This window comes from Leiobunum rupestre, chromosome 8 (assembly GCF_980474605.1).
Source record: "Leiobunum rupestre chromosome 8, qqLeiRupe1.1.hap1, whole genome shotgun sequence".
Taxonomy (NCBI): Eukaryota; Metazoa; Arthropoda; class Arachnida; order Opiliones; family Sclerosomatidae; genus Leiobunum; species Leiobunum rupestre.
The window spans coordinates 58,908,665-58,980,753 of record NC_143391.1 but is presented as its reverse complement, the minus strand read 5'-3'; the positions used below and the strand labels follow the sequence as shown (position 1 = coordinate 58,980,753).

At 35.8% G+C, this 72,089-nt stretch overlaps 2 protein-coding genes across 2 annotated transcripts; both read left to right on the top strand.

The window, feature by feature from the left end:
- Positions 1-23,800: 23,800 nt before the first annotated feature.
- LOC149933798 (uncharacterized) lies at positions 23,801-27,023 on the top strand. Its single transcript, XM_090156401.1, has 4 exons — positions 23,801-23,844; positions 23,935-24,130; positions 25,064-25,184; positions 25,991-27,023. The coding sequence occupies exons 2-4, from the start codon at positions 23,976-23,978 to the stop codon at positions 26,393-26,395; spliced, it is 681 nt and encodes a 226-aa protein (XP_090012527.1). The 5' UTR covers positions 23,801-23,844; positions 23,935-23,975; the 3' UTR covers positions 26,396-27,023.
- Positions 27,024-37,807: 10,784 nt separating this feature from the next.
- On the top strand, positions 37,808-65,775 carry LOC149933797 (failed axon connections homolog). The gene is made up of 7 exons (XM_090155870.1): positions 37,808-37,910; positions 42,267-42,462; positions 51,840-51,978; positions 53,444-53,640; positions 55,693-55,904; positions 58,645-58,761; positions 65,502-65,775. The coding sequence occupies exons 2-7, from the start codon at positions 42,296-42,298 to the stop codon at positions 65,588-65,590; spliced, it is 921 nt and encodes a 306-aa protein (XP_090011996.1). The 5' UTR covers positions 37,808-37,910; positions 42,267-42,295; the 3' UTR covers positions 65,591-65,775.
- The last annotated feature ends 6,314 nt before the right edge of the window (positions 65,776-72,089 follow it).

Here is a 72,089-nt window from a genome sequence, read left to right as displayed (position 1 = left end):
AATATTCCCAAACTGTTCTAAACAGTACCAAAGTAAGGAAATTACAACCAGTTTCTACACTGCTTCAGTGGAAGGTCAATTGAAACATTTACTTCAAGATTCAGCTTCTAAACTTAACTATAAATTTGAAAGGATAAAAAAAAATGAAAATGGAATTGAGGATATTTTTGATGGAAATATCTATAAATGCTTATCTTGTCCAGAAATGCCTTTGAGTTAACCTCATAATTTTTCTTTAACTTTTAACACTGATGGGGCATCGGTTTTTAAATCTAGTAGGTTTTCAGTATGGCCTTTATTTGTCACGCTAAATGAATTGCCCCCAAAAGAACGATTAAGTCGTGTTTTAATGGTTGGTTTATGATGTGGTTTTGGAGAACCAAAGATGGATGTTTTTTTAGAACCCTTTGTTACTGAAATGAAACATTTATACCATGATGGTTTCACCTGGATTAAAAAAAATAAAGGTATCGTAAAAAGTAAAGTTATTTGCATTTGTAGTTGCCCTGATTCGGTTGCCCGTCCTAAATTGCAAAATTCTACACAGTTTAATGGTTATTATGGATGCAGTTGGTGTCTACATCCAGGTCATTCTGTGATAATAGATACTGCAGGCAATAAGAAATATATTAGATACACAGAAACTGAAACTATGTACGCAGATCGTAATGAACAGCAGACCATTAGGCATATGCAAGCAACGCTTCAAGATGGGAAAGCGGTTCGTGGAATTAAAGGACCCAGCGCACTGATAAACCTGCCACATTTTAACATAATTGATGGTTTTTAACCAGATTATATGCATGCGGTTTTACTCGGAGTGATAAAAACTTTGACAGAGATGTGGTTTTCAATAGCAGGTTCAAACTATTATATAGGTTCCCCAACTGATTTCTCATCTGTAGACTCTTGTTTAAAAAATATTAAACCACCAAATGAACTAGCAAGACGTCCTAGGTCTTTGAAAGAACGGCATTTGTGGAAAGCCAATGAATGGCGTAACTGGCTGCTTTTCTACTGTTATCCGTGCGTTTTTAATATTTTACCTAAAAAATATTTAAGCCATTTCAGCCTCCTCACAAAAAGTATATTTATTATGCTAAAATCGTTCATTCTACCAATCGAGCTCAAACAAGCTAACTACCTAATTTGCAAGTTTGTTTTTCAATATCAAAAACTGTATCGTGAAAAAGCTATGGTTGCAAATGTTCACTTCCTTTTCCATTTGCCAAAAAGTGTTGTCAACTCTGGCCCACTATGGGCCCATTCAGCTTTTGTGTTTGAGAATGAAAATGGCCAAGTGGTATCATATGTTAATGGTGCGCAAGGTGTTAACATACAGATTTGTGAAAACTATTTTCGTAGACTTAGCTTTGAACTGATTATTCAAAAGTTTTTTTTGAAAATTTGGATAATTCGACAAAAGTTTACATCAATAGTTTAGGGTTTAATTTTGTAGATAAAAAAGAAAATATTTTTAAACATTTGGGAAAAGTTGAATTGAGGCAACTAACTAGTTCAGAAATTGATTGTGTCCAGAACGACATTTTTAATTTTATTGAATCTGGAATCTACAAAATTTATATGAGAACCATTTTTCGGGGTTTAATTTTACATGGTAAGTTGTATAAAAGATGTATAAAGCGAAACAACTGTTTTTTTGCAATTTATGAATGAGGGTGTTAAGCGTTATGGAGTTGAACTAGAAAATATGTTTGTTGTAATTGAGCATTATATAACAAAAAACACATTGGTTCCCCATACAAAAATTGGGACAAGGTCGAAAAAATTTTACATTTTGAAATTGTCTAGTATTCTAGAGAAATGTAAAAAACAAAATTTACTTATGTAATTTTCCAAATAAAATAGAGTGTTTGGGTATAATGTAAAATTTTTTAATCAAATAAATAATTGTCAATTGGTGTTTCATACATTCAGTACTTATTATTTCCCAATAGACGAACTCGATCGGTTTCATAAACCTATGTTTTCCCAATAGACTAAAGCACTTGTAATTTGATTGGTATTAATTAGTATTCTATTGGTACCGAAAGCCTGTTTTCCCAATAGACTAACGCGTATTTATTCAAGTGGTACCAAAAACCAATAGTTTTCCAATCAAGAAATGCAATTGGAATTTAATTCGTTTAATTAATCCAATTGATTACCAACTACACCGTTTGCTTTAGAATAGGCTTTCCAATAAAAAGTAGGAGGCCACCAACGGTCAATATATAAGAATTAAACGACAAAACTGGTAAAAAAGACCGTAAATTTAATAAAAATAAATCGCAGTACTTCGGCAAAATATGCCTTCAAGGCGGTAAAAGATTTGAAAGAAGACTATAAGATTTGAAAATTTAAAAGCACGCGCGGTGGAATGCCTAATGAACGCGAGCCGTAAAAAGAGAGCTAGAAATAACCACACCGAAAAACTAAAGGGGGAAAAATATTACAGAAATAGAAAATTTAACGAAACGAAAGCTTTTCGTTCAGTCCGGCTGGGAATTCCGTTCCGAATTTGAATATCAGTCGGTTTGGTTCAGTAACTCTAAAAGGTCGGTCACCGTTAAGAACCTTGAGAACGCGGATAGAAACGGCAGAGATGGTGTGGACGTCGTTGAAGTGTCTAGTTACATGATTTTTGTCGCGGTTGCTTCTGATATCAAGTAAGTGTTCGCGGAAACGATCAGCGAGGCGTCGATCAGTCTCGCCGACGTAAACTTTGTCGCAAACTTTACAAGACAAAGAGTAAACGAGGTTGGATGTTATACAGGAAAAGGATCCTTTAATATGATAGTTCGATTTAGGGGTTGTAACCACCAAGTCGGAACTAACATAAGCGCATGTGTTGCAACGAGGGCGATTGCATCTCGTGGTGCCAGAATGAGTGCCGGATGGATCATCTTTGGGTAACGAACTAGAAACGAGAATCGACCAAAGATTCTGGTCGCGACGGTAACAGAACCTGGGCGGGTCAGTGAAAACATCCCTCGTGTCTTGGTCGATCTGTAGTAGGTGAAAGTTCTTACGAAGGATGTTTTCGACCTGTCGAACTTGTGGATGGTAAGTTAGAACCACCGCGGGACGATTTGTTTGTTCAGGACGAATTTTGTTTGCGAGAGCTTCGTTTCTAGTTGTCTTGGATGCACGATTGAGAGCCGATGTTAACACATTCTCGTTGTAGCCTCTTCTCATAAAACTATCGCGCATTTCCAAAGCTTGGCGTTGAAAATCGTCGTTGGAGGAGCAAATACGTCGAAGACGTAAAAACTGGGAGTACGGTATGGACCTAGTCGAGTGTCGTGGGTGACAAGAAGATGGTAAGAGGTCAGAGCGACTATCTGATGGTTTGCGATAAATGCTCGTGGAAACGGCGTCCCCATCGACAGAGATAGTCATGTCCAAAAAGGATATTGAGACCGCTGATAGCGAATTCCAAAGAGGGGTGCATGTGGCAAAAGGCGTCGAGAAAAAGATCAAGCTCCTGGCGGCTACAAGAGGCGAGCTGGGTGATATCATCGATGAAGCGGGCGTGAAATTCAGGAATAGGTTCCAAGTAACTAGAGAAGAAAAGTTCTTCCGCCCAACCGACAAACAAGTTTGCGTAACTTGGGCCCATTTTCGTACCCATCGCGACACCTCTGGCCTGCTTGTAGAACTTTCCAATAAAAACCCGATAGCAATTATAATGGTATTTTTTACCAATAAAAAACAAATTGCGTTCCATTTAAACCAACAGGTTTCCAATTGGATATCAAGGGGTTTTTTGTTAGGGAAGCGAGATGACGAAAAGAGCTCAGAGCAGACGAAGTCACGATTCTCACGAAACGGTATCCGATTATTTAACCCCCCCACCGCTTAAAAGTCCGCCAGCGCATGGCGCTCATATGGGGAGGAAATGGGGGATGACAGAAACCCGTAAAAGATTGTATAGGGACTTGTCAGTGCTACGTCAGAGTTTTTTTTTCAATAATTTTTATCTTATCGTGGGGAGAAAAATATGACCACAATGGTCAAAGCTACGGAGTGCCAAGTCTCTATGCCCGATAGTGACTAGAGTTTAACAGAACAAATTGGCAAGCCAAAATATATCTCCGCAATTCAGAGTTATTTACTAAAAACGTAATCCCGGTTCAATCCCGCCCGGTATAAAATTTTAATTATAATTAAAATAATTGAGACGAAACAGCCGATTACAATTTATTCAGAATATTCTAAATTATGTAGTTACAACAGTGATTTAGACGTACTAAAATAATGCACAATTGAAATTATCGCTATTTACAGTACACGTTTATCAGTTAAATGTAATAGGAAGCAAATTTTAATGAAAGAAATATCTACAGAGGGTATTTGTATTTCTATAGCTTACGAAATACTTGCCGCATCTTTAACGCTCATGTCATTTCAACACCTGCCCTTGATAAAGATACCGTAGAATAGTTATATTTGACATCTGGTAGGGGACGACTCGTAGACTTCCTGTTGACGTTGTGACGCATACCGCGTAAAAAAGACCAATACCGTCCAATTTCCAATATCATATAATGACTCGCACACCCAAAAAACCAACGATTGCATTAGTGATCGTAGATATCCAAATATCCACACGAAATGTATTAACAAGAAGCAAAAACCTTACCATTAACAAAGCACAGAAAGCCACTTGACTAAACGACGGCTCGTATATCAATAAACGTTAAACAAACGCCACCACATTAATAAAACTATATCTAAGTCGATAAGACAAGAAATAGGTTCTCCTCTGACGCTATCGCGCGATTCTTACAGAATTAGAGAAAATAAATTTGGTCGTCCGGTAACACTGCCCATTTGCCTTTGAAACTAACGAAAAAATAGTTCTCTCGGTACCCTGGCCTTATCGAGAAACCCGTATGACGTCATCCTCTTCGCTTTTGCCGATCGCCGTTCGCCGTTCGGATTCGCAACTTCGAAACGCGACTGAGAATGGAGAATACATGGAATTTCGAAAGTTGCGTGTGACGAATTGCGGAGCCTTATACGAGGCACCCATTGCTCTCCGTTACGTCTACGTCCGGCCTTCCACGGGCCTTATCTCCTTACGTAGACTCGTGTATTTACCTCGCCTGATATTGAAAAAACCCAAAAATAATTAAAAAAAAAACCGCGTGCACCGGCCTCTATTAATATCCTACGAACTTTTGTATTTTTACAAAAGTAACGGGGCGATCAATGGCTCAACGGTAAGATGTCCGTTAACTAACCGTAAGACCCGGGGTCGATTCCCGGGCACTGCAGAAAATTGCTTTAATACTTAAATTAAATAAATAATTTTAAGTTTAACATGAAATCTCGTTCTATTTAAATATAAATCAATATTTATTACTCTATTAATTAGTAATATACGCTTGCGATAAAGCTGAAGGTGGTGGTTCCGTGGTAGAACATTCGCCTGTCATTCAGAAGGATTCGGGTTCTATCGCAAATTGAAACTAAGACGATTACCGTAAACAATTGATTACGCAGTGATTACACTTTGCTACACAAATGCGTACGCGTTCGCAGGCCAGACACACACACACACCCTCACACCCTCACACACACAGACAGACACGGGGATTGTATAACCCCTTCAGGGTACAAAGTACCCTCGGAGAGGTAAAGAAGTTGGCAAGCCAAAATATACCTCTCCTCGGAAGAATTGTCCCTAGTTGTATTAATTTATCGAGATGACCCTTAATGATATATCACCGCAATTTAGAGTTATTTACTGAAAACGTAATCCTGGTTCGATCCCACCCGATATAAAATTTTTATTATAATAAAAATAATTGAGACGAAACAGCCGAAATTAATTTATTCAGAATATTATAAACTAAGTAGTTACAACAGTGAGTTAGACGTACTAAAACAATGCACAATTGAGTTTAACCCTCTTAACAGTACAAGTTTATCAATTAATACGAAGCCTATTCAATGAAAGAAATATCTACAAAGGGTACTTGTTATTAGTTTTCTCACTTACGCAATACTTGACGCATCTTTAACGCTCATTTTATTTCTACACTCGCCCATGATGAATATTAAGATAACCTGTACATAGAAATCCAGAGAATAGGGAAATCAAAATTGATATAAACCTTGAATTAATAGGTCATCTCCTATTATTTGGAATTATTAAACTTGTCACCTTCTGTTGTTTGTTATTATTTCGAATTAATAAAATGGACACGGTGACCAGTGAATCCCCAAACTTTGAAAAATTAAACTGGTCTGAGCAATTAATTAACTGGTCTTTGACCACCTGACCACCGTTATTTCCAAGGCTGGTCTGGGCGAGGGGTCCGTCACTTAAGGAAAATGTGTACAAGATTTGGAATCAAGGAATCTTAGAGTTGATTCTCGTTGATTCTAAAGATTCGTGATTCCATCTGGATTCAGTGATTCCACGTTGATTCCGCGATTCTACTCTGATTCTATGATTTCACACTGATTAAGTGATCCCGTGATTCCACGCTGATTCCGTGATTCCATCTGGTTTCCGTAATTCCATCTGGTTTCCGTGATTCCACGAAGATTCCGTGATTCCACGTTGATTCCGTGATTCTACTCTGATTCTATGATTTCACACTGATTAAGTGATCCCGTGATTCCACGCTGATTCCGTGATTCCATCTGATTTCCGTGATTCCACGAAGATTCCGTGATTCCACGTTGATTCCGTGATTCCACGTTGATTCTATGATTTCACACTGATTAAGTGATCCCGTGATTCCACGTCGATTCTATGATTCCTCACCGATTAAGTGATCCCGTGATTCCACGCTGATTCCGTGATTCCATCTGGTTTCCGTAATTCCATCTGGTTTCCGTAATTCCATCTGGTTTCCGTGATTCCACGTTGATTCCGCGATTCTACTCTGTTTCTATGATTTCACACTGATTAAGTGATCCCGTGATTCCACGCTGATTCCATCTGGTTTCCGTGATTCCACGAAGATTCCGTGATTCCACGTTGATTCCGTGATTCCACGTTGATTCTGTGATTTCACACTGATTAAGTGATCCCGTGATTCCACGCTGATTCCGTGATTCCGTCTGGTTTCCGTGATTCCATCTGGTTTCCGTGATTCCACGAAGATTCCGTGATTCTACTCTGATTTTATGATTTCACACTGATTAAGTGATCCCGTGATTCCACGCTGATTCCATCTGGTTTCCGTAATTCCATCTGGTTTCCGTGATTCCACGAAGATTCAGTGATTCCACGTTGATTCCGCGATTCTACTCTGTTTCTATGATTTCACACTGATTAAGTGATCCCGTGATTCCACGCTGATTCCGTGATTCCATCTGGTTTCCGTGATTCCACGAAGATTCCGTGATTCCACGTTGATTCCGTGATTCTACTCTGATTCTATGATTCCTCACCGATTAAGTGATCCCGTGATTCCACGCTGATTCCGTGATTCCATCTGGTTTCCGTAATTCCATCTGCTTTCCGTGATTCCACGAAGATTCCGTGATTCCACGTTGATTCCGCGATTCTACTCTGTTTCTATGATTTCACACAGATTAAGTGATCCCGTGATTCCACGCTGATTCCGTGATTCCATCTGGTTTCCGTAATTCCATCTGGTTTCCGTGATTCCACGAAGATTCCGTGATTCCACGTTGATTCCGTGATTCTACTCTGATTCTATGATTTCTCACCGATTAAGTGATCCCGTGATTCCACGCTGATTCCGTGATTCCATCTGGTTTCCGTAATTCCATCTGGTTTCCGTGATTCCACGAAGATTCCGTGATTCCACGTTGATTCCGCGATTCTACTCTGTTTCTATGATTTCACACAGATTAAGTGATCCCGTGATTCCACGCTGATTCCGTGATTCTACTCCGATTCTGTGATTCCTCACCGATTAAGTGATTCCATGATTCCATTGTGACTCGGTGAGTGTACTTCGATTCGTGATCCGACCCTAGATTCCGTACATTCCTCATAACCTCAGTGGATTTTAACCAGGGAAAGGGGTTTTTTTGGGGTTAATTAAAGGCCCTCCTGAACTCGTCCCTCCCGCTTTTGAAAAATCCAGCTCGAAAATCTCACTTTAACCAAGTAGCAGACGACTTTTCGTACCTTTTCCGTCGTTAGAATTTTAGAAATTCGAGCTGGGAGGCCGAGTGGGAGGCTGTCATAATTCAAAGGTTGGCGGGGCCACTCGAACGGGGCCCTTAATTATAAAAATAAAATTATGGCGTACACCAGAAGTTTGGACTTCTTCGGGAGATAACGAAGAAAAACAGTGTTAATCTCCAAAATCGTGTATTCATTTTCAATTGTAATTTACACAATTGATTTTAAATGTTCGAATAATTCTTTTGAGACTTTCATTTTTTCATCTTCAAACAAAATCAACACTTTTGTAATTGAGGTACGGTAATTTTTAATATCCAGATATGAAATTGACCTAGATGATAATTTTAAATCGTAAAATCCTTTGTCGGTGCTTTTTTCAAATTGCAAAAAATTACAGAGAGCGCCAACTGGTTTCTTTGGAGGTGGAATTCGATTTACATAAAGACTACTGTAAGCTGTTTCGGTTCTACTTTTTCCGGTCAAATATCGCCTACGTTAAGGGTAGTTAAGGCTTTAACATCTTCTTTGCTTTCCTGGTAACAGTGATCATTTTTAACTGCAGAGGATCGAACCCTTATAATTCTGTCGCTAAAAAATCGATCTGGATCTTGTAGAAGCCAGAGCGTGGTAGTTTTCTTAATCACCGTTCTTTTGTTTTTACAAAAGCATTCTACGAACATACCGCTGTTATTTATGCTGACCTCCGGAAAATCAATATTATTTTCGGGAACTGTACTTGTATTAAGTAGCACAATGTCATATTGGTCAATTTCGTCTAATATATTTTGCGGCGAGCTAGCAATAGGTGGTTCCGAAAAAGAATTTCGCGCAGAGGCTCATGGAATATTGTTAGTTTTTTCACGAATCGTTGTCTGCTAAGAATCGTCTGCAAAGACTAAGGCCCTACCACCCTAGGGTTGCAAAATGTGCGGATTTTAAAGAACATGATTGAAACAGTTACTGTAGTTTATTGTATTAATTGAAATTAGGCTACCAATTTGAATATGGATTTATTAAAAGAAAGGTTAGCATTTTTTTCTGAAACCAATTTTTATATTTTTAGTAATATATTTTCTATAATACTCTTATTTTATTTTAGCCCTAGTCCCCCTACTGATAACACAAGTGCAATGGATGAGATTAGGTTTGTATTTTACATAGCTACTAGTTTCCCACAATTATTAGCTTCTCTAATTATTTAAATATTGTATTTCAGAAAACTTAGCCCTAGTAAGTGCACGTCCAATACTATTTCAGATAAAATCATATTACTCAAAGGGCATTGGACCAAACAAATGCATAGCTTCCCAAAAAACTTCTGTGACGAATCGATAAAAGTCCACTTTACAAGACAAAAAGCCACCAAACATTTTCAAAATGGCTATCGGATGTACAAAGGTGGAAAAGTTTCAAATATATTGCTGACTACGGGAACTGATGATCTAGATGTTGGGCCAACAAGCGTTTACCTGAAATGTAAAGTTCAAGCGTCTTTTACATTGGCACGTAAGTATGAGACCGCTACCAAACTAAGTGTAAAAACTGGTAAAGTACAGGCAGGGCAGTGCAATTGTAAGGCAGGTGATGGTGGAGTCTGTATTAACGTTTCTGCGCTCTTATGGCATATGTTGGATTGTCTTCGAGAAAATAGAACATTTATACCAGACGATCAGGCATGCACGGAAAAAGCCAAAGCCTGGGGAGTTCCGAATGCCAAAGGGGCTTTAGCTACAAAGCATTTTAAAAACTTAAACTTCGTTAGGCACAATCCAAAAAAATCTAGCGACGATTTAATAGCTAAAGCAAATAGACTAAAAAATTACTCGGCTCTGGACAATTTTGAAACACCTTCCGACAATGACAACATGAAACTACGAATAGAAAATTTAGCCAAAAAATTTAAAAACACCAACAAGAGAGATTTTTTTTCTACCACTCTAGAAGACTCTAATTTTATACAAATTAAATTTGATACTAATGAAATACCAAGCACAATGGAAGTAAATCAGCTACCAAAAAACAGAATCTCTTTGCCCTTGAAAATTTTTGATATTCGACAATGTAAAAATGAAATCATGGAAATTATTGAGAATGCCTTTAGAACTACTCCACCACATCTAAAAATAACATTAGACGCAGCAATTATCCTGGAGAGCCAAACTAGAGGACAGTCCAACTGCAATATTTGGAAAAATGAAAGGATGTGTCGCATTACGGCTTCTAAATTTGCATTAATATGCAAAAGAAGAAAACCAGTCACACCGGAGTTTGTGAAGTCAGTGATGAATGGGCCAGATCTTTCACGCAATAAATACAGTTGCCAAAAAGTATGAAGAGAGACTGAAAAACGTTCAAACTTTCAATATTGGGTTTTGTGTAAACCCATCACTGCCAATGCTAGGAGCTTCACCCGATCGATTGGTATTTGAAGAATCAACTGGGAAGTATATTTTATTAGAAATTAAAACACTATCAAAATGCAAATTAAATGGTATGTCAATCGCAGAAGCTATTGCGAAAAAAGAAAAAACAACTGCTTTCCTTAAAAAGGACGAAAATGGGGACTTACACTGCGATAAAAACCACAACTTTTGGTTTCAAATCCAAGGCCAACTTGGAATTACAGGCTTAAACTTCTGTGATCTTGTCGTAGACTGTGGTGACCATTTTCCATTTATCGAGAGGATAACATTTGATAATGTTAATTTTTGTAACCGTATGCTTCCTAAACTTTTGCATTTTTATTCTGAAAATGTAGTTCCCTTTATAAATGCCAAAAGTCATACTAGTCCCACAAATGTAGGAAGTTCCTGTGATAGCTAGTAATAGATAATCATGTACAAAGTTCCTATTAGTTTTGCCATTGACCACTAACAATATAAGTGATACAGAAAGTTTTTAATACTGTATATGTCTATGAGCGAAGTTTTTAGATTGAATACATATACCTACACATGCTTCCGCTGGTTTTCCAAAACTGTATCGAATGAAAAAAGTGTGGGGTACAATATATTGTATTAGTTAATTTTGTTAAGTAATTACAAGAATTCATAAATTTCCCTATGAATTGTAGTTTTTAAATTTTACAACAATATATTAGAACTCCCGAACTAAAATGAATACTTCTCTCGGAGAGTTAATATTACAAAATTCTGGTGATGGGTAACATGTTTACCAAGTTCGTTAGTTTGGTCATTGGCCCCGAAGTGATGCATTTCGTGTTCTTATTACTGTTGACCAATAAGTGATATTAATACCTTTACCGTCCTATTTGTAAAGTCATTGACTAAGTGATAACTTGATACCTGATTTAAAAAATGTCATTTAAAATTTGTTTATTGAACTTTGGTTTTTTTCATTCACTACATTTACCAATGGCTCATTACAAAAACTTGTCAGATATGCACAAATTTTCCACACTTTCTGGAGTTGCGCGCTCATACTGTTTGGGAATACAGTATTTAACAAGTGGTATTTTTTTACACTTCGTATTACCTTAAGGCAAAACCATAGAAGAACACCTAAAGTTGAAACAAATGAAAACCTAAAATATTATTGGTTAGTTAGTTCCATTGGAATTGGAATTTTATTCATAGTTTATCCTGATTCAAACTAACGTAATATATTTTAAATTTAATATTTAAATTTTCACTGTTTCACAAGCCTCGGCTTAAATCGCTGTAATTGGAGCAGACTGCCAGTTCCCAATAAGCTCGCTAGAATGATAGGCCAACTTTGAGTGGATAAGTTTGGTCGTACACGACTGAAAAGTAACTAAATCACGTGACCCTCCATCTTTTTCGGAATCAGCTATTTGAAAATTAGATTCCGTGACCGACTCCAAATCCACCGATTCGAATTCTGAACTTTCTAAATCTCTTAACGCAATTTTAATTCCGACGTAATTCTAATATTCCATTGCTCTGACTTTACTTTCGGCGATAATTAAGTGTATTTCAATTAAATCGGGAAAGATTTTGGCTTCTTGGGCTTGCATTGTTGATATTTCTCTTTGTCTTTTGGAATTACCAAATGATCATTTTCCGGTATTTCCATTTGGACATCCAATCTACGTAATCTATAGAGTAACTCGTTCACTGAAAAATTTACAACCGTGGAAAAAACCGACGACAAACTTCACGCAGCTCTGAAAAAACTCTAGCACTGTTGACTTCCCAACAGATTTGGGAGAAAACTGTCGGTTTTATATTTGTATAATAGATCACTATACAAAATGAGCAAAGAATATGCATTTATCTCAACGCAAAGATGAGCGTTTCTAGAAATAAAATTATCTCTAAGGGTATATTCTTTTTGTGCTATGAGCCAAGCTTTCCAACCCCGAAAAAAAATACACTGCACACCATAATATACTAATTCTTCGCGATGGCGTTAAAGTTGCGTCCAAAAAGGGCTCAACAGAGAATTGCGCCATTTTGATATAAGTGTAAGTTGCTAGTGACTGCGGGATTCCCTCAAGACATTCAATAACTCTATTTGAAAATATACGTTTCGCGGCATTAAAGTTTTGACTATCTTTCACGTCTAAGTCAGAGGCTCTTAAGCCATGATCCATTCTCGAGTGACCGTCGAATAAAATGTTTAAATAACCTCGACTGCATATTGAATTACCCATAGGAAACACTGCGCTAGCTTGCAAAAGCCTAGTACGCATTTTTGCATCTAAATGTATAGCGTTTTGAAAAAATAGCAACGGTATGTTGTTTTCGCACAATGTATTGGAATCTGCGCTTAGTATTTTTTCAGTCAATACGGAGATGGCGTTTCCGTTATGAATGTCGCTCAGGGCTTGCAAGTACTTCGGGTCTCCGTCGGAAGAAAATGCCAAAACCGTTACTCCATGGGCGTTTAACTCACTCGTAAGATACGCCCATCTTTTTTAATAACGTCTTTTCCATACTTATTATCTGTTCCAAACATTGTTAAGCAATACGGTGGTACACCTATTTTTAGACTTTGAACCATTATGGTGTGTATTAGATCAGCCTTTTTCTTACCCAACATAAATTCTTCCACATTTTCAAAGGAATCGAAAGGAAATTGTCCCTTAACCGGTAAGCCATTGGAATCTAGTGGGAGAACAAAGCCTATGCATTGGTTAGTTAGTTTGTCGTACGCAATCTTAGCTACACATCTGGTTGCATCTTCGCTTATGATAACCAGCTTTGAATTATCTTCATAGTTGTTTAAATGTTCGATTAAACCCATAATTCGTATTTCCCCTTCCTCAGTCTTCTTTGTACATGACAAATATCTTTCGACCTGCCAAATACTAGGCAAAGCGCGACACAAATTGAGATATGAATGTATAACAGTTTGGTCCACCCCAAATGAAAAGTAATTTAGCGAAATGCTTAAGTCCATTGTCATTCCGATTTGAAGAAGGATGTCCACCTGAGTTTTTCAAACTATTTTTATACAAGAGGTGTAAAATATTCTCTGTGGGCAAATGATTTCTGTTCAATAGTCCATTCGCATTGAATTAATGGTCTAATTCCTCTCTTAGAGTATTGTTTTCTTTAATTAACCGTCCTATTTCGTCTAAATACGGGAAGAATGATGTAATTTTTTTAATAGTTTTTGCAGCTTCCGAAAGCTTTCTTTGAATTCTTTCCCCTTGTGACACAATTTTATAAGACCTGAAATAGTGAGAAAATTTTAAGTACTTCTTGGCGGAAATTAAGAAATTCAGAATTTAGCACTCGAGCTCTAAATTTATCGTTAAAGGGAAAATAGCCTCTAAGCCGTTCTTTATACCATAAAAACCACTAGAAAGTGTAAGCAGCGCTAATAATATCTGAAACCAAGGCGGTAGTGGTAGGAAAAAACACCTGAATTAATGGCTTTAAAAATCGCTTGATGACTTAGGCCTAAGGTGCTGCCATGGGTATTAGCCTAGCTGATTATTTAACACGCCAAACAGCATGACGTTATATTCCCTTTCAGCGACTGTACCAAAAATACATGCTCATCAGACATGTTCCCCGTTACAGGCGTTTTCTCGAGCGATTTCCTTTTGAAGTTACTCTTTAATAATGAATTTTAGCTAGTCAGAAAGAAAAACTTAAAGCCTGGTCTTGAATTATAATTTAATTTTGCGGGAGCTATTCTTTATTAATTTCTGAGTATATTTATTATTGAAAGGAGATATGTTTTGTGCATGGATATAAGTGCCGCTTCTCTCTCAATAACATTTATTTTTATATATTTACATCAAATAAAACCTACTTCGATGTGACAATGTTTGGTACTTTGGACTCTGCAGATTGTTCTTTGTTCAATTCATTCCCATTTCCTTGGAATACGTCGGGAAGTACTTGTTCTTTGGCTAAATTAAAGGACGGTTACTTACTTATAGGACAATTGAAATAAAAATAATCAACACCACTTTATTTACGTAATACCAATTCATTTATTTGGAAGGGGACGCCCTTTGGTATTTCTGAAGACGTCATGGCACTCGCGTTACAACTGCTTGTAGGTTCCTTAGTAACTTTGGACACTTTTTCTTTGTCCGGTTTCGATATCAAATTTAATAATGTAAGTTGCGTGGTGTTTTCCTTCTTTTTCAATTTCAAACAACTTTTCAAATGTCTCGTAAAATTGAACAGTTTTAATGAGGGTGGTGCTATCTTATTGGTAAAACCACATGCAAGGCAATGTAACGTCGGTACGGCCGAACTTGTTGATAAACGGAAGTGAACTTCATCAGCAAGAAGTTTCAAATGCTCCTCAGGTTGCTTTGCGCACCAATTTTTCAAATTCGACACAACTTTGTGGTTTAAATTAGTTAAACCATCTTGTTCACTTAAAACCATTTCTGTACTTTTACTCGAGGGGGTACCTTTTTCCGTGCCGAGTTTCTTTTGTTTAGAAAATGGTGGTTTTGAAAAATATTTCTTTGATTTTTTACATTTTATATCTTTTATAAAACTGTCCAATTGGCCTTTATGACCAGGAAAAAACATAAAATTTTCAGGACAATCAGCAAAAATTCCCAGAGCCACTTTGGCATCATATGGTTTTACTGATAATAACAACTTTCCATGTTGTTGGAAAAAACTTTCGATTTCTTTACAATCCTTCAGTAACGAAAACGATTTTTCGTCATCAAATCCAGATAGTTCAACGCCTTTCAAAACTTGCTTCGGCAGTTCGTTTTTAAGCTCCTCAAAGGTTTTATCCATTACGTCACTCATATCTAAAACCATATTTCACTTAATTACGAACGCGATAACGAATTATTACAACAATCGTAAGTCTGAATACCAAATGCTTAAATAACCGATCTAAAAATACCACACGATATTCCTTGGGAAACCCCAAAACACGTGAAATGCGCCGAAACGCCGAACTGTCTCAAGCGAACTGTCTACTCGCCTATATCAAAACCTGGGGTCAAAGTCCAACATCATCTCCCTTTGAAACACTGCCCCGCCGCCGCTCACCGGGCTTGAAAAACATACGACCTTCCCCCACCCCCTCGAGTAGGCCGGCCTCGCTACGTATAAACAAGTGAATAATAGTCGAAGCGTGATTATGATTCATATCCACATATAACGTTTGGACTCTGGTTTGATTCCAGATTTCAAAATCGATTAAATGATCTTGGTTTGTTTCCAGCATGATTCGGTATGATTCCAGCATGATTCGGTATGATTCCATGATATGGGTATGATTCCAGATTCCAAGTATGATTCCAGATATGATTCCAGATTCCAGGTATGATTCTACAATTCGAGGATGATTCCTGATTCGAGAGGTGATTCCATGATTTGAAGTTAATTCGACTCTGATTCCGTGAAAAATTTATGATTCCCGCCAAGATTCCTGCGATTCGGAATCAAGGAATCAGGGCCTGTACATGATTCCTTGAAGTGACGGAGCCCTCGGGTCTGGGTTACAAATTTGCAATAATAATAAATGTATTAAAGTGCGGCTGCTAAATATAAGATTCAGGGCAAGACATAAGAAGTCAAAATTTGACCATTAAGTACAAATTCTAACATAAAAATGTTAATGATACTTCAGAAATTCCATTGATTACTGACAATATCATCTTCCCTTTAAACGCGCACTGTACACAATTAGAGTTAAAAGTCACAGTTCTTGCCTAAAGGCAACAGTTAGAATACATAATTATAATTATTGATTCTATCTTCCGAAATATGTATTTACTATTTATTTTGTAACGACAAGGTGCACCAGTCTTTGAAATAGCGCACGTCCACTGGTCCAAAACCAGTTTATTAATTCCTTGGCCAGTTTTTTAATTAAAAAACTGGGGGTCATTGGTCCTACCAAAGATAATATAACTAGATTCGAAATAACGGCGTTTCTCGATAGCGCGTTTTCTCGTGAGGCTTTTACTGAGTTCGCCCCGGAAGTCGGAAAAATCGGGCTCCATAGCAGGGTGAGAAATAAGGAATTTCAATAGATATCCCAAGATTATATTACTCACCTTTAGTTTTCTTTCGTTTAGAATCATTTTTAGAGCTACAGGCATGATCCATTATTGTTTTAAAACAATATAATGCAAAAATATCTGGTATCTTGAAAACCGCAAGTCAAAAACCCATAGAAATCTTATACTCCTACCTAGAATGCTGCCGTCTACGGGAGAACCTGACGCCAAGACATTTTGTAGCAACGACTAATGATTATATAGTCTTTGCTTAAACTTCAGCCAATCAGCGGCCATACCATGGCGGTTAAAAATAATAGAAGCTCAGACAATTTTTACAGGATCCATCCGATCCAAGCTCGCAGAATTCCCATAGGTTTTTGCTGGAGTTTTTCACATGAACCACTTCAACGTTTTTGGATTTTTATTTAATAATAGTGTTACGATTTTTAAACTTTTAGTTTTGTTTTCATATTTACTTATTATAAGGAATATTTAAATGCCATTTTGAGGAAGATAAATAAGATTTCGTTTAGGTTCGCTTTGAAAAAATTTAAGCCTAGGCCTGACATAGGCCTAACTTTTAAAATAGCAGGCAATATCAATGGCAGTTTTGGGAGAAGCAGTGACTGAAGGTCCTTAGTATTAACCTTTGTATTTAAAGGTTATTTCACATTTAAAGTAAATAATATTATATTTATTATTATGTTTGTAGAAACTTAGATAAACAAAAACCTTATGAAAGAGTAACTATATCCCAGAAAAAATACATTACACTAACGAATGACACTTATGACGAATTGATGACAGTCATTGAATTAAACAGCAACAATCATACTGATAATTGTCTTATTTTTCAAAACGTTACCTTCTATTTAATAATGTGCTTTTGGTCTTAGAAGCTTAGCCAAGATAAATGTCTCGCACTCTGCTTAAATTCAACATTCCATTGTTAAACAACATAAGAGATAGTACTCAACGAAGACCGATATTTACAATGTTAAATAAAGTGTTTTAAAAATACGGATATTGCAGTAATTATAGTCCTGAGTTGTTGTTCCACTAGGCTCACTGAACTTCCTGAAGTAATTTTTACCAAGTCATCAGTATGAAAGCCCGCCGTTTGTTAACATTTCAAATTGCCCCGAGGCTTAAGGAAACCCAAACTTCTACCTGTACAACGACACATAACCGTCCACCGCAAATCGTTTTCTACATGTGGAAATGAAACGTCGAGGAGCCATAACAACAAACAACGCAATAGTTATCCAAAACGTTTGCATATAAGAGAAAAATATTTACGAGTAAAGAAACAGTCTACCATGTTTAAAAACTACATTACATTCGATCACGGAGGCCGTGACTCGATTAACGTGGGCCAATCAAATGCGGGTTCTTAAGGTGACGTAATCCATAATCGAATTATTATTTTCAGTAACTCAAACTAGATGGCAACGAGTCGTTGCCGTAGTCACTCTTTGTATCGTGATTGGCTGATAATGACGAAACCTCCGAAAATGTAATTGGCCCATTTTGTATTAATACGGAATCATTCTATGTTATAAGATTTCTATGCAAAAACCACGGCGCAATTTTCACTAAAGCTTTACGTAGCCCTGCCAGCTCCATGGAGGCAGTTTTTTCCGACTTCCGCCGGGAACTCAGTAAGAGCCTGCGTTACGTGAAAGGAGCTTGATTTCGAATCTAGGGTACGTATATAGTTATATTATCTTTGGTCCTACGGACTAGTTTAATAATTCATTTTTTTATGGGAATTTAGGCGGGACCAATCAAAAAATGCAAGCTTTCGTCCAATTTCTACTCCGACATTTTTCTTTCTAACACAATAAACGTCACCCTACGAGACTAGAATAAGATGAAGGGCTTACAAAGTTACCAGCAGTCTTTAGTAGTGGTATTAAGGTACAATGAATAACGACGTAAAACACCAAGCGTCGTGGTACACGATTCGCGCTTTGTCGAATTATAAATATTTATATTGTTTCTAGTGTCTAAAACTATCTACATTCCACATTGCATTAAAAATAATTTTACAATGGGACCAGTTGAAAAAAAAATCAAGGTAAAGGTCGCTGGTCCTAAGGACTAGTTTATTTTTGTAGACAAAAGGGTCACTAATCCTAAGGACTAGTTTTAAAAAATTCCTTATTTCCAAGACTGAGGGGCACTAATACGGTCGAGTTGGCAGCCCTGCTTGAAAGAGATGGTGAAATTGTGATGAGAAAAATAGTGATGCAGTGATGCCAGATCGTGGGATAAATCCCATATCGTAGGATTTTTAGGGTGTTTTTTTTGGAAATGGGTTAATGGGTTTTCTTACAAACTTTTGTATACATAACATTTAGGTTTTAAGTTTCTTAATTTTTTTTTGAGCTCTGCGTTTAGCGTCATTTTCTTTATTAACGCAAATTAAAAATTTAATTCTTATTAACGTTCTCATTTTCACGAAGGCTGAAATTATTTCTCTAGGATATTGTTTACATGTTTCACAAATTAAATCGGTGACCGTTTTAACAATACCTTCCTTTGTACTTATTGTTGTAACATCTTTACTATTGCCATGATAATTTAGGAACTCTTTTTCGAATAGTTTTACATCATTTAAAAAGGTTTTAGCAGGTACAATCATTCCACCATACCTCAACTGAGTCACCCAACTTGGCATATCATAACTATTAATTGGTGTTGAGCTAGTACATTTCAAACTAATGTCGGGATATTTTTCCCAATACTTTTTGGCTACCCAGCCAGCCAAATACTCCATCCCCCCTTCTTCAGAGGAAGTTAAATTGATTTCCATATTATTTCCGTTAACAATATTTTCTTTTCCAAAATTTAACTTGGTTGGGGAAGCTAGACGATTTTTAGGAGAAGTACAATTTTTCATGTCAAACAACGACTTATTGGTTTTTTTATAAGGTGAAGTAAATTGATTTATAATAGGACTAGAATTAGTTTCCACTATATTGTTTGTAGGTTCTGATTCTTCTATACTAAGTATATCATCAGTCACTAAGTCAATATCAAGATCTTCGTAGGTTACGTCAGATTGTGTAAATAACTGAGTAATTAAATACTCATCAGACACTTGCGCAACCGTATTGGTATTTTGCTTCACAATTCCTGGGTTTTTACCTAAAATAATCATTCTTAGCCTATACATTGCATTTAATGGAGTGGGGTGGTCATCTAACCCTCCCCGGGTTCTTAATTGGGAAAACAGGTTCTCCAAGCAGTCTTGGTTTAATCTGTGAGTATGTATATATTTTATACCATACTTTCTATTTAGATCATACCACAGGCTAATTAATGACTTCGTAGATATTAAAACGCCTTTTTGAAAGGTCTGTAAGCACCCATGCTGGGGAATTTCGCTATCAGTTTTGGGTTTTTTCTTTTGGTTTGGATTAAAATTTTTTATGCATCGCATATTGTTCATAAAAATCGTCATATCATCGAGAGCTTCATTTTGCACATCAAAATTAATGCCAAATGCGCTTTTGCAAGGATTTCGGTCAAATTTTGAGTAGCTATTCATAACGTCAAACCACTTATTTGTTCTTTCTAAAAACTCAGCGGTTGCTTTCTGTTCTTCTGCTTGAATATTAGAAATTGGGTTTAAAGTTTTTACTGCCGTGGCTACAGTATGAGATAACAGTTCGGCTGCAAGTCTTACATTTTGTCTAGCCGTCTGAACACATTCCAAATGTAATTTTGTTAATTTATGGCAAGATTTTAACTCGTTATTATCATTTTCAAAAATCAATTTCACTGGCTCTTTAGATATTTTAACATCATTATAAACAAATCCGTAATCAAGAAACCAGTTCCGTATTAGTTTGAGTAGGTGAGGTACATCCGCGAAACAATATATTACATCATTAGGGCTGGTTGGATTGTTGAAATATGTTTTATGTACTGAGACCCCGAGTGATCTCCAAAACCCCATATTGCTGGCGCCCATATCACTCACGCACGCTTTAACCTTAAAACCTGCCTTGTCTAATTCCGATATGCAGTCAAATAATACTTCTTTTGTCATCTTTTGATCAAAAGCAAAATAAATTGGTTGTTTCCAATTTGAGAAAAGACCCCTCGCCATTATTACTTGCATTTGGCTATGCATGCCTATAATCCTATCTCGCTTTGGGTCGTATTCGTAAGTTGAACGCAGATGTACTTCATCATACGTCAAAACCGTTAATTTTTCTACCAAAGGCATATTTTTTGAACTGGCCTTTATGAGACTGATAACATCATAAAGGATACCCTCTTTAAAATCTAATTTAGCAGCATATCGTTTTAAGGTTGAAATGTGAGGAAGCGGAATATTCATTTTGTTTTTCAAATATAAATATGATTTCTTACTAAAATATCTTAGTGCAAACGCATTGGCTAAGTCATCTTTTCCCCAAGTCACTTTTTTTTTCCCCATTAATATTTTTACCTGACTATTAGAAAACACTTTCTTTAAAATTGCTTCACTTTCAGCCTTAAGTTTTTCTAATTTTAAATTTTTTTTCTTTAGCAAAATACTATCTTTTTTAACCTTTTTAAGTTCTATTTGTGACATTTTCAGATTAATATTTAAAATGCGTTTAGCTTTGTCTGTGAAAATCAATTTTTTATATATATTACTTGCACGATTTTCTAATTTCCGAATTTTCAATTTAAGCCCCGAGCTTTTTTTAATTGCTTCTAGCCGATCACATTTACACTGCCTTTTCTTTTTTTCACAACTCATTATATTGGCACTAATATTCTTTTGAATTTCTTTTTCACTACTCTGATTAATGACTGCCCCATTAGTGTCTTTTAATTCCGACGAATTATCACAGATATCTTTAGAATTTTGATTGTGCGTTTTAAATGTTTCTACTTGACGATTTAAAAACGCTTCGCTATTTTTCAAAGTATCACAGTTGCCTTTAGAAATTGGGAAGGTAAGGGAGTTTTCTTGGAAATTTCGATTTTGTGTTACAAAATTTTCTGGTCTACCTTTATCACTATTTTTGTTTGACTCAGCCAAAATATCACAATTTGCTTTAGGGATATTAGAATCACCTTTTTCAGTCACAATCAAATCTTGAAAAGTCTCATTTGGCAAAGTTAAGGAATCATAAACACTTTTCAAAACAGATGAAATATCACAATTTTGACTTGTAGAAGTATTTGTACTTTCAGGTATATTGCAGGTTTCCTCTATATTTGGCACAGGTACATTATTTGTCATTGTGGACAATTTTGCCCTAACTGGAGTATGGCAGACATCAGTTTTCTTACTTCTACTTTCTTCTATTTCAGGCAAAGTCATAATTCTAGCCCTTGTCGTAGTCCGAGATGGCCTAGTTGACAAGGTGAAGTGGGTAGTCTGGGTGATATTTGGTAGATTTTGTGACGGTACAGCATTTTGTTTTAATATTCTGCGAGACCTGGAGTCATTTAGTCCAAATAACCCCATCAGATGATTTTCATAATCATTAGTTTCAAAATGGTTAGAACAAACTCGAGCATATTTGACGTTTAAGCTTCCTGGAGTAATACATCTTTCTATCCATGCTTGTTTTAAAATTTCCTCTTTAGGAAAGCTATGATAAGATGTTTTGCGGTCTCTGGTTGTATGATGATAGTTTTTACAATTTGGTACTGAACATTTCACTCCAGGCATGATGCGTAAACCTTATTAAGTTTTCTGAAAAATATCAGAAAATCTTTAACTTTGAGAGATTAGACGAGAATCGATGGCGCTAAGCCTTGTCTATTTTCAGCTACAGAAAAATCGAGAACAATATAGTAATCTCTTAACATATTCCCTCGGGTAATAATTTTTAATTGTTAATTTAATCTGAGCCATAAATAACGTTCATAAATATACTATTAATTTTATAATGTACAATACCTTGAATTCTTCACTTCTTTTTTTTTCAGTGATCCCCTTCGGGCCTTGGCTGGCTGCTTCGAATTCTGATTCTTTTATCTTGCTTCTACTACGCGGGTTTACTACGCGGTAAAGCCGCAGCTTGTTTTTTTTTCTCTCTCCAACATATGTGACGTCAAACGCTCGAGGCGCGCTATTTCCTCCCACCCTAAATGCTGCCCCCCAAAACGACGAGAAAAGTCCATCTGAATAAGCCAACCTTATAGTGCGAGAAGCATTTTTTTACGAACCTTGGGTTTTCTTAACCAAATCAAAGGGTTTTGTGGGATTTTCCACTTTTTGGGAGATTTTCGATCGCCAGTTCAAAATACCCACGAAAAGTTTTCTAAAGAAATATTGATACTGCCTTTCGAGAAAAAAGAAAGTACCCCCTTCCACCTTATCGGCAGCTTCGGCTCGATAACAGTCCTAATTTTACTTTTAATTATCATAAGCCACTGTACCCACCCTTAGTCCCCCCTCCATAAAGAACGCAAGGCGTCGTGAGCCGCAAGGAAGAGCGGGGGGATCATGACGTGCGCCAAGTTCCAAGAAAGGCGAAAGGTCGCTGCTGCGGTTGCAGCTGGCCTTCGCATTTCTTGGAATTCGTCCACAGTCTTATCTCCTAAACAACTTGAGAGTAGAGAAAAACGAAGCCTGTCCATTGTCCAATTTGAAGAGGAGCAAGGGTCAAATGGGTGGGGGGGCGCTTTCAGAGGTTTAAATGGTAGAGTTGCTACCTATGGATAAGCAAGGGGGATAAAGTAAACTAGTTCTTTAAATATGACATTATTATTTTTTCCAAAAAACAAAAATAAATAAAATACAAAACAAAACAAAAAACTAATTTAATTCGGTCCGAAAAAAATGTACCTGTTTTCCTCATAGAAATCTCATAGGTAACTAGAATGCAGTTGCCACCTACGGCCGAGCTTGACGCCAGTTCGCCTTGAACCTTCAGCCAATGAGAGGCCGTAGAGTGGTTCCGCCAAGGAGGATAATAATCCTCCTTGGATCCGCTACTATAGCGGGAGATAGGTCACGTCATTCTCTCTGGTGACATTAAATTCTTGGCAGAACCACTCTTTGAGCTCTGATTGGCTGAGATCTGGCTATCGTCTGCCACGGCGTTTGGCCCATTTGCCAGTTACACGGCAGCACTCTAGTTACCTATGAGATTTCTATGGTTTTCCTAGGAGTTTTCGTGAATATATAGGGGTTGTGGCTTTTGGGCGGTTTTTCACCGAAACTGTGGGATTTTTAACTTTTGAACATTGGCAACACTGTAGTGATGTAGTTGAGTTGCTAGTAACTGTCAGAATGGTTTATATACTTCACCCAAGACTGAATTAAAAGGTATAATATTAGTGCTGTTCCTCGATTATTTAATGTCACTTAGCGTTTAATAATGACGTAATTCAATGTGCATTACAATTTAATTTTCAGGTTTTTTTTTGAAAATTAAATAATTTGGAAAAGGTGCAATTATGCCATACTCAGTTGCAGAATTGAGGAAAGTTCCAGATTGTGGAAATAGTAATTCTGGTTCTTGGTTTACGTTTTTGTTTAAGGCAACCGTAACAGCAATCATTGTCAGATTTGGAATTAAACTAACATCGAAAGTGTTAAAGTACTTAAAATGGTATGTGTAGTAAGTACTAAACTTTTCTAATGAGAGAGAAATATACTAAAGTCATTTAATTATTGATGAGATTCTTTAACAAATTTTATTCAAACTAATTAAAAATTGTTACTCAATGAAATTGATGTATCATTCTCTCTCATTGTATACATGTAACATGTGGAATTTCCACGGTGTTGCCTGAAGAAAATTGTGAAATGTAAGATGTAAAGATTATTTCCTATTTGTTGCCTGGGTTGCTGTCACTTACAAGCCACCAACACAGACAAAAATGGATGATACTCACTTGAAAAATATAAAGAGCAGAAAATGGATTTGAGAAACCCCATATTTATTCTCTTGATGGGTTTCTTAGATAATTTAAATATCCTTAAGATAATTGCTCTAAATATGCATAAAATCAGATATTTATGTAGTTAAAAAACGTATATGAACTCTTATTTGATCCCAGTCCAAAATTGTATGTAGATGGGAATTTTTAAAATATTACATATATTATTTCTCGCTGGGATTCATTTTTAGTCTGGTGCATCATGGATCGTGCCATAATTATACTATGATATCCAGAGTAATTTAATAAATTTTAATTGGTTTGACACCACTGACAAAGGTAGGGGGAACATGTTATGGATATCTGCGAACTAGCTTGCTGGTTATAGAGTGAAAGTACATAAACCTTGGTCCCTGTTTTAGCCCTCTATCATTGAGATCATAAACATGTTTTCACTGGTTTTTATCGCAAATACTGTAAAAGAAAATCAGTAAAAAGACATAAAACAACCAGCTTAACCCCTGTAGCTGAACAATACTGTGTCATATCTATGTATACGAAGTTTAAAACTCCATCAAGACAATAAATATGAGGAAATTCTGTTAGAAAACAGACATTGAAAATCTCTGTCCTTATTGTTGTATCAGTTTTTTTCCCCACAGGAAAAGATGTGATTATATCCTAGATAAACCTGAAACGATAATTCTTCATCAGTTTACCAGATCAACTACTTTTTGTTATGACAAACTGGATATGTGCCATAGGTTATCCAACATATATGAAGTAAGATTCTTTTACCACCTAGTATTTGGAGTAAATGAACTGAAGTAATCAAAGAATATCTAAAATTAAATAATTCTTTGTGATCATGAATTGACCTTTGAAGCCAACCACAAATGCTGCTGAAATTTTATCGAACTATTTTTTATAATACAGACTATCCTCACTATAGTAAATTCTTGAGATTATTCAGTGAAAGTGTAAAATTGTTTATTGAACTAAATCAAACAATCGTCTGCTAACAGGGGCTATAACTTGTTTGTTAAAGGGCAACGCAAGCTCTGTGGCAAAAAAAGAAAAAGCACCGTGCTTTTTAACCCCCTACACCCCTACTCGGTACTAGCGAGACCACGCAGAGTTTACCGTAAATTTTGCACTTCGCATACATAGTCACACAAATGCCAGCTCACTTGCCTTGCCCTTTAACTTACTCCCTTTTAAACCAACCTTCTGAACAAGGGTTGTGATATTCATGGAAAAGTGATGTTTGATTTTTTGTTACTATTGGAAGAACAATATAAATGTACCCTTAATTGGCTGAAACTTAAAGTGGCGCGGAGAAAACTATATGGCAGAAGTTCGCACAACTTGGTTAAACTGCATCGTGACCCTGAAGGTAATATCTTTGGCGACGTCACAGGTTGAATTGCTTTTAGCTAGATAGTGCCATGGTCTGTCCCTTTCTCCAGTATCATAGAGCAGGTTCGGCCTCGTAGCTTTCCCACACCACTTTGGTTGCTCTTTAATGGGAGTAGATACTAAATTTAAGTTATGCTAAAATATCTAATTATTGTTTCATGATTACACAGATGGTAAACGTTCGGCTGTCTGGTGGATTGTTAGTGCCCATAATAACATCCATAGATCTAAGTCTACCATTCGAGGTTATTTCGTCTGAAGCTGTTAAAACTTTAAAACTTGATCTGGAGCGTCCATCGGAAAGTTTATATCGTATTTTCATGACCCGATTTTCAACTTTCCCTTTAAAACATTTATGTGGAAGTGTTCGGAAAGTGACTCTAGAATTAAACGGTCAGTTAGCACAATTCGCTGAAGTTTTGGTCATCGAAGATTACCTAGAGTATATACTCCTTGGACCTAAAGCCATGGGAAGGCTTCAATTAGCTCTTTGTCAGGGCAAGGTATGTCGGGTTCCGAATGATGGGCTGCGTTTTATTGTGTCGCCATCATTTCATCCGGACTTTATATATTGAATCTATTCTGCCATTGCCTGAATTTCCAAATTTTCTAAGACCTTTGCATACTACAAAAAGTCATCCTAAACGCTAGCAAAAACTCCAAGAACAGAGAAAGTTGCCAAGTCGTGTGCCTAAGGCTGGTGGTGCCTCACTGCTTGGGTATTAGCCTAGCTGATGATGATGATGATTATTATTATTATTATTATTATTATTGTTATTAAAATATAGTGCTAAGGAAAAAAACGATTTTATCAAAACATTAACGTATGCATGAAATGCGACAAATGCTTTTCGGTATTACACACAAAAGACATGGTTATGTATCGGCCTCATTCATTTGCAGCTCCAAAAATATACTAATTTTATCACCAGACGAGAAGTTTAACCGGTTTATAAAAATAATATAGGAGGGTATGTTTAAACTTATTGTTGTTCAATCGAAAAGATTTAATATTTCTGAAATAAGAAGTTTAAAATACGAGAGAGATATTAGGATATTTTAAGTGACGCCGCCTGCCCCATTGCAATTATCCCAATCAATTGTTCCTGATACATTTACTTGGTTCAAAAGCGACATAATACCCTACAGTGAGTCAACTCATCCCCAGGAGAGACAATGTTATAGAAACGAGTTAACGCTTGAGGCGGGTGTTTTCCAAACCCCTCCCTCCCCCTTTTTGACGTCATCGACTGCTCTCGTTTGAGTGAGAGACGGGGCAAAACGTTTTACTGCACAGAAGCAAATTTAGCTTCGTTTTCGTAGAGGAACTATCGTCTGATTCAAAATAATAAGCCTAAAAAACGGAAGTATTTCGTAGCTTATGAAAGTTTATTCGTGTTTTTAACAATAAAATAATGCCGAAAAATAAGAATTGGTGCTTTAAAGACTGCTGAAATGATTCAAGATTAGCGCAAGGTGTTTATTTGAAAGATATACGTCAGGAGACAAATCGCTTCTTGAACGAGCTTCTAGACATTGTTTGCAACGGTTTAATTGTGTTTTTGACTTAGAAAATGGGTAGAATTTTAAATTGTATATAACATTAATTTTTAAAGTACTAGTACAATTACTATAACAACATTTTATTTATGAGAACCATTTTTCAAATAAAGCTAGCCTATCTAATGAATGAATTATCTACAGCATGAGGAACAGTTAATTTAAAGAAGGCGCTGGGAAAATTCCACCGTGGTCAATGAGCATGCGCAGTGCGAGAAGGAAAGACCTTGAAATGCTCTCCCCACTCTTCGAGGGGCTTTAAAAAGGGGAAAGGCACTTCGAAACCCCGGCCGCTGAGTTCGTGCACGGCGCGTATCTCGTCGGTCTCTCCTGGTCAACTCTACCTTTACGCCCTTGAAATTGAAAATACGCTCAGAGCTAGTACTAGCTACTTATATTTAATCTATGGTCTGGCGCGATTTTCTCGCGCGTAGACATAAGTTCTAAAACGCTTCACCCGGCGGCGCTAAAGTGGGGAAGTTTTCCCACTCTTTCTTTTTACTTCGTGACAATCTCTCGTTAAACATTATATCGTACTGAAAAACGTTTGGGCCCATGTCGCTTTTGCTAACACTGTTTCAACTGGGTATGAAACCAACTCAGGTTTGGGTTTTAATTTTCTTAAAATAAACATTAAAGTTTCCGAAATTTGTGTTAAAATAAATTTAAAATATAAAAATCTCCTTTGTCTAACCTCGACCCTGGATAATATCTTGACCAGTAAGATTCATAATTAGCCTTAACAGTTTACATAGGAACAATTAAGTAGCAGCCAACACGAAAACGTCCTCAACTCCTCCCCTTCCGTACGTCGCGGAAGCAGATAATTGGGCACTTATCGAGTCTTATTTCCGAAATTCAGGTGTAGGACTTCGATGGCTCAACAAATTTTACTGTCAAAATTCATTTGACCTTGAACAATGTCTTCAAGGTCATTCAAAATGTATCTTTGAAAACATTTGGTTTGGAAAGTCGCTTCCAATTCGAAAAGTGTGGCCATATCACTTTTTAAATTATCAACATTAAAATTTATGATCTTCTCGTTTATGGGGTTTATGTTCTTAGCTTCCAATTGGCTTATTTACATCGGTTCATAGTCACTTGGGTATAAAATTCTAATGGGAACCGAGGCTTCAAGCTCAGCGGTTCTCGAGGTAGATTTTGAATGTCCTTCAGGGCATGGTTCAAGGTCATTTAGTTTTGTATCAGCTAGGTGATATGCTATCTGAATATATCAAATTCCTAGGAGAAATAGTTTTTCAATTATTAGCTCTGGATCGTTTTTTAGTGGACAACTTGTATAATGAAATTGGAACCAATTTAGGTTAAATGTCATGGAACCAATTTATTTTAAATGTCATGGAACCAATTTATTTTAAATGTCATGGAACCAATTTAGTTTAAATATCTCTTCATGAACCAATTTAGTTTAAATATCTCTTCATGAAACAATTGGTTAAGTTAGGTACGCATTGTAACCCGGCTGCCTTAATTAATGGCTTTCAAAGGCCCTACTTACGTAATTAATTACGTAGGTAGGGCCTTGGATAATTATTATTATTAGTAAGTGATTGCACATGAGATAAACCCTTAGTTTTCATTTAAGTCGGTGTTCCAATAGTTGTAGGAACCAGCCTTGGTAATTATTATAGAACAAAGTCCATCAGGATAAACTCGGTTGCCACTACGTGGCTCTTTGTAAACTGAAAAGACTATAGGACATTTCAGACTTAAGAATAGGAAATGTTTAATACCGGTCTACCAAAACTATTGTTTCAATGCTAGTTTTCTAACTGAACCTATATATTTTTAACACTGACGCTCCGGCCCAGCTCTGACTTGGACTCGCAACTGATCTGAGTAGTATATTGTCGTCCTTATTTCTATTTTGGCATATTTTAGACGCTAGCGGGCTCTGTCCTGAAAGAAACCTGGGTTGCCCAAAATCTGTGAAATTCAGTTTGGTGATAATCTACATGTAGGCTATTGGGCATACTATTAGGAATTATGTTACTTGTGGTTCTACTTCAAGTAAAATTTGCAGAACATCAATTCTCTGTATATATTTTTGATAGGAATGAATAAAAATTATTTTAAATGTAATTTTTCGTTGTTTTTCCGACTCGTGTTGGTTATTGTTAAGGTTTTTAAAATTAGGTAAAAATCACGAAAGAAAATGAAGTAATTAATCGATATAATTCAAAACGTAAGGAGTCGTGTTGTAATAAGAATTTAAATAACTATAGGTTTAACTTTTCCAAACCCGAACTTCTTTCTAAATGGATACAAGCTGTAAGACGACCAATCTGGACTCCGCGTAATTATGATTTCATTTGTAATCAGCATTTTCCAGAGAGGGAAATACGAATTCAAGTGCAAAACGGGTTCTTTTTAACAACGCAATTCCCTCGGAGGTTTTTACGAAATTAAAAGAATTGTAAAATCAAAATGAAGATTTTTATTTTAATAAAAAGAAACTATGCAAAGTTGAGAACGTTTTTTTTTTGAAAATATGAAACGGGAATAAAATGAATTGCATTGGTATCCCAGGTAGCAAAATAACGTTTGTAAAATGGTCAATATTTGGTTTTTGGTCAAAATAACGTTTAATGGTTATTATCCCACTAATTATAAACGTTTATATTTAGTAAAATATTGACCTCTTTTAGAACTCATGTTTTCATCACAATAGTTAGGTTGAAAAAACCACGTTATTTACATTATATTTATCACATTCAAAAACGTCACTTTTAATGTGGATATTAAGGTTAAAATAACGTTATATTATTTAACTTTTTTAGGATATATCTTTTGACAAACATGAGACGTTATGTTTTTTGCTATCAACTAATTTTTTAATCTAACTAATAATAAAAATTTATATTTAGTTAAATATTAACCACTTCTTAAACATATTTTAATAAAAATATTCTAATTAAAACATGTTATAGAAGTGGTTAATATTTAACTAAATATAAACTGTATTTATGTTTGTTTGTCCGCTATAGGAATCTACAGTTTTCAACTTAGGTCGACCAAATTTGTTATACTATCTCATGGTACCCTGACTGTGGTTTTCAACGGTTACGGTCGGCAAAACATCTTTAATTAATTGGATTAATTTAAATATTAGGTATATCCGCTATACACAAGATACTACACTTTGGTCTTAGCCAAAAGACCGAGTTTCTTCATTCTTTGGCCCTACACACGGAAAACGATTAAAGTATAGTAATGTTTTTTTAAAAGCATTCTTCCATAGACACTAGGCCTTATGATAAAAAAGGAAATTATTGTGTTATCAACGTATAATTGTTTAAATTTGGATAAATCAGTTGGTTATATAAGGTACGGTGCCATGCGTGGAGAGAGTTACGGCACCGTTGTACTTTCGTATTGATAGTGACGATGTTTCTCACTGCCGCTACTTATTAGGCAATTGCCTGCACTGCTTGATAAACGGTATATACCTAAGGGAAAAAAATGCTGTTGTGTAGTATATTCCCGGGAAATATCGGGTACCCTATTTAATTAATTAATTTACAAAATGATCAAAACCGACGTTTAATCGACTTTAGTCCTATAACGTTTATATTAGGTTCATTATGCATCGTTTAATAGTTATATTAGCATTTCATATTGACGTTTAATAGACGTTAATCAAATAACGTTTATACTTGGGTTTCTGTTAGTATTAAAAGACTTAATATCAACCGTTTTATAAACCGTCTATTTTGGTGACATCGTCAACCATTTCATAACGTTTACCTCTCAACATAGTTTCAACGATTCACAAACGGTTTATCAACGAGATTTTGCTACCTGGGATGTGATGGTCTGAGCAGTAACCTGACAATGGCAAAAATGCTAGGAGCAAAGTTAGACCCTGAAAACTTCAATCCATCAAATCCAGATGATAACTTTTTCCTAACCTTGGATGTATGGCATATGATTAAACTCTTGCGCAACCTTTGGTCTGATTATAAAAGGATATATAATGGCTTAACGGATGAGGCGAAGGAACCTTTCATTACAAAATAGATTAATTTATTAGGTTTCTATTTCTTTATTACTGGCATAGGAAATCGACTGGGTGTTTGTCAAATCACTTCATAGTCTTCAAAATAAGGAAGGTTTAACTCTAGGTAAAAAACTCACAAAATTTCACATCATTTGGAAAACGCAGAAGATGAAAGTAAAGCTGGCCGTTCAAGTGTTGAGTAGTTCCATGTCTAAATCATTAGTGTTTTTGGAGGAAACTGGAGCTACAGCTTTCCAAGGTTGCCATTGCAAAATTCATCGATTCAATTGATAAGGTACATAATTAACTAAAAAATATAATGACTTAAATTCTTACGAAGCATTAACCGTCTTTAGATGTTTTGATATCCTAAGTTCGAGATTGTAACGCTTTTCTACTACTACTATAGGCCTATAGGTGCCTAGCGTTGACATATACTACCACTATGCCACTAGATTAAAATGGTTCGTAAGAACGCTTATGAATTATTAAATAAGGACAAGTTGTTTTGCTATACCCAGATTCTGATTTAATGATCAACTTCTAAAATTACTATTGACAAACATTTCGAATCGAACTACTAAATAAAAACCAAACAATACCGCTAACAAATAAAATACTACTAGATTAATTTACATGACCCCCAAAATAACTACATGCAGCATGCACTCGACCAATGCCAGACTACTAAAAATTCGCGGTTTACTATATACATTAATTGCGCCATATAAAAAGTACTCATCACTATTCTTGATTATCGTCGGTCTCGAGACTTGAAAATAAAATGAAAAACGTAGATGCGAGGAGAGAGTTCGTAGAGTTGAAGAGACGAGTTGAAGGCTTGAGACGTTGGAGATAAGGTGAGGTTACTACTATCGTCTACGATGTCGTGGTGGTGATCGGCAGAGGAAAACCATGGTCCGGCGATAACTGATCAATTGGCTGGAGACATCCATAGATTGCGACCAGCGCGAAAACTATGTTCCTTCTATTAAGGTCATCCGGAGCGGGGTGTTTAAGATCATCCTTTCCTTTCGGTCCGGAGATACCGTTCCTCTTCTTCAATTCTTCTTCTTCTTGTCTTCCAGTTTTGTTGTATAGGCCACGTGACTTTTTGGTTCCATCCTGGTTTTTTCGTTACCCAATCGAATTACTATGACGGGCTGTCACGTGGAGGGACCATATGATTTGACCAATCACCAAATTTCACATGTGTTTCAATTTCTTGAGATCACAAGACGCGCACACATTCGGTGACAATTACACCAAACAATAATATCGAGGCGCACTACTATAATTGTAAGCATTGGTCGAGAAAATCTGGCATAGGTTCGAGTTCAATAATAAATACACGTGGCATACACACTATACGCTATTCACCGTCGATTCTAAAGACGATCGTAAAACTATAAATCAGTGCCTGGGTTGACAGGAGGGCAATTTCGAGCATCTATAGAGATTCCTTTTAGCAAAGTAGTAACAATGGAAACACGTTGGATCCCTCTTTTGGCCTTTCGCTAACTACTTCCCATTCCTACAAACTATCCAACGCGACCATATGGGGATGCCGAAGGACGTAAATAATTGTTTCCCTAACAAAATCTAAAAGAGGGGTAGCGTATAGAAAAATATTCGTTACAAGATCACCTTTTTCGAAGTTCTACAAAGCTCCGATTAGGAAGGAAAAATTTTAAGTTACCCAAATGTCTTTGGAGAAAACCAAAAACTGGTTTTAAACTTGAAAGATGTAGACGGAAACCTTCTGGTTAAAGGCAAATAGAGGAGCGGCCCCTTAGGTTTAGCCATTTAAATTACCAGCATATTGAAGATTTCTAAGAAATACCGTTTGTCAACAAACCCTCAATTGAAGTAATCTATTTCTGGCCAAAGCATAACAGAAAATTAAAATTTAAAAAATCTGTATTTCTATTTATTTATTTACTTATCTACAAGTTTTCTCAAGATCATTTGGATTTATTTTCAACAGAATCCGTGGAAAAGGTGGCTGGAATAATAATCCTACTACAAAACAATTTTAAGGTGCTCACTCCAACTCTGACTGGAAATGTCACGGCTCTTGATGAAATTGAAATTCCCCGACTTTGTAATGTTCGTCATTATACAGAGAATGACAACATGGAATTTCAAACGTCAATGCCGCAACATCTCCAAGCTCAAGAAGATGGAGAAATAAAGGAATTTTAAATTTATCAAGAGCATTCCTAAATTTTTCGAAAAAATTCAATTTTTTACATTGCTGGCTTTGTGGTTTCACGACTACGTAAAATCATAAGCTGCGTAAATTGTCTCCCAGCACTCGAAGAGCAACCGAATGAATTATTGGTATAATAGGCATTCAACATTTACTCAACTTAAGGACAATGGTGGCTTGCATAGACCCTCAAAAAGCGTTCATGAAATATGCCACTGGAGTGACTGGACAGAGTCATGCATCCGCCAAAATGTAACAGCTACAATGCCATATTATAAGATATCTATGCCTAGTTTACCAGGTTGCCACAGTTAGATTAATTGTTTTTTTTTAAATATAGCATAGACATTCGTGTTTACCCATTTCATGACTCCATGCAGTAACGGCGCGAAGGTTTTTTCACAGGTGGGCTAATTATTTGGTGGCCCTTACAACTTTAGTGACCCCTTATAAATTTTCCAGGAAGCGAGAAGAGCAAGGTCGTTTTATTGTTGCGGCTCTCGTCGCGTTTACTGGACCCCCTATGACCTTGTATCCGACCTGGAGGCGACACTTGCATGCCCGGGGTATTTCCCTAAATTCCCTTTCTTTTCTTTCTATTGTCCATTCTACTTTATCTCAATTTTCACTCCCTTCACCCCGAATCTATCTGTTTATGGTCTACTATCTTATTGAGTAAACAAATTGATTTTGAAAGTTTTTTTTTCCAGAAAAACTTTTCTTGGCAATAAAACAAATTTCTAGAGATAAAGAAAATTCATAAATTCAAATATGTGGCCCTTTTAATATAAATATGTGGCCCCTCTCAGAAATGCAGGGGGGCTAAAGCCCACTTCAGCCCACCCTTAGCGCCGCTACTGACTCCATGAGTTGTAGAAAACGACAGAAATTCTGAAATTCTAAATCAGAATACAAAAAAGAACGAATCTAACAGAAAATACCGGCTAACTTAAAATTAAACTTGAACCAGTGCGTACACAGGCCGGTACCCCTACGCTATTCTCCTCCTAGTTTCTCCATCAAATTTCGCGCTGACGAATTTTTTTGGCTTACCTATTCAATATTATGGCGTTTTCCATTTCACTGCTCTACAGCGCTCGAGATCGCTTTGACCAACATTTTATGTTTCATTTGAGTACTCGGATCTTCTCCGATCAAGTTTTGCGTCGTGTTCCATTTCCCACTCTCGGGTGCTCCGAGATCGCCCTAAACCGATCTGCCGATTTCGACAGATCAACGGATGGAGATCGGAGCAAATTTTTGCGTGTTCCTATTAGTATTTTGGTCAAAATGGTAGAGCAGACGCGAAAATTTAAATTACTAGCAGTCCCAAAACCACAGAGCGCGGGAATATGCTAATGGTACGTTACATTTGCGGTTTTTCTGTAGTCGATTGGGGCGAGATCTATGACGTCTGAGACAGATTCGGAGCGAATCTCCAGCAATCAAATGGAAAACGCCATAAGTTATGGTGTCAGCCTAAATCCTCACACACCGAATATTAGCTAAGTAATTAATATCAGTATCGGGCCTAGAAAGTATTTAAACGTAGGTTACAGATTTTGTGGCCCTTTTCGAATCCATAGAGTGTTTTCATCTGAAACCCTGCGACGTCACCATTGTAATTTGCCTATTGATAAAAAACGTTAATTAACTGTCATGGCGGCCACAGTTAACACTACAGCTATGACCTTACAAGTTTTCAAAATCTTATCAGACAACAACACTCTATAGGAGCCACAAAATCTGTAACCTAATAGCGTATTCCATTTGACTGCTCTCGAGCGCACTAGATCACCCTGATCAACATTTTATGTTCCATTTGCGTGCTCGGATCTGCTCCTATCAAGATTCACGTGTTCCATTTCCAGCTCTCGATGCTCCGTGATCGCCCAAAACCGATCTGCCGATTTCGGATTTCGACAAATCACCGATCGAGTCGAGATCGGAACAAATTTTTGCGTGTTCCTTTTAGGTTTTTTTTCCCCGCAAAATGGCAGACCAAGACGCTAAAATTCAAATTACGAGCAGACAAAAAAGTGCGGGAATATGTTTATGGAATATTCCATTCGCGGTTTTACTCAAGTCGATTGCGGTGAGATCTATGACGTCAGAGACAGATTCGGAGTGAATCTCGAGATATCAAATGGTAAACGATGTAAGGGTTGTATCATCATCCCTTCAAACTTTTATGATCAGTGTTTTGAACAAAATCGGGTATTAAATTGCCTATCATCATCATATTATCATAAAATCCCAAAAAAGTGTATAATTATCTTAAAATACAAGCGTTAATTTTTTATTGCGAAATTCAGTTATCAACTAAAATAACCTTACTATTTTCCTCCGCCGCCAAAATAGGGCGTAGCCCATAGAAATCTTATACTCCTACCTAGAATGCTTCGGTCTACGGGAGAACCTGACGCCAAGTCATTTTGTAGCAACGACTAATGATTATATTGTCTTTGCTTAAGCTTCAGCCAATCAGCAGCCATTCAGTGACTACGGCAAGCTGCTATAGCGCCATAACATGGTGGTTAAAAATAGTAGAAGCTCAGACGATTTTTACAGGATCCATCCGATCCAAGATCGCAGAATTTCCAGTATTTATGCTGGAGTTTTTCACATGAACCACTTCAACGTTTTTGGATTTTTATTTAATAAAAGTGTTAAGATTTTTTGAACTTTTCGTTTTGTTTTCATATTTACTTATTATAAGGAATATTTAAATGCCATTGTGAGGAACATAAAAAAGATTTCGTTTAGGTTTGCTTTGAAAATATTTAAGCCTAGGCCTGACATAGGCCTAACTTTGAAAATAACAGGCAATGTCAATGGCAGTTTTGGGACAAGCAGTGAAGGTCTTTAGTATTAACCTTTGTATTTAAAGGTTATTTCACATTTAAAGTAAGTAACATTATATTTATTATTATGTTTGTAGAAACTTAGATAAACAAAAACCTTATGAAAGAGTAATTATATCCCAGAAAAAATACATTACACTAACGAATGACACTTATGACGAATTGATGACAGTCATTGAATTAAACAGCAACAATCATACTGATAATTGTCTTATTTTTCAAAACTTTACCTTCTATTTAATAATGTGCTTTTGGTCTTAGAAGCTTAGCCAAGATAAATGTCTCGCACTCTGCTAAAATTCAACATTCCATTGTTAAACAACATAAGATATAGTACTCAACGATCGCGAAGACCGATATTTACAATGCTGAATAAAGTGTTTTTTAAAAAACGGATATTGCAGTAATTATAGTCCTGAGTTGTTATTCCACTAGGCTCACTGAACTTCCTGAAGTAACTTTTAGCAAATCATCAATTTGAAAGCCCGCCGTTTGTTAACATTTCAAATTGCCCCGAGGCAGCTTAAGGAAACCCAAACTTTTACCTGTACAACGACACATAACCGTCCACCGCAAATCGTTTTCTACATGCGGAAATAAACATCGAGGAGCCATAACAACAAACAACGCAATAGTTATCCAAAACGTTTGCATATAAGAGAAATATCTTTACGAGTAAAGAACCAGTCTACCATGTTTAAAAACTACATTAAACTCGATCACGTGAGCGCGTGCAGGGGGCCGTGACTCGATTGACGTGGTCCAATCAAATGCGGGTTCTTAAGGTGACTTAATCTAAAATCAAATTATTATTTTCAGTAACTCAAACTAGATGACAACGAGTCGTTGCCGTAGTCACTCTTTGAATCGTGATTGGCTGATAATTACGAAACCTCCGAAAATATAATTGGCCCATTTTGTATTTATACGGAATCATTCTATGTTATAAGATTTCTATGGCGTAGCCGTAGATTTCAGTTGCAAATTCATAACAATGTTTAAAGAAATGCAGGATCATGTTTGTGATGCTTAGATTTTATTTTCTAAAGAGGAAGATGAAATATCATTCGTAAATTTTGTATTAGATATTTTCGTACAAGGAAAAAAAAATGTTTTTATAATTTAATAGGAGTTTAGTTCCCAAATAATTTAAATTGATTTTACAATAACCATAAATTATTGTGTAAGTTAAAAAATGAATTGAAAGGTTGATAAAAGGTCTAAAAGAGCATTTCCTAGAACTGGCAGAGGGATAAATAAGATTATAACCGGAAACACTGCAGCGCTATTTCATCTAGAATTTTATGTGAAAATAGACGTATCATTTTTCAATTACTGTTACATGCAACAACTGTCAAAAATAAAATGGTTTGATTTTGGAAAGGAATCCGCACGGAGCATTTTGTAGAAAACAGAAACGAATATTTAAAATTGTAAGTTATTAATTTTTAAAGCCTATAGTAAAATCTGTATGAAAATTTAGACATTTATTATATAACATAAGGTCCAGGCCTAAGAAATAGGAGAGTAAAGTGACGCTGTGACTGCTCTGGAAATCTGTCACTGTAATTGACAGTTTTATTTTGAATTTTCATTTGACCCTGTATTCAATGCTGTCAGGATCTGATAGCAACTACTTTTTAAAAGCAATATATTTTGCTTCAGCTCAAACTCATCCATCACTTAAAGTAGGAAACTGTTCATACACCAATCACATGGATGCCGAAAACAGATAAAGGCAATAAACTTTGTCATAAGTAATAGTATAAGTAGAAGATACTACTGCAGCCTGTTAAGGTGTTAGATTCCTAACCACAGGATGACTTTGTAAACCAGTATGTTAATGATTTGGATGTATGCCTCTATTTCTAGTGGATCGGTTGTGAAAGGTTGTAATATAAAGAATGTTACCATAAGACCGAAATTTTAACTGTGGAAACAAATAGACATTTAAATAAACAATAAAATTTTAATAGTGGTAAGCTTTCAACTGTGGGTAGTTTGCCGTGGCTATATTTCTAGACTTAGCCAAGACATTCGAAAACATTTCTCACAACATTTCAATGGTCAAATTGGAAAAAATTGGTATTAGGGGTTGTGCTCTCAGCTGGTTAAGTAGTTATTTAAAGGACAGAAAACAATTGTCTGTGTAAACAATAACTATAGTGAGCCCCAAATTGTAAATTATGGTGAACCACAAGGTACCATTCTATGTCCAATATACAAAACGTTCTGTGCAACGTGTTTAAATGAGTTTTCTATCGAGTTGGAATATTTGAACTGTAATACTGATTTAACAGTAGATGTTAATATTTGCCATCAAATTGAACTTTCAGTGTCTCATCAAATAAGAGCCATGATGAAGAGGGCAGGCTTTTAAAATAGTTTACAAGAAAGGTTTAAAACTGGACATAACGATTGTATCGGTAGTATGTGTAATAGTTTCATTTATAGAAAGTACTTTGAAAATAACAGCTTCCTTTCAAACCCAGACCATATTACATTCATGTGGAACACTGATGGTGTTCAACTTTTTCATTCTTCTAGAAAAAGTATGTGACTATAAATGAACTTCCATATCAAAAAAGAATTCAACAAGACCATATGATACTAGCTGCAATTTGGATTGGTGTGAAAAAGCCGGTGATAAATTTTTTTTCATTTCATGGCACACTGAACTTTTGACCCTGGCCAATGGAATAAAAGTGAAATCACCTGATATCAATAGAAAAATTATACTTCGCGGTACGGTGCTATGTGGTACATGTGACCTACCAGCCAAAGCCATGGCTCTTAATTTTGTTGAATTTAATGGGGCATATGGCTGTGCTTTTTGTATACAAATGGGGAAAACTTTAAAATAACTGAAAATTCAAAAGTCCATATATATCCCTTTAATAACGCTCATACCAGATCAAGAACTGACGATGAAACAGTTACCCTAGCACAAGAAGCTTCGCTATCAGAAAGACCCATATTAGGTGTAAAAGGACCTACAATTTTGAGTAAAATTGTACCAGACATTATAAAGAAGCTTCGCTATCAGAAAGACCCATATTATGTGTAAAAGGACCTACAATTTTGAGTAAAATTGTACCAGACATTATAAATTATACATCCCTGGATGTTATGCATGGTATTTTTCTTGGAGTTACGAAGAAGCTCCTTTCGCTATTCACGTGAAGGTTTCTCTTTCTCTAAAATGAAAGGTTGTATTAATAAAAGACTGCTTTTGATATCTCCACCATCTTTTGTTGAATGAGTGCCGCGGTCAACTGAAGATCTAGCACATTGGAAAGCTTCGGAATATAAATACTTCCTGCTGTATTATTCTATTTCTTTGATCTATGATTTAATACTTCTAAGATATTTTCAGCATCATTCACTCTTGGTGTTCGGTATATATAGCCTAAACACAATTGGGTGTTCAATCAATGAACTTCGCATCACAAAGGATGTGCTTATTGAATACGTCTCAGACTTTGAAAAACTATACGGAAAAAGACACATGACCGCAAACATTCATGGGCTCCTTCATTTAACTGACGTTTATGTAAATTTGGGTCCTCTTATTGAAACATCCTGTTTTCAGTTTGAAAATTTCAATGGACTTTTGACTAAAATGTGCCATGGTACACAAAATTTGGATAGGCAAGTTGCATCTTCAGCTATGTCTTTAGTCAATATACCCATATGGGTGGATGAACTAGTTCCTGGCTCAAAATATAACTTTTTTGCAAAGAAATGAGGGAAAAGAAAAAAAAAGTGCAAGTTGATCACTTGCATTTTTTCCCCTTTTCCCTCGGGATAAGAGGGTGCTCTGCTACTGCCTGGTTCATTAGACAAAGTGAAAGGTTATATTCGGTACTAATTGATATCATAATAACAGCTCCCCCAGTTTGATAGTTCATCGTAAAAATTTTCATTCCATGTTGAAAAGACCTTATAATGTGAAAAACTTTCTCCAACTGAGGGCTTTTACAAGTCAAATCTGTCTCCACGTGAGAAATTATTTGTGTTTCATCTGGTTTTTCAAGAAATACTCCTTGTAAAACATTTTGAGGGTCATTACTGTTTAATACATTTGTACATTTATTATTATATAGCCCATGATCATGAGCCTGTGAAATATCTGGACCGTAATCATGGTTATCATCATTATGTTGAACATAACTGTGATCAAGTATATGCTGGCCTTTTATTTGTTCACAAGTTTGTGAAGTTTTTGTCTGACATATTTTCACTAGTTTGTCTTCTAATTGATGATCATAGTTTAGTTCCACTACTAGTGTTATTGTGTAGTCCATTTCAATTGGATCCTAGTTTCAATCCACTACCTTTAGGATTGACATTGCTTCTAACTGACGTTTTACAATATTCGCAACTAGAGATAAAAGGAATGATTGTCAATTTCAATAGTCTAATCATTCTTAAAAGCATTACATACCTTAGGCCAGCGGTTCCCAATTTTATTTTGCTATGGAACCCTAAATTATCCACCTAATTCTGGCGGAACCCCAACTCATTTTTTAACTCTTCTTAAACTCTTGACACAAACAAAGATGGCCGCGCTGCAAATTCTCGGAACCCCTGTGACCCTTTTACAGAACCCCAGGGTTCCGCGGAACACCTTTTGGTAACCGCTGCCTTAGGCAGTAACGGCTGGTTTTGATATATCAAGCCAACGCTGAGTTTTAAAGAATTATTCATAATCATTTAAGTGTTTCGTGCACATGTAAGTGTCGTAGTTTTTAATTGCAAAACCAGGTTTAAATTTTGAAAGCCAGTTAAACCGCTCGTTATATGTTCTTTCTGTTTAGGCTTAGGAAAACAAATGAAAGCTATCACTTACCAAAAAATAAGTTGGATTTTAGTTGGTATTTAGTTGGTATACACTCTTTAGTTGACGTTAAGTAGGTTTTAAGTAGGCTCAAGTGGTCACAATATTTCAATAAACTAGTTAAAGGGGTTATAAGTTGTTATTAAGTTGATGGGAAAGTACTTCCCTTACCAAAAAATAAGTGGTCTAAGAACTATTTAAGTTGGTATTTGAGACAAGGTATTTGAGACAAATACCAATTAAAAACCTACTTAAAATGTTACTTAATAAAGACCACTTAAAGCCAACTTAAAACTTACTTAAAATGTTACTTAATAAAGACCACTTAAAGCCAACTTAAAACTTACTTAAAATGTTACTTCATAAAGACCACTAAAAATCAACTAAATACCAACTTAAAGAAAAAGGCATTTTCCCACCAACTTAAAACCAACTTATTACCAACTTAACTAGTTTACTGAAATATGCTGACCACTTAAAATCAACTTAATATCAACTTAAATGTGAATACCAACTAATAACCAACTTATTTTTTGGTAAGGGGAATTTTAACGATTATTAGCTTTTATAAATTATCTTGAAATATCCTCAATAAAACTGTTTTGAGCAAAATGCACCCTTAACAGGTGTCCCATTATTTTATACGAAATCAGTTACAATACTGCCTTTAAGGAACTATATAAGTTTTTAATTTTTAATTTCCCAGGGGAAAAGAACATTTATGTGAATTTCCATAATTTAATATAGTAGAAGCTTCTTAAAATTGAACTGAGTTTGAAACACCAGTTTGTATTAATTGTAAACTAGTAGTTTCAAAATGTTCTCTTGCGAAAACTACACAATTTAATTTAAATATCTCAAGAGTGTTTAAAAATTGATCAATTCTTTGATCTTTTCAACATTTACTAATTAAACTAATTGACTTATTTTAAGGCCTTATTTTCTATAGATCAAATTGAGTGTTTGAGAAAAGACATTATGCCGTACAAATCAGTAACATTATGGAGAGCCGCTGATCTCGATGATATTTATGGGAGAAGTTCTGGTTCTCAGTTTAATTCTTTGTGTAAGGCAACTGTAACTGTGATCATCGTTGGAGTTGGCGTTAAACTAACAACCAAAGTGATAAATTATTTGAAGAAAAAGTATGTATAACATAATTCTGTAAAGTACGAGCTTTCTCATAGGAATAGGTGCGGTTTACCGTGAATATTTGGTTTGCGATGTGTTATGCTAGACTCAGCTACTATTTGTATCGAATAGAATTTCACTTACCTTGCTTGCTCTCTATTTAACCATCTACACACGTGGTTTCACGAGGAACTATTCCAGTTTCCCAAAAAGTGTGACAAAGTTTTAAAGATCTTCATTGTGAAAACTAACTGGTTTCCGAGTGAGTGTGTTTCATTTTCTTCCTGAAGTATGGTTTCTTAGCGACAGCAGTCAGCTAATGAATCTGGAAAAACACATTACTTCTTACACTTAACTTACTTAAACCCCACCTATTTCTTGAGCCATTTTCGCAGCATGCTGGCAATGGATTCTTAGACATGTTTCTAAGTATATACATATCAGCAAAGTGCAAGCAATGTAGCACTACCCTTACCAAAAAATAAGTTGGATTTCGGTTTGTATTTAGTTTGTATACACATTATTAGTTGATATTGAGTTGGTATTAAGTAGGCTCAAGTTGTCAGCATATTTCAAGCTACTATTAAAGGGGTAATAAGTTGTTATTCAGTTGGTAGGAAAATACTGCTTTTGCTAAGTTTATAATAGTTGGTTTTTAGTAGTCAGGAAATTACATAATATTTTTAAGTTGAATTTTAGATGTTTCCCTAGTAGGATTTAAGTTGCTTTTAAGTAGTTAAATGTAAATAAGTTTATTAATAAAGAAGATTTAAGTTATTTTTAAGTAGGCATTTGTCCCAAATACAAACTAAAAACCAAGTTGATATACAAGTTGTCCTAAGTGGTTTTTAGCCAACTTATTTTTATAAATTCAAAATCGTCTTCTCCAAAACAGGGCTGATTATTTAAAATAACTATCAATGGAGGATTTAAAAATGCCAAAATTTGATTTGTAATAATGCCAAAGTAAAATATTAAATATTAGTCTAGAATTTCTTTTTAATTTGAGAAAATCAATATCTATCAGCAAAAATATCTATAATCTATAATTTTTTCACCAACCCAAACTCTGACTAAAATAGCCCAAATTTAAACGACAATTTCGTGGGATTTTTAAAATAAATTTTACATTTTTTAGTGAAGGAAAACATTTCAAAAGAAAATTCTAAATTAACTAATGGTAATACTTTATTTGATTATCTGCGCCACGTATGCCAGCTAGACTTCAGAAGCTAGATAATACCCTTTTTTTGACAGGGGGCTAATAGTGTAAACAAATAAAAACAACGATATTTGATTTGTGATAGAAAATGTGTATCATGTAAAATGAAAAGAAAAATTCAGATTTGACCTTACCAACTTTTTTTCATGAATAATTAGAATAAAATGGTATAACAGTGTACTGAACCATCTTTTACAATGATTTGATCATATACACTAGAGTCATTCCAGGTCAAATCAACCAGGTCCATACCCCTCAAGTTACCGATTTTGATGAAATTTGGTGAACAGGTGTAGTTATGCATAAAACCAACCCCTGAAAAGCAGAAATGCTGAAAAGGTTTTTTGAGGGGAGTTACAGGACGAAATGTATTTTGGCCGTTTTCAAAATGCCAGTTGCGCTTTAGCTATAAAATCACTATAACTTCAGTTTGAAAAGTGATATAAATATGCCTAATGGCTTATTTTCAAGGTAATTAATCAATTAATGCCCCAGATTATTATTTTCAAAAAATTTGAAAATTTGAAAACAAATTGAAATTTTAAATTTGGAAGTCACCTATTCGTGGATACCCAAAATAGCTATATTTAGAAAAATTATTTTTTGGCTTGTATTGCCTTATTTGATCACATTACGTAATCTATAAAAATATTTTCTTATGTTTTCCAGTTTTAACGAAGTTACAATCAACTTACCTTACCCCCGCGCCTCAACCAATTTTGTTTTTTTTCCTTGTGAACAACTAAATTTCCTCGTATTTTTTAAAACTTATTATCAGTTCCCCCAATGTGTACTCCTGCTATATAAACACTTAAATATAATTGTTTCATTATTTGTGAAATTAAGGGCAAAGTTTACTCCACCGCACCATATTTTGTTTGTTGGTTTCAAATAGCTTATCAGCAACAGACTTGTATAGTACTGAGAAATCAATTTTATGATTAAAGAATTTACAAAGTCTTAGCACTTATAGTTAGTGCTTTTTCAGCTTTTATCGTTTCCGCAGCTGTTAACTTCCATAATCTACCCGTTTTTGTAGTAGGGTTTGCAATAACCAGGACATCTCTACGGAGAAGCCGTCCTCGGTCTTCTTCATTAGGGTAACGATATGAAGCAGCTGGTCCATGAGGGTGAAGAAAGCATAATTCTAGCTCTTGATGGACATCGATTTTCTCTGAAATGAATGCCAGCCACCATTTACCGTCTCGTTTCGCAACAATGAACCCACGAATATCTGACCAAGGTAAAATGTGACTTTCAGATTCTTTTTGGACTTTAACTGTCGTAGATTTAGTTGAGGATGACATTATTTTGGTTTTTACTTCACTTTTTTTTATCGGTACAACTGAATGAATAGATCTAATTCCTTTAATCCGATGAGCATTTTCGTAACGAACTTTTAAAGTGCTTTTCATTTTGTCTCACAAATTCAAAAGGTATTTTGTCAAGTCCTTCTTCATTTGAATGCCACTTTGCTTTGGCCCACGTGAAAAGTTGCTCTGGATTTAGAATAATGGTGTTGTTTAGACTAGCCATGGCTGCGAGTCTTTTCACACACCCTCCAAGGCCATCACAAGGGCCTTTACCGTAGGAAGTTGCAAAAAAATGCCATTCAGCGGTTATTCCATTTGTGTCCTCTTCATGGTAGCATAAGTTTGTTACATTCTTGAAATTTTTATATTGGGAAGGAGCACCATCTGAGTAGTAAACAACTCCCCGCAAACCAGTTAAAGCTTTTTACTCAATAAGTTTCATTAAAAACACGTGAACAGTTGTAGCATCATGCTATCAGATATTACAACATAGTTAACATGGTTTAATGGTCCTCCGATGTGTTCTCTGTAATAGCAAACAAATGGATGGAGAGTGGCTTGATCCGATGCCCAGTGAAAAGACTGAATTGCGTCTTGCGCTATAAACGTATTGTAACCGATATCTTTCCCCAGTTACAACCTAGTTCGATTGTACCTTAACCACGTCAGTGCGTGAGAGTGAGAGAGCATTACAATTTACGACAGCACCAAAGAAGTTCCAATCATTATTTATTTGAGGTGATTTAGGTAGTGGTAGCAATAACAATAATCAAAAAGTAACATTTCTTCAATTAAATACAATAATAAACTTAAGATGAAAGAGTAACAAAACACAAAACATCATATACTTAGTTACCATTGTGCAGCATACATAGCATATCACTAATTTTAAAGTAATAATTACTGACTTCCTCCGTAAGAGTGAAGAATGGCGGGATTATGAAAAGTCAACAATACACTAACTCTTTCTAACATATAATAATTTTAACCTAACATTACAAAATATACTTTTATTTACAACTAAATAATATTATCTCCTACTAACTACCTAATCAACCTACTCCAACAGCATCATCACTATCAATCTCTCTAAATCCTAGCTAACCTCCCTTTATATACTGCCACAATGGGCATACAGCCAAAAAGGTGTAAAAAAGATCATTTAACGACGTCATGAGAGACGTGCTCTAAGTGACGTCTACCTCAAACATGCCGTCCATGACGTCACTAACGTCGACTGCTAAAGTTTAGCTAACTAAGCTCAGTTCAATATAAGCCTATGCCAATAAGTAATAAGTAGGAACATTAAAAGAATAATAGGTAAATAATAATGTGTATAAAGAGATTGTTCTGGTCTCATAGGAAATAGGAATGTCAAGCTGTCAATGGTAAGAATCCTTACCATTTGCTTAGGCTGATGGAAGCTAGGGGGAAAATCCCGACGGTTGCAGTATAATTTTCAGAAAAGTCGCCGATGATGAGGGCATAGCCTGGAACTAGGGACGCTTTTCTCTGTTGTAAATACAGCGATTGCTCTGTTGTAATATGATCATGCGTTAAAAGCTCTTCTAAATTTTCAAGAAGTTCATCCACAAATTCTAAAGAATTTTTTTGTATAACTTCAAGAGTGCTTCTATCCACGTTGATCCATTGTCTGAAGGTGACAGTGTCGATACTTTCCTCATCAATTATATTTTCGATGTAGTTTCTGAGTTCGTAAAATCCTGGGCATTCCTCACATTCTTTCAGAAAACAGTCTTCTGTCGGATTGACACAGACAACGCTCTTCAGACAATCTTTATAACTTTTCAAATGCCAGCTACGGTCTTTCGTCAGTTCCCCTAACCTAACACCTCCAATTTTTAACTTCACATTTTGATGATACTTGCATACGCAAGTAGAATGAGTACCAGAGGATCCAGCGAGTATGCAGTTTTTTGGTCTTAATTCGGCAAACTTAGTAAAGGATATTTGTATTTCACTGTGCATTGACTTAAACATTTGATGTAGTTCCTTTAAATTGCACAAAATGAGTCTTTTCTGTTTGTGTACTCTTTGGTCAAATTCACGGATGCTTTTAAAATCTTTCTTGCCTGGAAGAGTTCGGCCACTGCATTCCTCATTTTCATAGAAATTCCTCACACTATCCACCGTATTCTGTTCCAGATTTTTCCCAGGTTTGGGGTTGGGTGTACTCAAGATTCCTTTTTCTTCCACAAGCTTCTTGGTACGTCTTATCATGTAGTTTGTCGCTCCAAATTCTTGCTGGATTTTGGAGGCACTCCATCCTTTGGGTAATACAGTTAAAACTTGAATTTTATCGCTTCTATTTTCTGATATATTAAATTTGTGTTTTAGTTGGTTAATCATTTGATCCAAGTAATTTTGTTCCGCTATCATGTTTTCATCTGTGTCAGTTACTGAAACCCCTCTAATTTTATCGAACGCCTTCTCATAAACAGCTTCAATAGATTTTAATTTATTGGAAGGGTAACTTTTCACCTTCATGAGATTTTTCTTTTTCACGGGTGACTCACCGATTATTTTTAAAGATTCGTTGACTTTGGATAGAACTGGGGTTTTAGGTGAACTGAAAAGAGTTTGAGAGTTATCTTCTTCCATGATAACTTCATCCATTGTGGAAACTGTTCCTTGAGAATCAGTAGCGAGGCTAGATGGTGTTTGATCAATATCAGTGTCTTCAAAAGCAGTTGTCGGTTCCATATGAGATATTAACTTTACGCAGTTTGTGCTAAGTTTGATTCGAGCTCAAGTCGTTTAGATTTATAATGTAGATCCAACGTTACAGGTCTCAAATTGGTTTTTATCTTTGTCTTGTGTTTTCGTAATGGGTCACAGCATATAAGTTGTCTTTTTTCATAGTGATGTAAATAAGAATTTGTGTGCAGTTGACAAATATTAGGCCACTTTTTTGTCCACTTCTGATGCTAATCAACAAAACTTACTCTGAAGTGAAATCTGATCTTCCATAGTATTTAATTTCCAAGCTTCGATTTTTCTCCTCATTTAGTTCTTTAACTTTAAAACAAACTTCATCGTTTAGTTCACCAAAATAACACTTCTTCACAATTTAATTTGTAAGAAGACAAAAAATCTGACCGACTTCTAACGCCAGTAAACAAAGTCGTGAAGAGACACACCAAAGTGACGCTCCAAATCAAAACTAAAACTGAAAAATGTTTTTTGAAAAAAAAAAAACCGCGCAGGCGCGCTACGTAATAAAAATAGTGATTCCTTGCCAAGGTCATTCGAAGCGTACTTCTGTTGTTTCTCGTACGCATGCAGACCTACCGTTTATTACCCCCATACAGATCCCTCTTTTATGGTGAACTTTGTACTATACAAGTCTGTTGTTAATAAGCTATTTGAAACTGTTGTATGAATATATAGTCTTTGCTATAACAGGTGTTTATTAGCTAATTGTTTAATTGATGGAGCAGTTCAGTTCACACTTGACTGAACTGAACTGAACTAGTATGGTTCGTCTGCTGATGGCAGACATTGTGTAACACTTCTCTCCCAGCCTTCATAACAGCAAGCTGTTAATATCTTAATATGTAAATAAACTAACTATGAATTTTACTACAGTTTTATTTATTTAACGTAGTCGAGTTAATGAGAATTCTCAACAGAAACCAACAAACAAAATATGCGGTGGAGTAAACTTTGCCCCTAATTCCACAAATAATGAAAGAATTATATTTAAGTGTTTGTATAGCAGGAGTACACCTTGGGGGAACTGATAATAAGTTTAAAAAAATACGAGGAAATTTGGTTGTTCACAAGGAAAATAAATAAAATTTTAAAAATCCCCCCCAAAAAAAATTAAATTGGTTGTGGCGCGGGGGTAAGGTAAATTGATTGTAACTTCGTTAAAACTGGAAAACACAAGAAAATATTTTTACGGATTATGTAATGTGATCAAATAAGGCAATACAAGCCAAAAAATAATTTTTCTAAATATAGCTATTTTGGGTATCCACGAATAGGTGACTTCCAAATTTCAAATTTTAATTTGTTTTCAAATTTTCAAATTTTTTGAAAATAATAATCTGGGGCATTAATTGATTAATTACCTTGAAAATAAGCCATTAGGCATATTTATATCACTTTTCAAACTGAAGTTATACTGATTTTATAGCTAAAGCGCAACTGGCATTTTGAAAACCGCCCAAAATACATTTCGTCCTGTAACTCCCCTCAAAAAACCTTTTCAGCATTTCTGCTTTTCAGGGGTTGGTTTTATTCATAACTACACCTGTTCACCAAATTTCATCAAAATCGGTAACTTGAGGGGTATGGACCTGGTTGATTTGACCTGGAATGACTCACTACTGTTATGATAAATAAATTTGTGCAAATCCGCCACGAATAGCAGATATATCAGTTGTACCCATATTGGTGCATGCATGTTACATAATTCATAACAGTATTGAGTGCAGATTCTGCCAGATATTTCTTGTCTTGCCAATTTTGCTCTCCCTTAAAGATGGTAAAATATACCAGTTTTTGTCAAACCTGAATAAGCCTCCTCTTGTTGGAAGTAGTTGATAGGGAATTTAAGAATTTGTTCCCTACAATGGGTTTTTCGTATTGCTGATGAGGTTCTTGAAAGTCTAATTTCTTGTCATTGGTTGTTAAAAATTAAAACTCAAAAATTCTACCCTCACATCATAGCGCGCGTGCATGTAAATTAATTTTACCATAGTTCATATGAACCTTGAATACCAGGAAATAAATATTAGGGAATAAAAATTATTCAGTACAAATTTAAAATATTTTCAGGAAATAACCAAATTATTATAAATTATGTAAATATACGAGGTTTTGCTGAAATTTGTGCTAAATTTCCTAATAGACAATGCTAAGGTATCAGAGAAACCATGTTTATATCTGGTATTCCCAGGGGTTGAATAAAATAAACCAATCCAAAATATTTGGTATTTCGTTTTTTTTTTTAAGTTGGACCCACCATAAAAGACCAACATAAGCCTTCCTTAAAAATATGGATCTAAAGTAGGGGTGTGAGAGTCCTATTTTTGAATAGTTGAGTCTCGAGTCCTAACAATTTGGGCTCGTGAGTCGACAAGTTCAAATATTAAGGACTTGATAGAGTCCTCGAGTCGTAAAGATCTAGTTTTTAAGCTTTAGAGTCCAATACGAGTTGGGAATTTTTTGAACGAGTCCAATTCGAGTCTTAAATTTATTTACCGTTGTTTCAATAATCATTAATTTTGAAAATTTATTAATAGTGGTTGCTAATTAAAAAGGCTTTTTTCATATTTCACGAACTTGATTCATTTTTGAAAACTTTAACTAACTTGAGAAACTTGAAAACATCTAAGAAAAATAAGACTAGAGCAAAAAACGACCTTGTTGAAGATTTGAGAAAGAAACTAAAATTAAAACAACAGGCAACCTGAGGTACACTCGACGCCATGACTAATGGTGAACAAATCGAGAAATGAAAAACCGCTACGGCAGCGCCATTTCAGAATTATTGAAAGCCGTATGAAAGTAACCAAATATCTAAGTAATTTTTTATTTATTTTTTATTGGACTCGCCTGGTAAAATTGGACTCGCCGGGTAATTTTGAAATTATCTATTTACTCGAGTCCGCTTAAAGTAATTATTTACCATTTTCGTGATAATCGGGTACTCGGATGAGTATTAAAATGACCTATTTCGAGGACTCTGACTCGATACCGAGTACTCGCACACCCCTATTTATAAAGAAAATTTTTTTTTTTTGCAATGTTTTGTTTTTGCTTGACAATTTCGAATAATTTTACACCTGCAATTAAACTTTATAAATTAACAATTATCATATAAAACCATTTCTTTATTAAATATAAATTGAATAAGATTTGGGAATTACACGAAAATGTGAAAAATAATTATCATTATGCCATTGGGAATTTTAATTTCAAATTAACTTGGTAAAATCTTCACTGTGGATTAGTGTTCCAGGGACCTTGACCCCCACCCCGAAAGTCAGGGGATCCCCGACTTTTGTCACCGACCCTGACTGTCTCAAACTAAGCTGGGGTTTTCCATTTTTTAGGGTTATGTTTTCGTAATGTAATTTGAAATTTTCGCGCTGACACACCCCACTAAAATCCTTAAAATATAAATTATCTAGATAGGTTCCTTCTCTCCCTTTTTTGTGGGTGACAATAGAATGTTCCAAATGACCTTCGGCTGATACCACTGATTCAAGTTTTATTTCTAAATTTTATTTTAAGTTTCATAATGCCTTTGTTTTGGGCTCTCTAAGTCTCAGCTAAGGAGGGTGGAGTTACAATGTTTGTAAATAATTTGTGAATTTATGAAACAACAATTACAATGCCTAAGCATAAAAATAATAATTTAAATAAAACATTATGGACCTCTATTTTAACATCTACCTGTCTTATCTATTACTAATAGTCCCTAGGCTCAGAGGCTGGCTGGCTGACACAAGATACACTATCTAATCTAAACCAGTAAAATTGGGGTATTTTTATAATTTTTCTATACATAATAAATACAAAGAATTTTCCAACCCTGACCCTGACCCCGACTTGTTTTTCGCAGGGTTAGACCCACCCCGACACTGACCCCGACTCTATTTGGACCTCGTACAAACACTACCATGGATGGGAGTATGAAATATTTTTTTTATCTATTTGCAGTGCCTAGAGAGCCAACAGCTCCCTACACTAATTATTACTGTTAACCTCTACAAGTTTTCATGGAAATCCCACTTAATTGGTTTTACCATAGTAATAGGAAGTAGTATTAGCTATTTCCTCCAACAAAAATGCTGTTTTAAGGAAATACATTTTTTTCCAGGAAAAGAGTAGAATATAGCCTGAGAAAACCTGATGTGGTAATTCTTCATCAGTTTCCTCGATCGGCTACTGTTCCTAATCTTTCGCCCTTTGTACTGAAAATGGAAACCTACCTCAGGCTATCCAACATTTCTTATGAAGTAAGTCCTCTAACCAGAACCCGCATCAAAAGTACATTAACTAATACCAAAGACAATCGCCCATTAGTTAACTGGACTGTTCGTTGTAGAGTCCAGTTCCTTGAATAACCTATACAGTGCACTGCCGTGCAAAGCACAAAAGCATTAACAACCAAAACCAAAATATGGAGAAAACCCGCGAAATTCAAACTTTCTTTGCCTTAAGATACCCCAACTTACTTCTTTCAAGTTTATATAGTAGACTTGGATTTTTCAACTCAAATTATATTCTGGTACTAAACAATTTACAAGCCAAACGATATTTCAGAAATATCATTAAAACTATGTCTTAAAACGCGAAACAAATGTGTTTTGATTTGACTTTTAAAGAAAATAAACACATTAATGCGTTTTTGGTTTGAAAATAATGCAAAAACCTAAAATAATGCGTTTTGAAACAAGTCATTTCTCTAAGAACAAAAATTTTAAATTCGAAAATTAGTTCAAAATTGAATTTAACGTATAAAATAAGGAGAAATAAAACCAAAATCTGTAAATCAAAAATTTGGTCGTTAATGCTTTTGTGCTTTGCACGGCAGTGCAGTTCCTCCATTTTCTGGACTTTTTGTACTTTTCAAGCTGTCATTACATGTTTTTAATGTATATTTTGACTAATATATTATGTGCAGATTAAAATATTTTCATAGCTTTTAAAAATTTTCTCAAACTTTTTCCACTCATCCATTTATTAAATCAGCTTTCCTTTGTAAAACCATCTGATTTCACTGTACTTGATAAATATTTTTTTACTTGGAAATTGTGAAATCATTAGTCATTTAAGGGTAAATATTACATCATTCTATAGGAACATATTTAACATAATCACTTGTAAGTATGCCACAAAAGTATTTTGTTATAGATGAGCTCTTGTTCATGGGATATGACAAAAATTATGTAACTTCCAACTCTGTGATGAAAATGCATCACCAACTTTATTTCAGGGAAATGGAAGTTAATTAGAATAGAAAATGGAATTAGGTTACTGAAGCAAATTTTTAAGACCCGCAGAATTCCATGTGTGTTAGAGACATTAAAATCTTTAGTCTATCTGATGCCTAGCAATCACAAGATAAGTTTTCATGGTAACGTTTTCAATGGTGCTATTAAAGATTATAAGAATTTTCAGTTTTAGGGTTCACTTATTGTATGTTCCCTGTGAAACAAGGTCTCATTGAATTTTTTGGTAAATATGTTATGAAACTGAGGCATACTTATGCCTGATTACAATTATGTGATATATGAATGCAATTATCAAGTTATTTTGATTTGCAATATTTGGTAATTGCTAGCCCAAAACGTAGGCCATTCATTGTTGTTTAGAAATTATGAATCAATTCACATTCAATGTGAAACTTAATTGTGCTTAATTACTTGCTATATAGAACTAAGATTTGGTGTACGCACAGCAAATTAATTTTTCTTTCAGAATGATTTCAAAGATCCAATGGGTCCAAAAGGAAAATGCCCATATATTACGTTGAATGGAGAAGATATCTGTGATTCGCAACTTGCAATTGAATATTTAAACAGGCAATTTAATATTGATTTGGACAGCAATTTGTCAGACACTGATAGGGCTGTTGGACATGCATTACGAATTATGCTGGAAAACAACCTCTACTGGTATGCTAATCTTTCGTTCTATTTGTTGTACCGTAACTTTTAAATTTTTTCATTATTAAAACTAACAATTTTAAGTAGAGCTTCTTTTCAATGCTAACAAAATCACTAAACTATCTTAATTAAGATAGTTTAGTGATCCAATTTTACTTTATTTAAAAGTGGCGTTCAACTTTGTATGTATAGCGATCCAAGTAGTTTGGTTTTGTTGGCTGAATGACTACCAGGTTATGTTTATTATGATAATTAAGAGTGAAAACCCTTGATTTTTTTGGAAATAATGTACCTTCAGAAGGGACGATTGTTTAAATTGGGTTCCAATTCATTAATTTGTCATTCTTTAATAATCAGCTAGCTAGGCTTAATACCCAAAGCCCAAGTTAGCTAAGAGACTTGAAATTCCTTTAAATTGATGAATGGATACTTAATTATACACATTTTGTATGTTTTCATTATTAATTTAAATTAAATTTAGTTTTTAAAACCTTTAGTTGAAAAAATGTTGTAATTTTCCTAACTGGCTAACTGGTTTCGTATTTTTCTATTTTGTAGTCTGCTGGGAAGATTTTATTTTTGCTAATCATTTGAGGTTAACAAAATTTAATCTGAAAAAACCTCTAAATTTGCAGTGTGGTGTAAGTGTGATCAGTTAATCAATGTTAATTAACATTGATTAACTGATCACACTTACATATTTTACCAAAATTTAAATTTTGGTAAAATATTTTATGGTTTCCCTTACCAAAAAATAAGTTGGTTTTTAGTTGGTATTTAGTTGGTATTCACATTTAAGTTGATATTAAGTTGGTTTTAAGTGGTCAGCATATTTCAGTAAACTAGTTAAGTTGGTAATAAGTTGGTTTTAAGTGGGTGGGAAAATGCCTTTTTCTTTAAGTTGGTTTTTAGTGGTCAGAAAATGACATATTATTTGTAAGTTGGTTTTAAGTAGGTTTTAAGTTGGTATTTAGTTGGTTTTAAGTTGGTATTTGTCTCAAATACAGACTTAAAGTATTTCCTAGACCACTTATTTTTTGGTAAGGGATTGTAAGACTAAAATAGGAATGGTTAAGCTTTAGCTAGCTATATAAGCATCTGGGTCTTTTAGTTAAAAATATATTATTTTAGAGCTATACAAAAAAGTAAGCTTTATTGGAACACCATATTTAACCTCTGTATGTAATTTCATTGCGATTGATAAAAGATTTCACGTGATCACACCCTTACCAAAAAATAAGTCGGCTAAAAACCACTTAGGACAACTTGTTTTTCAACTTGGTTTTCAGTTTGTATTTGGGACAAATGCCTTCTTAAAAATAACTTAAATCCTCTTTATTAATCAACTTATTTCCAACTAAACCAGAATCAACATTTACACTTAACTACTTAAAAGCAACTTAAATCCTACTAGGGAAACATCTAAAAACCAACTTAAAAATATTATGTAATTTCTTGACTACTAAAAACCAACTAATTATAAACTTAGCAAAAGCAGTATTTTCCTACCAACTGAATAACAACTTATTACCCCTTTAATAGTAACTTGAAATATGCTGACAACTTGAGCCTACTTAATACCAACTCAATATCAGCTAATAATGTGTATACAAACTAAATACAAACTGAAATCCAACTTATTTTTTGGTAAGGGCAATAACCCCACACGCCCTTCATTTTGGGAGTAAGTGTGATCAGTAAGAGGGTAAAATTAATTAATATTTAAATAACTATATATTTGGTATTAAGTTTGATTGGGTAGTTGTGTAGGATTAAGTGGCCATTTTAATGGTACCAATTCTTAAAATGTCACACTTCTGTTAACCCTCCTTTGTGTGATCTTCATAATCAGGTTGATAATTTTTAGATGTTTAAATGGTTTTATAGCCCCTAAAATTAATGATGTTTATCATGTTTTTAATGAAACATGAAAAGAAACACAAAATTCTTAATTTTCTTATATATATTTTACGTATCACTAAGTGGTTTTGCTGGTCTGGTCTTTCATAACTAATATCTCTTACTTTGAAAAATTATTTACGATTAATGCTATTTTCAAAGGGCTGCTGCTTATTACCGCTGGGTTCTGGAAGACTCGAAAGTTGCCATTAAACAATTGATAGCATTCTCTTTTCCATGGAACCACTTTATTTTCATTTATATTCGACGTGGAGTTAAGAAGGCAGTTTGGTACCATGGTATTGGTCGTCATTCAAAATATGAAATTATGGGAATGCTTCACCGGGATATGAAATCTTTATCGGTGTTTCTTGGTATGCTTTATTATGAGTTTTTCTTTGTTTGTGGTAATAGTTCTAAGTGCTATCATAAATGAAGCAGTTCTGCATGGGTATGTTTTCATTATCTGAGCTTCGTATTAAATTTTCTGTTTTTAAACTGGAGTCTGCTAATTTAAATGATTTCCACTGAATTTAAAATTTTCTATGCTTTCAAATGTTGGTTTTCTTTAATGCAATCATGCTCTGCTACCACATTAGAAAGCTCTAGACCAAAGAACATTAAAAGCTTTTCATTCATAAAAATTGTTCTCGAATATGGTAGCTATAATGCTGGAATTTTGGTTTGTACCAAAATAGTATTAATTTATGCTTTAAAAGAAGGCTCATCTTGAAATGATCCCCAGGCATCATGGGCTAGTTTTCCCTATTCTGGAGAGGGTATAAAGAAAAATGTATTATGAATTTCTAAGGCTTTAGTAAATGATAGTTTTAATGAAAGTATTTACCACCCAATTTGGTTGTCAGGTGGATAAATTCTAAAGATTGTCTCAATTCACATAGTCATTCTCATTAAGTATAAACAATAAATTCTCGTTTGTCTATTTTCACTGATTGAAGTTTGAAATAACTTTATGAAATTTTTCGGTGTAAATTTAACTATTTCATGCATGTTTTCTTTAAAAATGATGTTAATAACTTAATTAGCTTGTATGTAACCAGTTTGGCTTAGTGCTCGACAAGAAGTAGCAAAAGTCAACATTAGCTAATTTTTAGATTCGTATTTGTTAGTCATTTGATTTGATGTTTTATGGACTTCTCAATTAAATTTAAATTGTTCTTAAGCATGACATTTTCTTGATTGCTAAAGGTGGTTTTTTAATATCTGTCTAATTAGTCCTAGGAATATTTTGCTAATTTTACTTTTATCTGCTTTTGGGTGATATCAAACAAAACCATGATGGTAGTATAAAGAACTAGGCAGAAACTTCTTGATGCTCAGAATTTTTTCTAAATCTTAAAATCTCTCAAATTGTACAGAGCAGTGAAAAAAAATTACCAAAATCCAATTAGAATCTGTCGGCTTAGGATTTTGCAATTTACCTCAAGTGAAATTAACATGGATTATTTAATTTTATTTTAATTGTGGTTGCGCCTGATAGACCTTGTCACGTAGACGCCAAGGGTATTTTTTTATTTTGGCCGCAAATGATTATTTAATTTTTTAATAATTAATAATTAATAAATTTTAATTTCGTTGTACTTATTTCCGTCGTGTGTTCGCCGACCCCACAGTTTCGATGTCCTAATAATTTCCACGTGATATTCCCCGTACTTTATAAAATCAATTACAGTTTTTGTTCATTTTCTAGGTGTTTTGTATTTTTGGGCCACAAAGGGATATTCCCGTACTTTATAAAATCAATTACAGGTTTTGTTCATTTTCTAGGTGTTTTGTATTTTTGGGCCACAAACGCTTATTTCAGGTTGATATTAAAAGTATGTACTTGATGCGTAAGCCTTGGTACTGTCCTCTAGGTCGCGTTATAGATGGCCCATCGCTTTTTTTAGTATGGGGTTGGGTAGGCGCCGCGCGCCCCCAGCGCTTGAGCGAAGCCAGTGCGTGGCGCCGTCAGGCGCCAATACGGGGAGTTACTATTTAAGTTGATACGATTTCACTAATTACGATGCCACTAGGTACGATTACAGAAGGCCCACCGTCAATGCTCGGAATGGGGCTGGGGTGCGTCAGAAAAACGTTACTAATCCCCTAAAATGACTATTTTTTAAAATTAAGTTAATTAAAAAAATAATCATTTGGGGGCCCATAAAAATAGTTTCGTAATCTACGCGTCAAGTGCTACATTATCCGTCAAAAAAATTACCAAAAAACGGTTATTCCCTAAAATTACTACTATTTTAAAATTAAGTTAATTAAAAAAATTATCATTTGCGGCCCAAAAAAATAAGTTTCGTAATCTACGCGTCAAGTGCTACATTCCCCTCCAAAAAAAGCAAAATTACATGAGGCCGCTGTAGTTCAATTTTGCCCAAATTTTATCATGAAATAATAATAATAATAATAACTAAAGGTGGAATCAAACCTGTGAGCTTGGTGTTAATGTCCCAAAGCAATTGCTATTGGACTATTAAAACCACGAATTAACTGGCCTTTGGACACCCAATGTTGTGTAGAAAGAACCTGACCGATGTTCTATTTTTCAGTTTAAGTGCCTTAACATTTCCAAATGAATCTGTGATATCAGTTCTTTTATTATTTGTAGTGGTATTATGTAGAATTTTTCTTGCGCTCAGGTGAGCTATAATTAATTTTAATAACTGCATGATCAAGAATTCCACCTCTAGGTATTCAATTACAAGCTCTCCACTTTATCTATTGGTAGTGGAATAGTACAGTACTAGTTGTATATTTATGCTATTAAATTTTTTTTATTTTTTTTTTATATTTTAAGGGCTTTAGTGCTTTATCGTTATATTTATGATGACTGTAAATGTCTCATGAAAGTGGTTCGAGGACCTTTGCCTTTAAAGTACGCTTTGCGACTCTTCATACCATTCAGAATACAAAGACAAGCTTATATGCATGGCATTGGCAGGCACACTGAAGCCCAAGTGAGGGACATGGGCAAAAAAGATTTATTAGCGCTGTCAAAATTATTAGGTATCCCTATTTATAGACTTTTGGTGAAGGGGTTTTTGCATGTGAAAATACGAATATATTACATTGTTTATAATGTAAATTAATGGTATTTAGGTGACAAGAAGTTTTTATTTGGAGATAAACCATCCGAAGTTGACTGTGCTGTGTTTGGGATGTTGGCACAGATAATGTGGACACTACCAGGAACAGCCCTTGAAGAATATCTTAAAAGTATATATATTTTTTATGTAACTGTTTTGTAGAGCCCAGAGTGTATTTATTTATACTTATCGGAAATAACTGGCTTGATATGATCCACGAGTACCATGATTAAATTTTCCCCCTATCACTAGAGGGGTATGGAACATCTGAGGTGGTCTTACTTTAAATATCACAATTGTGTTAGTAAAGGCAGTGACATATGGGGCCCATTTCATTGACTTTTATTAGGAGCATACTGGAAGAGTGAGGTGGACTTTTATAAAATACTTTAAATCATCTCAACATATTGATTATCTCCAAGTATTAAATAATTCATTCATGGTACGTTTTTCTTGTTTGGCCAAAGAGGAGAACGTCGTGGTAAGGAAGGTTTTCTAGCCTATTTTATCCTGTAAATTTTTTATTGAAGTTTAGTTCTTCATTTTGGTACAGTTTTTTATCATTATGCTTCGTGGGATACTGTATTTATCTTTCTCTTATGAGAACTTACTCCTAACATAGCATTAAGAAGTTTTATTATTTACAAAACCTTAAAAAACTTATTTTACAATTGTAACATTTAAGATGTTACATTTGATAAATAAGCCTCAATGAATGCTCTTCAAATTTGATAAACCTGACTTTGCTACCATATTGAAATGTTATTAAAACTAAACTTTTATATAGAAAAACATTTTTATTTTATTAAAATTACTTGGCCCTTCCTTCTCTCATAAGAGACATATTATACACTTATGCTTAGTCATTAAAGTCAATAATTTGCTAAATGTTATGTTAGTTTCGATGGAACATAGGAAAGATACATATATGGAATCCGCGACTTTTCTCAACGGAGACTTGAAAATATCGCCCCCTCCCACTGAAGACTAGAAAATATCGCCCGCCCCTCTAGACGTGTTATACCACGCTCCGTGTTTTTAAGGTATTTATAAAGTTAAAGTGTCCATAACGGCGTTGAGTTTTGTACTATTTGAAGCGTGAAAAATACTGCTATCGAATCTAAGTTATTTTTTTGATTTGACCGATATTTTCGGTTTAAGAACCGTTGTTTGGTTCGACGAAAATCAGTTATAGGCCCGTGTGCCTTTTGAAACGCGTTCGGAATTTATTTTCGAATCTCGCGGTCCGACATTCAACTCGAAACTTTTAACCCTACTCGACAACCAAATAAATCAACCAGGCCGTGGTATACCAGTGTAACTACCAGAAATGTCAACCAACAACCCAACTTAAACCACGCTCGGCAGAACCAATCAAAGAAATTCTACAGATCCAGACCACACGATCCCAGCGAATTCAATAATAAAATCACCGCCTCGCACGGGATTCTTATTGACTTGTCGATATATCTGTACTCGAACAGTGAATTCATGGATGCTTTCAAAATAGGTAATAATCCGGCTCAAATCTATTCGATTGGAAGGGTACTAGGTACTTTTGAGTTATTCCTCTCAAACCCGTCTTGGGCCACTGATGTGATCACCAACGTCATTCTCAAGCATAACAAAACACTTTTCCAGTGCTACCCGATCGGACGACGTTCCTTCCCATTTCGAGAAGGCCGACCTCTGAGACCTAATGTTGGCATATAACAGTTGTAGCCCCAATAAAAACTCCGGTTATCTTTCGCCGATCCGGAATTTTCTGCCTTGCAAAGTTTTCGCAGGCAGGTCATGATTAAATTTCCAACCTTTAAAGCCCGAGAAAATCCACCCGAAAGAGTAATTATGGATCTTGATGACGTTCCCTATACCTTTTTGGTTTCTACCGAGATAAAATGTCACAACTGGCCAGAACCAGGTCACACACGTGGCCAGTGTCCATGACGCATCCCTTACCCGGAAATTTCTAACAACGCTACCGCCTCCGTGCCCGATACGCTTGAAACCGTTTCTAAAACGAAATCGTAAACGAATCATCGAAGGATGTTCCGATGACTGACCAAAGTGATTTCGAATATCCAATTCCCGACCTCGACATGACTCCTATCATGCCGCTCTTTGAAAATCGCGATGACAACATAAGCATCTTTAAATCTCCCATTTGCTCTCTAGCTAAAGCACACCTTCCAGGCTTTACCGTGCTTAATAAGAATAAACGTCAATTGCCCGCCCTCAACCAGAATTGTCCGGTCCTGCGAGCAAAATCCCCGTCGTGCAGCACGAAAGCGATGTCGCGAAAATCGGCGTCGTCGTACTCTAGGGTGGCCTCCCAAAATGACTTAGAAGACTTCCTCGACTCTAACTCCAATCAGCTTGATCAAGACTGCCCCACTATCCGACCCATCCCTCCAGTCGCACTACTAAAACAACTTAATGACATCAGGAAGAATGACGGAACTTTCCGAAAAAGTCCACTGCCTCAAATTTCAAAACAAGCAGTCTATTAGTGGGAAAGACGAATTCCCTGGGAACTCCAGAACGAATAGGGATCGTCGAAGTATTTTCTTGGACGTTTTATGTATTTTCGGTAATTCTTTAGTTCCTTGACCTCTCTAAATTTAATTTCGGCTCTCCATTGTTACGCGCTTTTTTACTTTTTTTATTTTTATTAATGTTTTCTATTTATTCTTTAATTGGCACTGCCAAAACCAATACTTCTAGCCCGCCTTTTTATTAAAAATTATCAAGAAACTAATGTTACGAGCGGTTTTGGCGAGTCTTACCTCTGGAAACACTGGCCGTATTCGATCACGCGTTTGCTTCTTAATCTGGCTCCGGTGTTTCCATCGGTATTAAGCCTCATTGTCGCTCTTACGTTCGTGACGTCAAAATTTGCTGGAGTTATTTAATATATATTCGATTTCAATTTACCCCTCAAAATTTTACTCGCGTATTTTCTATCTATATTCCGTCTAAGCCGCGTCAGACGTTTTAAAACATTTATCGAATCGAATAGAATCCCTACCTTCCGGTGAATCCGATATTTTGAACGACGATTTCAATTGTACCCTCGATGAAGCCCTCGATCGTTGGCTTAGATGGCCTCCCGTCCGAGTTGTACGTACAATTTTGGGATGACTTGGGTCGGGCCCTGTTCCTAGTCTATCGAGAAATCCTTAAAGACTCGAAAAATTGCCCCTTCATAAACGTTTCCTCGAAGTCCGTCATGTGTATTTTGCCAAAGAAGGGAGATCCTCGCTATCTTCGCAACTGGGGTCCTCTCATTGAACTCGCTGACGTTAATGAAGAGCCCCTTGCTTTCGTAAACATTGACTATGAGAAAGCCTTCGATTCCATTCATCACGATTACCTTTTCATCGCTCTTCGCGCTTTCGGTTTATCTCCGGAAATCTCCAGCTATATTGCCTTACTTTATTCCAATTCGTCTTTTCATCTTAAAATTAATAATTCGCTGACCCCTTCCGTTAATTTCAACCGTGGAATTCGCCAAGGCTGTCCTCTGTCTGGCGCTTTATTCTCTATTGCAATCGAGCCGCTCCTTCGTCTCCTTGACTCTGAGCTCGCTCGTCCCAACTAATTAACTCCTCACCGACGATTAACTAATGGTACGTACGTTGATGATCTTACCGGTTTTTTCGAGAAGACACCGAATTCCAGGTTTTGAGAACTTGCCTGGATATTTTCTGCGTCCATTCTGGAGTGAATGTTAATAACTTGAAAAAACTGGCGGTCTCTGGTGTGGTAGTTAGTGTGGTCGTATGGATTATCCGCTGGGTTTTGTTTGGTCTTCTGAAGGCTGCAAATTCCACGAAGTCCATCTCGGTCACAGCCCGTCAGTTATTTCCCAAAATTGGACGGAACTTAAAGAGGCCTTTCACCGTGTCCTCGTTCGATGGATGCACATTGAGCCCCAAGGTTCTATATACGTCCGTGTTAACATCGCCAATCAATTGGCGGCCAGTGTCTTGTGGCATAAGCTCAAAGTATTGAATCATCCGCTGGATTCTGTCAACAGTTGTCAATCCGCTCTTGAGACTTTTGTTTGGGATAAGGTTCGTTGGGTGAGAACATGGTCTTCTTGGAGGCTTAAGACTCGTTTCGATCGCTGACAAAGTTCGTAGCTTTCTCGTCGCCAGTGTCGGTTAGCTTTTGATGATTGCACCTACTCAACCTAACCATATTAACGCTTCCGCATTCGTCCACGATTTTTCGTATTCGCTTTCTCAGCATTTCCTTACTAATAAACCTCGCCATTGTCATTCTCCATTTTATAATTCGCTTTCTGAAAACCTAGCTGCTCTAAAGTTCAAAATTTCTCTTAATAACGTTGACATGGAGGCCCTGATTGTTTGATAACCCTGGTATCACGGACTGAGAAAAAACTCGGTTCTTAGGAACTTTTTTAATCGTTTCATCCGTGACGAAATTTCCTCCGTCATAGACCTTGATCCGGTTTCCCTTTGGTGGCATCGCCTTCCCGATCTCGTGTCTTCACCGGAATCCGTTTCTCGCTTGATACTGATAGCGTTCCGTGCCTTACAAAAGGGTGTCCTTGACGCCTTTCTCGACGTTTTCGACGATCGTGGTGTTCGAGATGACCATGTTTTTGGTTACTCTCTTTCCCCGGCGATGGTCCTTTACCAACACGACTGCATCTTTCGGGGATCGGCTTATCCCGTATCTCATATTATCCGCCTTGCGTTCGAGTTCCCTCGTCCTCTCGTTCCGCCTGACCTCACTGCTCCAAAATACTACAAATTTTGAAGCGTCAACACAGTCAGTCCTCTTTCGGGCATCATGATAATTCCACCCTATGGCGTCTACTTCCCGATGCTCTTCCAGTTCCCACCCGCTTATACCAATTTAACCCGGACACTCAACTAACTCGGGACTGTCGCCTCGCTCCAGCGGCTGGTGACGCTCTCCACATGTTTTATGCTTGCCCGATTGTCACGACCATTCTGATCAACGTTCAAATTTTTTTTATCTAAATTGTGACCACACTCCCACGGCCCCTTATCATTACTGATTTTTAGTCCCCGATTTCCGCCCTCATCGCGTTTGCAACCTCGCCTACGTACTGCTTAAATACACCCTCTACAGAACCGCATTGCGAAATGGCCATGCCAATTTGGCAAATCAAACACCACAAATAAGTTCTAGGCTCCTATTCAATCGCTTCCGTAGAAGGTTCATTTCTCGCATAAATTAGCCCTGACATGGGCGAGAATGATAAAATTGACTTAAATACATGGTGTGTTAACTTAACTGAGTTGGAAAAATAACTATAATATCAAATTGCTTTCCGTTTAATTCGCGCTTACTTCCTATGATATTGTGTGTTTTAATGCAATATTACGAAAATTTATTTATTTACATCCGTCAATTATTTGTAAACATTAATAATTCTTAGTTAGAATTTTTTGATTATCCTCTTATACTGTTAAGGTATTTGTTTAATTTCAGTTTTAGTTTTAATATATATATATATGCACTCATGAAAATTGTATTTGTAATTTTATTTTAATTTGTTTGACTATAATTAAGTCTTTTATACTCACTCTCTCGAGTTGTTAGCTCAGTCGTTGGTATTTAAAAATCGAAATGAAGACTTTTAATAAAGAATGGTTTGAAGATTTTTTACGCTGGTAAAGTGCGATGAATTCTTCGTTCAGTGCAGCAGGGCCAGACTTAAAGACTAAGCGGAATCGGAAGGGTGTGTTTAGCGGAATTAGAAGAGTTCATAGAAAAGAGCCAAATTTTGGAGCGGAATCGGCAGTGTCTTAAATTTTCTCTGAGCGGAATTGGTTAACCCATAGCTATTAGGTTTATTTTCTCTTAATTTTTACGGAGTACCGACCGGTACGATGGGAGTTAAATGTGTGCATATATCTTTATACCAAAACCATGCATAGAATGTAACTAACTTTCCCTAAAACCATTGTTTCTGACTAGTTACACCATGGTGATTACAAGAAATATTTTGCAAAAAATTTATGTATAAGTATTTTAATTTTTTGAGAAGTTAGAAAATTGCGTGTTTTTACCTCGGCCGCGAATTTTCGTGGTAACGTAGAGCACGCAACGACACATCACAAAAACTGTATTATGGATAGTGGTCTTTAAAGGAGGGGAATTTGACCATACTCTAACAACCAACTTGGGGTTCCCATTCTGGTTATTTTAAAATTGAAACCCATTGGATATTAAAAAAAAAAACCCCATTGAGCGCGGGGGTGAGCGGCACCCACCACCCCAGTTCTAAATAATCACGACTGCGCCATATGGAATTGTACCTAGTGAAATCGTACTAGCTGAAATGGTACTAATATTAATTTCGTGTATCCTACTTTACCAATTTATATTTTCTCTAATTTTTAATTCCGCAAAATAATATTTATATTTAAGAAAACGGACGTGCGGTGATGTGTTGGTATTCACCCTTTTTTTTAAATTTGATGATATAAGAGTTAACCTTTAGTCGGGGAAATGTTTCTGTTAGTGGGTGAATATTTTCAGGGGTATTATATCGGGAGTGATTTTGAGCGCCTTTCTCTTTCTAGAAAGGCAAGATATTTTATGGACTTAGGCCTTATAAGTGTAATGTTAGTGTCATAGCGTAGAGAGCCATGCTGAGAAGTAGAACCTGCGGATAATTTGGGTGGAAGTTCTGTATATTTCCTGCTAGAGGCGCTTATTTTTTTGATATAAAATTAATTATATTCTTATTTATTTGAAGTAACTGACTTATTTATTGAAATAGTTATAGACTTAGGCTAGTGTTACCTGATTTAAGCTCTTTTCGTTCATTCGTATTAATGGAATTATATTTTCGTGGTTTTCTAGGTGACTGTCCAAATTTGAAGCAATACTGCTTAAGAATGAAAGCTGAAGTGTGGCCTGACTGGGATCAGTGTTTGTACCCCAAAAAGTAGCTGCTACCTGTATACCTATTTACAATTGGTATTTTGAGCTTTCGCCTTGGATGTCTTGAATTATGTACTCCTTCCTTAAAGGGATTTCAGAAGGTTAACAGAGTTTTGGCTGCTATTGTTTTTTACATTACATATTTTCACTATTTTTTGTATAAGACTGAACTAAATTAAATGCTTTAATAGTATTTTATCTTGCCGAGTTTATTGAAATCCTAACCTTGAATGCAGTCAGTTACGTAAGAAGCATTAGCTTCCGGTAGCTTCGTAGTGTAAGTTCCTTCTGCTTTTTAATCACAAAGTGTTAGGGCCGTGCTTAGGGGTTGGAAAATTGGACGAAAGCCACGGGCCGCTAAAAATGTATATGTATTAAAGAATGTTCTTAGGGCCTTCACTTAAACACCATTTAATGAAAAATATTTTATATACCGTCGTCTTCTATGTATAAAAACCTAAGCCGGCTAATCCAGCAGATGTAATTTTACTCATCTTTAGTTTTACTTCTCTATCATCAATTTACTTTTAGTGTGTTCTACCAGGGCCACCAGAGGTCTTAAGGTTCCTATAAAAACCTTTATTTTCGAAAATGTCCTATACACTCTTTTAATAAACGTTTACTGGGCGTCGCCATTATCGTACAGACAACCAACGAGCAAGCCCTCTACCGCTGAAATTTCATCCCCCCAAAACCGGTTTTTTCATCACCCTCCCCGTAGACTGTAAGGTAATGGCGGTCGATTGGGAAGGCGCGTTTAAGAGTATAAACCTTTATTTTTAGTGCAATCACCAAAAGGGTATACTTTTGTTATTGTTAACATGGTTAGCTAGTAGTATAATGTTTTGTGATATAATGGTTACTTTTTTTAACTGAAAATCAGATTTATTTCACTAAATATAAATTTTATTTTTAAATGTAAATGAAATAGCATATATAGTCCTATAACATCCTTGAATTTAAAAAATGTTTATAAATATAATTTTTTTTCTGTGTCTTGTAAACTGAAAATTTAATATTAATAGGGCCTCTAAAATCATTTTCGCTCAGGACGGCTGAAGACTTAAACTCTGTGATCGGTTAACTGTTATATATGAATACTAGATTTAATGCCCGGCTTCGCCCGGGGTCTTAGTTTTAATTAATTAGATCTGTAGGTAAGAAAGGTAAACGCTGTAGCAAACTCGTCATGGCACGTAGCAAACTCGTCACACACGCAACAACTGCAAAGCCAAAGGCTGGTTTATATTCTGTTCTTCTGCATATAACCCAGCCTTTGGCTTTGCAGTTGTTATTCATAATTCATAGTAATAAATAAATTAATAAACACGCGTAGCAAAAACGTAGCACACGCAACACGCGTAGCAAAATGAACTACTTAAAAATCGCAACTAAACCTCCCCTTCTACGAAGTCCCTTTCTTTCACACTAACTCCTCTTCTACGAATTTCGCACTAACCCGTTAAAAAAGTTAAAAGGTCGGGACGGGCGCAAGGAACTCAAGAGAGGAGGTAAGGGAAGCAAAGAGGCGAAAGTCCAAAGTCGAGTGAAACAAAAATAATATTGAATATGATTAATAACCATGTCGGGTATTTGGAATTATTGGAAATCAGGCCCTGAACATTGAGTTAAAATTTCAAAGCTCTAGAGCTAACCGTTCTCGAGTTTTTAGGAACATGACATACAAATAAATAAATAAAAGGACAAACTTTAAGACGTATAGTTATAGATGACATACAAATAAACAAATACATAAAAGGATAAACTTTAAGACTTATAGTTATAGATACAGTCGTCGATTTTGAACACAATTGTTATTTTTAACAAAAAATTGAACCGTGAAAATCGAGGGCACTACATAAATAATTTTATTCGATCATCTCAGCAGTCACGCTTTAAATTAAGACATATTTGAACCAAAGTATAAGGGACTACATAGCGGAGATTGTTTCCTCTTGTAAATATTTAAGCCCATCAATATCACCCTTACCATCTTCTTAAAGTTCAATCACTTAACGAACAAGGCCTATACGGGCCTTTTGTCAATGGCTTGTGGATAGAGTTGCTGTAGATCCTGTGCCGGAATAATAAATCTACATAACAGTCAACAGTGAATCCCAATAAACCCCCACGCGACTACTGTTAGATCAAAGCAAGAGCAATTTAGCGTAAATGTCTGATGTGGCATTGTGGGTGACCATTTAGTTGGACTTCTCTTTCTTCCACCTCAGTTAAATGGTGAGGCGGATTGAGTTATGGGATCACGTGCCATTAGCAACGCGGGCGCAAATGTGGTTTTTGCACGATGGAGCTCCACTACATTTCAGCAGGCAAGTAAGGGACCACCTTGGTAGGACATTTCTTTTGCGGTGTATTAGTCGAGGGGGCTCAGTTCCTTGGCCGGCTCGCTCCCCGGATTTATATTATCCCGATTTTTTTGGGGGACCACTCAAGGACCTCGTGTACAAAACTGAAGTCCACGACATTGATGACCTTCGCCAAAGAATAATTTACGCTTGTGACACTATTCTTCACAAACCCAGATTCTTCGAACGGGTTCAAAAGTCTTTCGTACAACGGGCTCATGCCTGTTTCAGAGCCCAAGGCGGTCATTTTGAACAGTTTCTTTAATTTAATTACTTTTCATACTTGTATCTTAAATGTCAAATTATTAAAAAGGTCCAATTACAATTAACAACTTTATTTGTAACTGCGTTGACATTTTCAAAGACCTTAATCATTAATAAATGTGCACGTAGCCTACTTCTTATAAAATAATTCCCTTTTGATACTAATTTATCTAATTGCATACAAACAAATGGGTAATAACTGAAAACAATTGGGATCAAGGTAAAATACAGGACTTCACTTTTATGATTGCTTTTGTGTTTTGACGGCCGAATTTTGATAGCCCATAACTTTGAAACGAAACGCTTTTGGACCTATTTCCATAAGACATTTTCAATTCAGTAGGACCCAAAGAATACGCCCTCTAATTTGTGATATAGTCTTCCGTAACACCTTGTATACAGGGTGTTTTTTTTGCTCGAAAAGGTGATTTATTTCAAAAACTATGTTTTCTAGAAAGATGAAATTTGTACTGTACATTATACGTGCCGGGGGACAATTTCTACCGAAATTGCATCTAAATTGAAAAATATTTTCACGTTTTCTGAAAATTTAAATATTAACCGCTAGTTGCTATAAGAAAATTGTCAATGAGAAAATTGTCAATGAGAAAATTGTAGAGCGTCACCGAAAACGTACAAATAGCGTTGGCGCGAAAAAATAGACGTCTTTTTCACTGAATAAATACGACTTGAAAAAGTGACAAGTTGGGCAAGCTAAAATTACTTTTTTTGAATTCCATTGGGAGAGTAGTGTAACTTTATGAAAGTCAGAAATTTGTTAATCTGGTGTTTAATGCAATAAACACCGCTGAAAAATCGAGGAGACAATGGCGAAGAAGGTATTACACGATTTAATTTCGTACGATGAAAAATGCGATTTTTTTTAAAAAAACAAAGAGACATTTTATTAATCTACTTGCAAACAAAATTTATAAGTACGTTTCGAAAATACCACATTGGGCTGCGATGCAGGCTTGGGCGCGAACAATCATATTGTCGAAGGCGGCTTGAATCATTTCCGGGGTTACTTCCCAGCAAGCGCTTACAATTCGTTGACGCAGCTCTTCGAGGGTCTCAACCGGAGTGGCGTACACTTTGTCCTTGACGAAGCCCCAAAGAAAGAAATCCAACGGGGTCAGATCGGGTGACCTTGCTGGCCAGTGAACGGGGCCGTTTCTCCCTATCCATCGTTGTGGAAATTCGTTGTTTAGGTAATCGCTCACGGCTCTGTGGTAATGAGGCGTGGCACTGTCTTGCTGAAACCACAGTCTTGCTCGTTGCGCCAACGGCAGTCCGTCAAGTTGTTGTTCTAGCTCATTTCTCAAGAATTCTTAATAACTCTGGCCATTTAGATTTTGCGTCTATTATTTTGGCGCCAACGCTATTTGTACGTTTTCGGTGACGCTCTACAATTTTCTCATTGACAATTTTCTTATAGCACCTAGCGGTTAAATTTGATTTAGATGCAATTTTGGTAGAAAGTGTCCCCCGGCACGTATAATATACAGTACCAATTGCAACTTTCCAGAAAACATAGTTTTTGAACAAAATCACTTTTTCGAGCAAAAAGAAACCCCATGTATAGTCTGGATTGAATGTAAGTGAAACATAACCTTGGGTGTAAAAAAATACATTTGTGCCGGTCGGGAATCGAACTCGGTTCTATTGCAAATATTCTCGAAAAATTTCACGTTAAACCAAATCAAGTAGACAAAGCATGTACTTAAAGAGCCCGAGAGAATTTGCCACTTGTTGAACTCGCATTTGTACGAGGCGAGGTACTATTTTGTTTTTCCAACTTGTTTCAGCATGTCCTGGTCCTGCCATGATATTACTTTTTAGATACTAATAAATAAATATTAATTTTAGGGCGTAATAGACAACCTCTTCGAGCAATCGAATAACGGACCAATTAAAGCGATAGATTCGTTGCAAATAATAATGATAAAAATAATCAGCTAGGCCCAAGTCATCTTGCGACTTATATTACCTTTCTGGGGCGAGAACTTTCTAACTCAACGCCGAAGGAGAAGTTACGAGTTTTCACCCAGTTGGGATCGAACCCGGTTCCTCGTGCTGCGAGGCGAAAGCGCTAACCACTCCGCCACCCCACCTCAGATCAAGATCTTTAAAAAATAGACTTAATTTGATAAATGTGGATTGCTATATTTTACAATATAGACTGAACAAACATAGCGGCTATTTTCCAAAATGTCGGACGATCTATCCGGGATGCGGTCAAGTGACCAAATGCTAAGAGCTATCGGAATACCGTCGGGCGTCGGTACTATTGCTGTCGATAACTCAGCTTTTAAGTCCCTACCGTCCTTTCGCCATCAATCTAAGATTATGTGGAAAGTATATTTGTCAAGTTTCGGGTCACTATTTCAATATAAAAAACTGGGTATAAGAAGAAACTGTCCCTGCTAGTGGTGTGTCCGAGCTTGAGGTCCTCTAAGCAGACAGCGCCTGATTATTTGTACGGACGATTTGCAATACCGTCGTATACATTTTCTTAGGTTCCTTTATCTCTTCTGATTTAACCCAAACATAATCAAAGCAAAATTCAGTACTATTCTCACTTCGCGACCAAAGCTATCGCTATACGTCATCTTGCAGACATTATTAGCGTTTGTAGAGGGTTATTACGGATGAAATAGAAGCTCTAAAAGCTAAATATTTGTATTTTGTTTTAATATTACGCCAGATTTAGGTATTTTTCCAAGGGACCTAAAAGTACTCAAATGTACTAATGTATTTTTCTCTTATTTGATACTACCACACGCTAGCACTGCCTCGAAAGAGTTTGAAATTAAATTTTAAAACTAGATTACCTTCGCATATGAAACCAATCGCATTAAATAGTGATATGCCATAAATGTTTAAAATAAGTTTTATTCTTTTACACATTTTTATACATTTGAGAAATCATACGTTCCAAGCGATCTACGGCCCTATAAACGTCGTTTACTTGCACAAAACACAACCTCAGCAAAACAACACTTGGCAAGTAGCAGGGAACGTTGATGGCCGTAACTATAGTTAAAACGCGTTTTTAATTTCAATTTTCAAAATTAGTCCCTTCAGCTAATGTCTGTTTCGTACAGTTAATTTCACATTTTGATTCCATAATTTTTCGGTATTTTTCCAAAGTAAGATGCTTCTTTGGAAGAGTTTCAATGATTAATAGGCCTTGGTCGGAAGCCAAAATTTGCTGGCGAAAGAGATATTTCGACGTCCTTACCTGGAAGTTACACACAGCGCCAAGTGCGTTTGTGGCTTACGCGTGTACTACGTAATCAGGTCGATAATTTATATGGTGTTATCGAAGTTTATAAGGCCTTTAAGAAATAACTTGTTTTGTAAATCGACGTCGCTGAGCAGACAGTTGTTAATAACATTATTATCAATTGACTGTATATAATTTTTAAGGCATCACTTCAAAATTTTTATACTAGGAAACCTTTGACGTTGAACTGAAGGTTGAGATTGCCACCGGGCAATAATTGATCCGCTCTCGAAATCAGTACCGTACGCTTTACCATGGCTTCGGTATAAAATCTCGTACCACTCGATAATTTCAATTCCTTGTGGTTTTGTTGCAGTTCAGGATTACCGTCAGCGCCGATCACGAAGCATTCGCTGGAAGCGAAAAGGTACGAAGTGCCTCTTGGCAAAGACTTCAGGGTTAACATCACGTCCAGTTCGTTGACGTTCTTTCGCGTCTTAACCTCGGTTCTAAAGTACCATTTCATACCGCTGTCGTCGTTCAACGGAAACAATTGACTGTCGATACTGTAGCCGTCGTTCTTTTCCGAGAATCGAAATTCCAGAACGTTTTCCAGAGTTAAATTGAACGATCCTTCGTACAGGGCGT

Bases quoted from the DNA above. Each gene is read 5' to 3' on its own strand.
- LOC149933798 (XM_090156401.1), top strand. From the start codon at position 23,976: ATGCCATACTCAGTTGCAGAATTGAGGAAAGTTCCAGATTGTGGAAAT. The intron at 24,131-25,063 runs GTATGTGTAGTA...TTTTCCCCACAG, and splicing joins GTGTTAAAGTACTTAAAATG to GAAAAGATGTGATTATATCC. The intron at 25,185-25,990 runs GTAAGATTCTTT...ATGATTACACAG, and splicing joins GGTTATCCAACATATATGAA to ATGGTAAACGTTCGGCTGTC.
- LOC149933797 (XM_090155870.1), top strand. From the start codon at position 42,296: ATGCCGTACAAATCAGTAACATTATGGAGAGCCGCTGATCTCGATGAT. The intron at 51,979-53,443 runs GTAAGTCCTCTA...TTTTTCTTTCAG, and splicing joins TATCCAACATTTCTTATGAA to AATGATTTCAAAGATCCAAT. The intron at 55,905-58,644 runs GTATGCTTTATT...AATGGTATTTAG, and splicing joins ATCTTTATCGGTGTTTCTTG to GTGACAAGAAGTTTTTATTT.